This window comes from Cryptomeria japonica, chromosome 7, assembly GCF_030272615.1.
Source record: "Cryptomeria japonica chromosome 7, Sugi_1.0, whole genome shotgun sequence".
Classification (NCBI taxonomy): domain Eukaryota; kingdom Viridiplantae; phylum Streptophyta; class Pinopsida; order Cupressales; family Cupressaceae; genus Cryptomeria; species Cryptomeria japonica.
This window is the reverse complement of record NC_081411.1, coordinates 321,050,023-321,122,111: the sequence shown is the minus strand read 5'-3', so window position 1 is coordinate 321,122,111 and position 72,089 is coordinate 321,050,023. Positions and strand designations below refer to the sequence as shown.

General features: G+C 36.2%; 2 protein-coding genes across 2 annotated transcripts in view; both read right to left on the bottom strand.

Moving 5' to 3' along the window:
* Nucleotides 1-28,536: 28,536 nt before the first annotated feature.
* On the bottom strand, nucleotides 28,537-29,522 carry LOC131051599 (probable glutathione S-transferase). Its single transcript, XM_059207614.1, has 2 exons — nucleotides 29,185-29,522; nucleotides 28,537-29,077 (listed from the first exon to the last, which is right to left on the bottom strand). Exons 1-2 carry the CDS (start codon nucleotides 29,482-29,484, stop codon nucleotides 28,709-28,711), a joined length of 669 nt encoding a protein of 222 aa, XP_059063597.1. The 5' UTR covers nucleotides 29,485-29,522; the 3' UTR covers nucleotides 28,537-28,708.
* Nucleotides 29,523-72,035: 42,513 nt separating this feature from the next.
* Nucleotides 72,036-72,089, bottom strand: part of LOC131856199 (probable glutathione S-transferase) — an 887-nt gene continuing 833 nt past the window's right edge. The window contains exon 2 of the mRNA XM_059207615.1: nucleotides 72,036-72,089. This exon is cut by the window's right edge and continues 388 nt beyond it. The gene's annotated coding sequence lies outside the window, so the exon portion shown is untranslated.

The window sequence follows — 72,089 nt, the reverse complement described above, 5'->3', positions numbered from 1 at the left end:
GAGTTTTACTTTCATTTGGGATTTGATTTTCAATTGGGGTTTGATTTAATTAGTAACCTGCTTCTACTAAATCATCAATTTGTTCGTGAGATTAAACATGGGGTTGTGAAGACATACCTGTATCCAATAATGGATTAGAAGATGCACCTAAATTTGGTTCTATTATAAATCCTTCTTCAACATTTATGGTGTACTCGATGTTCTCGTCTTTTGAAATGATTGTTGAAATTGAAGCTCCAACATTGTTCAATTGTTTAATTCTTGCTCTTCTTTCTCATTGATGTTTTGCCTCCTCTCTATTTGCTACAATGTATTTCAGTTGTCAAAACATTCCTTTGCCTCTTTCTGGGTTGATTTGATCCCATGGCTTCACCAAAATTTCAATTCAAATGGATCTCCTTGTCAAATCAATAACAAGACAAGAAAAGAGAATTATTTAACAAAATATTCTCTGCAGATCATATCTATTAGATAATGATTGAATAATCATTCAATCATTGAAATTTGTCCTTGTGGGCCATTTTTTTTCTCAACGGATCTTTTCAGAAATGGGCTCCCATTATTTGAATGAAACAGGTGCCCGTTTTCAAAATGGGTACACATTTCTAAAAAATGGGTGCCTGTTTCGCTTTCAATGGTACAAAGCAAAATGAGCGCCCATTTTTTGAATTTCAAATAACAGACACCCGTTTCATAAAAGTTGGAGTGGGAAACAACCCTCTGCCTTGGTTTTGGCTTCAGGTTAGGCTTGGTGGGACCAATCCTATGCTTGGACCTCCAAAAAAATGGCTAAGGCAAAAGAATATCAGATTTCTGCCTTGGCTTAATTTTTAGAGGGCCTTCCTAATTGAACTTTTTGATGAAACAAAAACCCATTAGAGTTCTCAGTGTATTGATTTCAAAAATATAAATTTAATAGTGATAAAGTTATTTTTACTATTTTTTCATTATTCATTAATCAAGAGTGGTACCTAAACCTAAATAACCAAGGTTTAGTAAAACTTTAAGAACTTTTTTGTTTTTAGCTTTTTAGAAAAATCAAATATATGACATCAATCTAAATACAATTATTTTGAAGATTAAAAAAAACATTTAAAAAATATGAAATTTTCTTCAAATTATGGTGGTCGTACACCTAATGTTTTGAAAATGTAGTTTATTGTCAATTAAAAATCAATAAAAAAATATATTCATTAAAAAAATAAGCAAAATTATTCTCATCAATATTTGGTGTCTTAGGTATTGTTTCCTAGAAGGATTTGAAAAAAATCATTTATTTGCATCAAAAAATGGTGGTCGTACACATCTGTGGAATGGTCGAGAAAAATGCATTTTGAAAAAGTGGTTTTTAAACATACCTACTAAATAATGATTTCTACCATGTGGGTATTGAAATAAATTACATATTTGTAAAGTAGACTCCAAGCACTACATTTTCCATTACTGAAGTTTTTTGAGATTCAATCTCTAAGTGCCTCAAATTTTGACATCAATCAACAAAAAATTTAAAAAACAAACAAAACACTTCCACTTTTTGCCCAAAAGTGGGACTCAACTTCTTGCAGCCACCCACATGACACCATATGAAATCCACTAAGTGATATATATTAAATAAATAATTTGATTAGATTCCTTGGTAAGATTCATTTATTTATTTTTATAATATAAGAGTCCTATTATAATATATCCGTTATTTAATTAATGCATGACGATATACATTAATTATTAATAACACTAAGCTGTTAATAATTAATCTCACATAAAGAAACACTTAGAAGAATTTAACAAGATCACAAAACGCAAAACACACAAAACTCAACTAAATAAAATAAATACATGACCCACATACCAACGTCGGAAAGGTGGCCTAATTGGTGAACCGATAGGGTTGACAAATGACTAACAAGACTCACAATTGAGCAAGCCTAGGGATGATATTTAGGGCCCTAATACTTTCTCCTCCACTTCCATTGGGTTTATTAGGTACGCTCAGACTTGTGGAGCCAAGTGGAGTTGGTACCTTGTACCTTCAATTCTTGCATCACTGAACCACACATACACATATATACATTCAAACACAGTTGATACACTGGCGAAGGAGAATAAAGTAAATGTGTTAGTCCATGCTCAGTAGCATATAAATAAAACTACATTTCATCTTCTATAAAATACAATGCATAAGCAGAATTAACATCTAATCATTCATAAGAAATACTAGTGAAGAGGAATCATGTCATCCTATGTCTCTCCTACGAGAGTGATAGGACATCATTCCCTCGCACCACATTTAGGATTAAACATATAAAACATAATTCAATTCATAATGCATCTCATAAGTGAACTAGATGTGTTAGTATATGGGTCAGTACTCATAAACCATATATATCATCTAATCATCACTCAATCATAAGACATAATCAACATCCATTGCATCATAAATGCAATAATGACATAAACAACAATAATAACCATCATAACATCATCTCATAAGAAAAATTACCATAGAATGAAATATCCTCTAAGCCATATATGAAACTAAATAAATCATCATGAGTCCAACTAAATAGAAACATCATCTAAACAAGGGAGGGGTATCACACTTCTCTATAACACTACTATCTACTCCATTCAATGAAGTAGATGCTATAAACAATAGTTGACTTGGAATGGTTGTTCTTGGTAGGTACATTATTCAATTATAATTAGGTATATAGGTAAAAGAAAGTGATCAATATAAGATAATATGCACCACTAAGTGGAGAATTTTTTCTTATATTAAAATATTGTTTGGATTGTCCAATAGAGGAACACATTCCTAATACACAACACATATTGCATTTAGTGAGCGAATAATTAATTATATAATATTGATTTATCTTGATAACCTCATAGCATTCTACATGTGAAAGAATAACCATTCCAAATATTTCAAAAGCGTCAATAATATATCATTTATGTAAATCCCAAAAATATGTCTTTGGAGTTGTTAGGTTGAAAAAAATTCTCCACTTGCTAGAAATTTCACTCACAAGGCCAACATTGGCATCTCACAAGTGAAATAATTTTAACCAAAAAGATATGGATGGTTTATGATCTTATTTATAATTTGTGTAAATCCCAAAAATATGTCTTCAGAGTTGTTAGATGAAAAAAATTGTTCCACTTGCTAGAAATTTCACTCACAAGGCCAAAATTGTCATCTCGCAAGAAAAATCATTTTAAGGAAAAAACTATGGAGGGTTCATGATCTACAAGAGTGTATTTTATCTCTTGCACAATGAGATCATCTTGAACATGGGAGAGTATTCATAAATTTTAAATTTAGTTGAAATAACTAAAGAAATGATGATTAAGCCCAACTATTGATTTAATGTCAAAAGGGGTCATTGGGTTGAAAGAAAATAAGTATCTTATTGCCTCTATATAGCAATTCCAACACCTCTGTAGTGAGTGCAAGGTGGGGGTAAGATATATGAAGTTTTCTGAAATGTGTTCATAGATAGTACAATTAATTACATTTTACTCTATGAGTAGCTTTATTTTTTATTAATTATATCTAGCTATTCTTGTTATATGAAAACTTTTTGGTACCAATCCTCTTTGGTAAAATGCTATAGTTAATTTGTGACTAATTATAATATATTATCATCAAATTTTCATAGGTTTTATTTTTTAATATAAGAAGTTATCATTTGATAATCATATAGTGATGATTTTTTATTGATCACTACTAATCACAATTATAGTTTCTCTAGTTCAAATTTATTAGAGATTTATTGATATATAATTAGTTTTTTCTATGGATAATATAAATGAATTGATTCACATCTAATATTTTTAAATATGTGTTCTTTGTTTGATGGTCTTTGGAGAGAATGGTAGCAAATCTAGAACTAGCCTCTAGTTAATGAGAATTTTCTATCTATAATATAGGAAATTTTAGACATCATTTTACTAATTTTGTAGTACCCCTACTAGATTTAACTCATTAGACTCTTATTTTATTATTGTTTACTTTCAGTGGAGACATTACCATTATGTGTTATTCAGACTTATATGACTTTATTTCATGCTTTATCTGAATATGAGATATGTACTGTATTTTTTAGTATTTTAGTACTTGTGAATGGTGATAATTTATAGATTAGTGTTATGTACTGATACTTTACTTTATCTATGCAATGTGTAATTATATGTTGCGTGTCTACGAGTGTATTGGATGCAAGGGGACGATTTTCCTTCACACACTCTGGTGAGACAGGGAACATCGTGATTCTCCTTCATCGGTGTGCCTGTCGTGTATTCTATATTTGTATATATGCATATGTGGTTCGATGATGCAGGTCATTGCAGGTACAAGTACTAGGTGGGTATGGGGTATCATCTCCACCTAGATTTGAAGGTCTGAGCATGCCTTATTTGTTTCGATGGGAGTGGAGGAGATAATGGTTGACCCTAATCATACCTCAGTTACACTCTATGAGTGTTGTTAGTTAGTTGTTCCTTCTGTTTTGTTTAGTCGTCAAGTTGGTTGGTCTGACTTTTTCAGAGTCCTTGTTTGGGTGTTCTCAGTTTGTGTGCCCTAGTAGATGTGATTTAATTATTTGAGTTCATGACATTATGTTATAGTTTGCATATTTGATTTATGAAGTATAAATGCTTTAGCGACGATGAATTTCATACATTAAATAAAGTGCTTAAATCAAGTAGCAATTTGCATTAAGTTAGAAATATAGTTTTATTTTAACATTAGGGGTAAATAAATAAAATTAAATGTATTTATTGTACTCTAGATTGTTTTTAAAAATAAATTGGAAATAAATAAAATAAGTTCAATTACTTTCCTAAATATTGTTTTTAGAAAGTTATTTAATTGGGCATGAGAAAAGAATAAAGGAAAAGAGAAAGTGTTGTTTTTAGAATAATGCATTTTTACTTGCCTTTTTGGAAAATTAGAAAATAAATTGAAATGATTTTTAGTTTGAAAGGGGATTATTATTATTTTGGGAGAGAGGAAAATATTTTTGGGGAACCTAAAAAGTTTAGGTTAAATAAAATCTTTATTTTTCATTTCGGGAGTCAACGGGAAGGAGGCGGCTGTGTGTGAAAGAAATTGTCTTGAGATTTCTAGAATGCATGTTCTTGGAGAAGGCCAAGATTTTGGAGATTTCTTAGGAAGGAGGTTCTGATTTCAGGTTGGAAGCCTGTTGCAGGATAAAAGCTCTCCAACAAATTTCTTCCTGGAAAGCTCTACAGGTTGGACAACCTCTTCTTGTTGTTTTACGAAAATCCATTTATTTCTTCCCTTCTTCTGAATGTTGTTTGTTTAAAAAAATAAGAATAAAATAGATGATTAAATGTGTGCAATATTGTTGGAGTATTGGTTATGAAGTTATTGAATATTTCAGTCCATTTGGTTTTAAAAGTAAAATGCAACTCTAGACCATTCCTTTTCCTTTCATGTTCTTGGCTAAAAGCTATTCTGGTTATATTTTTGGTTTATGAAAAGAATTTATTTCCTTGTTTATGGTAGATTAAATTCGTGAAATTTGGGGAAAGTTATGCTAGCAAAATTTTGCTAAAATTCCTTGTGCATGAAAGTTTTCAAATTTGGGAGAAAATTGGGTTTGCTAGAATATTTAGTTTTCAACTATTTTGGTTTTGTTTTCGAATGAGATTATCTGGATTTGGGTTTTCTCCTCTCTGTATTGTATCAGAGATCGAGCCAGAGATTTAAATTATCTCTATTATTTAATATAGCTTTTTATTAAATTTTATATATCTCTGTGTATTTAGTTGTAGATTAATTTAATTTACTTTTGGTATTAAATTTAATCATAAATTAAATTTAATTGGGAAAATGCAATTGAAAATTTTGTTTATGCTATTGCAAATGGTTTTTTTTTTAAATCAATTTTTTTTAATTACTTTTGGGGAGGCGGAGCCTGCTACCCCACAAAACCAGATGCTACCCAAAGGTAGCGACTGCTACCTATGATAATAGTGCTACCGTAATGTAGGCACTACTACCATATGGTAGCAGTGCTACCAAAGGGTAGCACTCACTAACATATGCTACCCGAAGGTAGCGACTGCTACCTACGATAATAGTGCTACCGTAACGTAGGCACTGCTACCATATGGTAGCAGTGCTACCAAAGGGTAGCACTCACTAACATATGGTAGCAGGCTACCTTGCGGTTAGCCTTTTGTTTGCTTTTTAATATTTATTTTTCTTTTAGTTTTAAAAAAATATATAAAATAATATATATATATATATATAAAGCATTGTTATGCTTTGTTTAGAATATGATATTGCGTAATTTTTTATATGTTAGTTATTGAAAATTAAATCTCCATTTAGCATGTAGATTTTATTTATTGGAAAGTCAATCTTCATTTCAAAGAATGTATATTCATGTAATTATATTATATTATTATATATATTTGTAATTTGGAATATGATCTATGTTATGAAAACCATTAAATTGGGATATTTGGTAATTGTTCTTAAACATATGACTAGGGGAAAATTATTGTAATGTGGTAAAAATTAGCTTTTGGACAAATGACAACATTGAATTTCCTTTATTATATAGTTGTATTTTCATATTCTCTGAAGTAACTTTAATTGCAAGTTATGTATGCCTTGGATGTTTAAAGAAAAGATTGTTTGTTTTAGAATCTCAGTGTAAATGTTAATTGTAGTCAAAGCTTTATTTCATTGCAATTTTAGTTGTGTTGTCATCTTGTCGTAAATGGATATACCCCCTTGGTCAGAGGTTGTTGAGTAAACCTGTCGATGTGAGCCATTGTGTATTTTATTGCATATGGTCAATCCTAGTTTATTGATAGTGTACCTTTCACCTGCTTTTGGTCAGGATTAGTTATGGCTGTCAATTTTGCCATAGTGTTCTCATAGAGAGAAACCTTTTCTGTTAGTGTCCTATGAGAGAGAGTGGCTTTCAAGTGGGGGTCGCACCCAAAGTGGATGGCAGGATAACCCCTCAAAAGTCAGTTAAGAAGTGATAAACAAATAATTGATTAGGGGGTGGGTAGCTAGAATATTAAACTAAGATAATGTGCCTCGCACATGGTTGAGTGCTTGTATAGGCTCAGGATGTGGTGAGAAGGCCTAGAATGACAAACCTACCACCTTGTCTTCACGAAGGGATTGGTAGGGTCCACATGATGCTTAGATGGAGCCGGGGGTTTGGGAGAGGTTACGAGGATAACCTAGGATGTGGGACGAGACCTATGGAGGCCTACCTAGGGTAAGCACCTTAAGCCATGTGATGACACTCTCTCCTTAGGATCACTAGTGTTTGTGAGTTGCATCACATGGGTTTTGTGGAGTCATGTTGTACTATTGTACTTGTCTTGCTTGCTTGTTTGAGGGTCTTCTTCTATCTCCCAGCATGGTGGGGTGGTTCCATTTAGGGATCACATGGTTGGGTGGTAGTGCCACTTCCCATCAGATATCTTGTTCTTACCTTCATGCGAGGATCGGCTTCGCTGGTGTTTCTTGGTTCATGACTTTTGTATCTACTCATGTTCAAGATTATTGTATATTTGAGACCATGTGGTCATTATATCAGTAAACTATGTAATCCTTGGTATTGTAACCTATGTATTCAGTTGTATTATTGGAAGCCATGTAATTATTGAATATTGTACTCTTAATTCAATGGAATGTAAGTTATTTCAGTTAACTTTCTTCTTATGTTTAAATCAATCATTGAAATAAATATATTGTAACACTTTAAATCTTTAAATATGGAATTCTATTTTATAAGAATGGTTTTATTATTGTAATTGAATTTCCTAATTAGATCGATAATTAGATTAACCTTTTGTAGTTGTTTAGTTTTAAAGTAATCTTCATTGGTAACCCTTTAGAATGTCATTGTTAGACTTTTGCTCGTGTTAATAAACATGCAATATTATAATTAATGCACTTAATCTTTTAAAAAAAAAAAATTCATGTTTTAGTTGCCTAGATGTGTTGTTTCCCTATCGGGTTCCTGGTGGAGCATTACATTTGGTATCAGAGCCCAAGTTTCAACACTAGGTACTTTGGATTGGTTGTGAGCCCATTTAGCTTGACCTTTTGTGTAGGTCTTAATATTTGTGTTTCCCTTGTTTTATCCTTGTCGTTGATCTGAATCGTTTTCTCTTTTGTATTGTTTGGTCATGGCTAGGAAAGCAAGGGGAGGTGGCCGTATTGGAGGTCGGAATAGAGGCAAAGGTGGGGGACGAGGTCGAGGTTTCGATCGCCCTAGTCCTTCACCACCACCCACTCATGTGAGTGTGGAGAAGGAGCAATCGGTTCATCAGGATGAACCACGTACAAAAGAGAAGGTTCTCGAAAGGGAAGAGCTGAGACAGATGTTTCAAGAGGTTCTAGCTAGGCTAGGCCCCAAGCCTAAGGGTGAGCAGCCTAGTCATGCTCAAGTTGGGGAGTCGCATCATCCAATTCCAGAGGAGAGAGAGAGAGAGAGAGGTCTCCCATAAGGAGAGAGGTCCCAGCTGATCTGGATCCAGCTCCCATAAGTCACATTAGGGACTTTATGAGGACCAGCCCTCCCTTTTTTGATGGTAGAGGCACCGGTCTCAAGGCAGAGACCTGGCTTATCAGTCTGGATCGGTATTTCACTATGTTCCCATACAGTAGCAACACCAAGGAAAGATTTTCTATTATGCATCTGGATAGTTTTGTTTTTATCTGGTGGAGATTAGAGGAGGAGAAGATTGGTGTGTGCATTAACACCATATCATGGGAGATATTTTTGGAGAGATTCAGGGCATGATTTCTCTCACCCTAGTGGAGGCACACTTGGGCTAATGAGTTCCACGCTCTGCATTAATATGGTTTGTCAGTGGATCAATTTGAGCACAGTTTCTATGAGCTTAAACAATATGATAGAATTGGTAACGATGAGGCTATGCTTGTCCAGCACTTCTTAAGGAGTTTGAATGACCGTATCAATGGAGGAGTGAGGGTGTTTTAGCCAGCTTCAGTTGAGATAGCCATGGCGAGAGCTAGATTGGTTGAGCAGAACCTTACCCACACACTTGGTGGTCAGTCTTGTGTGCAGATAGGGAGTGCACCTTTTAGTGGGAACATAGCTCATGGGAATTAGTCCCAGTTAGCTGCAATGTTTAGGACTCCTCAGACACCTGCTAAGGGTGGACAATAGTAGCAGCAGCAACTGCTGAGATGGAAACAATTCCAGGGATAGTAGGGTGGCAATTCTCAACATAGGAGGAACAAGAATTGGTAGATGAGAAGACATCGTCCTTCAGGGCAGTCATCATAGAGTGCATCTCATGCCCCTAGCCAGGGAAGTTTCCAGTAGTCTAGTGAGTCGTTAGGTAGCAGAGGACCACATAGGGGAGCTTGCTTCTCTTGTAGGCAGTTTGGTCACATAGCCGCGCAATGCCCTCAGCGTTCGCACCATATAGGTATTCAGAGGCTAGCAGCATCAGAGCCTATAGTGGGAGATGTAGGTAGATCCCATAGAGTGTTTGCAGTGGTGGATGACCGCCAGGCTGATCATCAGGGTACATTTATTAAGGCAATAGGTGTGTTGTGTTGAATTCCTATCTCTGTACTATTTGATTTCGGTGCTTCAGATTCTTTCATTTCTTCATCCATTATGGAGCGGTACAGACTCGCGTCTACTAAGTAGGCGGATAGGTGGCAAGTAGAGTTGGCTATAGGTGTGCGTGTTTCTGTAGATGCCCTTATTCCTAGTTGTGAGTTGGACCTAGGAACCGTAGTTACCTTAGTTGACCTTTGGGTCATTCCTTTGGGTTCTTATGGAGTTGTGTTGGGGATGGATTGGCTTTCATCTCATAGTGCTCGTGTAGACTACCGCAAGAAGACAGTGGAGTGTTTAGATGACCTTGGCAAGGAAGTGGAGATTGTTGGAGTTCAAAGACCGATATCCTTACGTATGATTTCTGCTATGCAACTTAAGCGATGTATGCGTCAGGGGTGTTAGCTTTTTGTAGTTGCTCTTGAGGATGTGGATGAGGAAGAGAGTCATGAAATTGCTCTTGATGGCCACCCTATTCTTCAAGAGTATGCTGATATGTTTCGGTTGGATATTCCTAATATGCCTCCAAAGCGAGACATAGACTTTTGCATTGATTTGGTTCCTGGTGCATAACCTATTTCGAGAGTTCCATATCAGATGACTACTAAGGAGTTGAGTGAGTTCAAGTTGTAGATAGAAGAATTATTGGCCAAGGGATTCATTCGTCCTAGTGTTTCCCCTTAGGGTGCGCCTGTTATCTTTGTTGAGACAAAGAATGGTTCTCTTCGGTTATGCATTGATTACTAATAGTTGAATAAGGGAACCATCCAAAATCGATATCCATTGCCTCATATAGATGTTCTCTAAGATTGATCAGAAATCTAGGTACCATCAGTTGCGCATTCAAGATGCAGATATTCATAAGACAACATTTTGTACTCGTTATGGACACTATGTGTTCTCAGTGGTGCCATTTGGGTTGACGAACGCGCCTTCAGTTTTCATGAGCCTCATGAATGGGGTTTTTCGCACCTACCTTGGTCATTTTGTCCTTGTTTTCTTAGATGACATTCTGATTTATTCTAGATTTGTGGAAGATCATGAGGGTCACTTGCGTCAGGTGTTACAATGCTTGAGAGAAAATCAGCTTTATGCCAACTTGGCGAAGTGTGACTTCTTCTAGTCAGAGGTGAACTATCTTGGTCATGTGGTTTCGAGAGAAGGTGTATCCATGGATCCTTCAAATATCCAAGCCATTGTTAATTGGCTAGCACTGACCAATGTTTCAAAAGTTTGGATTTTAATGGGTTTGGCCAGATATTACCATCGCTTTGTTCAAGGCTTTTCATGGATAGGACACCCGATTAGTTCTCTTTAGAGGAAAGGGAAGAAGTTTGATTGGTCAGAGCAGTGTAACTCATCTTTTCATACCTTGAAGGAACTCCTTCTCAGTGCTCTGATTTTGCTAGTTCCTGATCCATCTAGAGATTTTATGGTATGCACCAATGCCTCTTTAGAATGTATGGGTGCAGTGCTTATGCCAGATGGACGTGTGGTTGCCTATGAGTCTCGCAAACTCAAGAACCATGAGTTGAACTATCTAGTTCATGAATTGGAGTTGGCAGCTATAGTGCATGCTTTGGTTACATGGAGGCATTTCCTGCTAGGGCGTCAGTTTGAGCTACATAGTGATCACCGTAGTTTAGATTATATATTCACGCAGCCGAACTTGAATGCTTGACATCAGAGATGGATGGAATTCCTCTGTGAGTATGATTTTGAGGTTTGTTATATTCAGGGGAAAGAGAACATGGTGGTAGATGCTTTGAGTCATAGACGACATGAAGTTTCAGCATTGTCCCTTGGAGTAGACTTGAGAGGGAGGATTCTTGGAGTTCTTCCTCAGGATTTTTGGTATCAGGATGTTAGAGCTATGATAGAGTCTGGAAGGCCTTTAAAGGGTATATTTTCTGGATATAACCTTGAGGTAGATGGACTTGTTTGTCACCTTGGATGGATCTATGTACCTCCTCTGGAGGGTCTTTGCATTTTGATCATGACTGAGGCCCATCGTGCACCTTATTCGACACATCTAGGTGTCAAGAAGATGCACGTAGATCTTAGACAAATTTATTATTGGGCTGGTATGAAATGCGACATTGCTGATTTTGTGTCGAAGTTTTTAGAGTGTCAGTGGGTGAAGGCGGAGCATCAACACCCGGTAGGGCTTTTACAACCTAATTTGGTACCGGATTGGAAATGGGATATCATTTTCATGGATTTCATTTTTGGGTTGCCTATCTCTTCACGTCGTTGTGATACTATCATGGTCATTGTTGATATATTGACAAAGGTTTCTCACTTTGGTCCTATTCGAGCTTCCTATATGGCAGTAGTGGTGGTATGAGTCTTCTTGGAAGATGTGGTGAGATTGCATGGGATTCCGAGGTGGATCATCTCTGATAGGGATCATGTCTTTACCTCAACATTGTGGACCTCACTTCAACATGCTTTGGGAACAGTTGAACTTTAGTTCAGCTTATCACCCAGAGACAGATGGTTAGACCGAGTGAGTGAATCAGGTTTTGGAGGACATGCTTCGCATGTATGTGATAGACTAGTAGTTGCATTGGGAGGATCATATTTATCTAGTGGAGTTTTCTTATAACAATGGATATCATAGCTCCATAGGTATGTCTCCCTTCCAGGCATTGTATGGTTGTCCTTTCTGTACTCCTTTGAGTTGGGATCGACTAGAAGACAGGGTGCTTATAGGACCGGATATTCTTCGAGAGATAGAACAACAGTTTGAGCAGATTCCTGAGCATTTGGTAGCTATACAAGATAGGAAAAATAAGTATGCAGATGCTCATAGGGTATATCGCCAGTTTTCTATTGGCGATCATGTGTTCTTAAGTGTGCATCGGTGGAAGAGTCTAATCCATCATACAAAGGGTTCTAAGTTGGCACCTCATTTGTTGGCCCTTTTGAGATCCTTGAGAGGATAGGACCTATTGCCACCAAGTCTATCCCGCATCCACTATGTCTTTCATGTTTTAGTTCTTCAACCTTATCATCCTGATGTGACACATGTTCTTGATTGAAACTCTTTGCAGGTAGACGACAGACAACTTTCCATGGAGCCCGTCTGCATTCTTTAGCGTCAGAATTTGACCCTCAGGGGTCGTACCATTGAATAAGTAAGGGTCCTATGGGACCCACATGATGAGACCTCGGCGACTTGGGAGGATGCAGCAAAGATGAGAGAGCTTTATTCTTATATGTTTTAGGCTTCCAGGAGTAAACATAGTTCTGGGGGGGAGAATGTAGTACCCCTCCTCGACTTAACTCATTAGACTCTTATTTTATTATTGTTTACTTTCAGTGAAGACATTACCATTATGTATTATTCAGACTTATATGACTTTATTTTATGCTTTATCTGAATGATGCAGGTCATTGCAGGTACAAGTACTAGGTAGGTATAGGGTATCATCTCCACTTGGCTTCACAGGTCTTAGCGTGCCTTATTTGTTCTGATGGTAGTGGAGGAGATAGTGGTTGACCCTAATCAAACCTCAATTACACTTTGTGAGTATTGTCAGTTAGTCGTTCCTTCTATTTTGTTCAGTCATCGAGTTGGTTGGTCTAACTTTTTCAGAGTCCTTATTTGGGTGTTCTCAGTTTGTGTGCCCTAGTAGATATGATTTAATTATTTGAGTTCATGACGTCACGTTATAGTTAGCATATTTAATTTATGAATTTAAATTCTTTAGCGACGATGAATTCATTAATTAAATAAAGTGCTTGAATTGAGTAGCAATTTGCATTAAGTTAGAAATATAGTTTTATTTAAACAGTAGGGGTAAATAAATTAAATTAAATGTATTTACTGTACTCTAGATTATTTTAAAAATAAATTAGAAATAAATAAAATAAGTTCTGACCTCAAACATTACCTACACAAATTCTAAAAATATAATGTTGCAACATTCAACCATATCCTTTCCTTATCCATTGATTATTACTAATCACAATTATATTTTCTCTAGTTCAAATTTATTAGAGATTTATTGATATATAAATTTTTTTTCTTTGGATAATATAAATGAATTGATTCACATCTAATATTTTTAAATATGTGTTCTTCATTTGATGGTCTTTGGAGAAAATGGTAGCAAATCTAGAACTAGCCTCTAGTTAATGAGAATTCTCCATCTATAATATAGGAAATTTTACACATGATCTTACTAATTCTGTAGTACCCCTCCTCGATTTAACTCATTAGACTCTTATTTTATTATTGTTTACTTTCAATGGAGACATTACCATTATGTGTTATTCAGACTTAAATGACTTTATTTTATGCTTTATCTGAATATGAGATGCATACTATATTTTCAGTATTTCAGTACTTGTGAATGGTGATAATTTATGGATTAGTGTTATGTACAGACACTTTACTTTATCTATGCAATGTGTAATTATATGTTGCATGTTTGCGAGTGTATTGGATGCGAGGTGATGATTTTTATTCACTCACTCCGGTGAGACAGGGAACGTCATGATTCTCCTTCATCAGTGTGCATGCCATGTATTCTAGATTTTTATATATGCATATGTGGTTTGATGATCTATGTCATTGCAGGTACAAGTACCGGGTATGTATGGGGTATCGTCTCCACCTGGCTACACAGGTCTGAGCATGTCTTATTTGTTGAAATGGGAGTGAAGGAGATAGTGGTTGACCCTAATCATACCTCAGTTACACTCTATGAATGTTGTTAGCTATTCGTTCCTTCTATTTTGTTCAGTCATCGAGTTGCTTGGTCTGACTTTTTCAGAGTCCTTGTTTGCGTTTTCTCAGTTTGTGTGCCCTAGTAGATGTGATTTAATTATTTTAGTTCATGACGTCACATCATAGTTAGCATATTTAATTTATGAAGTATAAATGCTTTAGCGACGATGAATTTCATTAATTAAATAAAGTTCTTAAATCAAGTAGCAATTTGCATTAAGCTAGAAATATAGTTTTATTTAAACATTAGGGGTAAATAAATAAAATTAAATGTATTTATTGTACTCTAGATTGTTTTTAAAAATAAATTAGAAATAAATAAAATAAGTTCAATTACTTTCCTAAATATTGTTTTTAGAAAGTTATTTAATTGGGCATGAGAAAACAATAAAAGAAAAGGGAAAGTGTTGTTTTTAGAATAATGCATTTTTACTTGCCTTTTTGGAAAATTAGAAAATAAATTGGAATGATTTTTAGTTTGAAAGGGGATTATTATTATTTTGGGAGAGAGGAAAATATTTTTGGGGAACCTAAAAAGTTTAGGTTAAATAAAATCTTTATTTTTCATTCCTGTAGTTCACGGGAATGAGGTGGTTGTTTGTGAAAGAAATTGTCTTGAGATTTATGGAATGCATGTTCTTGGAGAAGGCCAAGATTTTGGAGATTGCTTGGCAAGGAGGTTCTGATTTCAGGTTGGAAGCTTGTTACAGGATAGAAGCTCTCCAACAAATTTCTTCCTGGAAAGCTCTACAGGTTGAACAGCCTCTTCTTGTTGTTTTAAGAAAATCCATTTATTTCTTCCCTTCTTCTAAAAGTTGTTTGTTTAAAAAAGTAAAAATAAAATAGATGATTAAATGCATGCAGTATTGTTGGAGTATTGGTTATGAAGTTATTGAATATTTCAGTCCATTTGGTTTTAAAAATAAAATGCAACTCCAGACCATTCCTTTTCATTTCATGTTCTTGGCTAAAATCTATTCTGGTTATATTTTTGGTTTATGAAAAATACTTTATTTCCTTGGTTATGGTAGATTAAATTTGTGAAATTTGGGAAAAGTTATGCTGACAAAATTTTGCCAAAATTCCCTGTGCATGAAATTTTTCAAATTTTTGAGAAAATTGGATTTGCCAGAATATTTAGTTTCCAGCTATTTTGGTTTTGTTTTCGAATGAGATTGTCAGGATTTTGGTTTTGTCCTCTCTATATTGTCTCAAAGATTGAGCCAGAGATTTAAATTATGTCTGTTATTTAATATAATTGTTTATTAAATTTTATATATCTCTATGTATTTAGTTGTAGATTAATTTAATTTATTTTTGGTATTAAATGTAATCGCAAATTAAATTAAATTGAAAAAATGCAATTGAAAATTTTGTTTATGCTATTGCAAATGGTTTTTTTGAGAAATCAAATTTTTTTTTAATTACTTTGGGGGAGTCGAAGCATGCTACCCCACGATAGTAGATGCTACCCCAAGGTAGTGACTGCTACCTATGGTAACAGTGCTACCGGTAGATAGCCACTGCTATTGCAAGTTAGCGACTGCTGCCATATGCTAGTAGTGCTACCACAGGGTAGCACTCGCTACCATATGGTAGCAGGCTAACTTGTTGTTAGCCTTTTTTCTTTTTTTTAATATTTTTTTTTTTTTTAGTTTAAAAAAAATATATATAAAATATAAAATAATATATATATATATATATATATATATATATATATATATATATATATATATATATATATATATATATATATATATATATATATATATATATAAGTATATTTATATATAAAGCATTGTTATGCTTTGTTTAGAATATGATATTGTGTAATTTTTTAAATGTTAGTTATTGAAAATTAAATGTCCATTTAGCCTGTAGATTTTATTTATTAGAAAGTAAATCTTCATTTTTAGTATGTAAAATTTTATTATTAAAAATTAAATATTCATTTTAGTATGTATATTTTAAGTATGATATAACTATATGGTGTATATTCGAAGAATATATACTCATGTAATTATGTTATATTATTATATATATTTCTAATTTGGAATATGATCTATGTTATGAAAACCATTAAATTAGGATATTTGGTAATTATTCTTAAACATATGACTAGGGCAAAATTATTGAAATGTGGGAAAATTTAGCTTTTGGACAAATGACAATATGGAATTTCCTTTATTATATAGTTGTATTTTCATATTCTCTGAAGTAACTTTAATTGCAAATTATTTATGCCTTGGCTATTTAAAGAAAAGATTGCCTATTTTAGAATCTCAGTGTAAATGTTAATTGTAGTCAAAGCTTTATTTCATTGCAATTTTAGTTGTGTTGTCATCTTGTTGTAAATGGATATACCCCCTTGGTTAGAGGTTGTTGAGTAAACCTATCGATGTGAGCCATTGTGTATTTTATTCCATATGGTCAATCCTAGTTTATTGATAGTGTACCTTTCACCTGCTTTTGGTGAAGATTAATTATGGCTAACAGTTTCACCATAGTGTTCTCATAGCGAGAAACCTTTCCTATTAGTGTCGTATTAGAGAGAGTGTATTTTGAGCAGGGGCCATGCCCAAAGTGGATGGCAGGATAACCCCTCAGAAGTCAGTTAAGAAGTGATAAACTAATAATTGATTAGGGGGTGGGCAGCTAAAATATTAAACTAAGATAATGTGCCTTGCACATGGTTGAGTGCTTGTGTAGGCTCAAGATGCGGTGAGAAGGTCTGGAATGGAAAACCTATGACCTTGTCTTCACGAAGGGATTGGTAGGGTCCGCATGATGCTTAGATGCAGCCGGAGGTTTGGGAGAGGTTACGAGGATAACCCAAGATGGGGGCTAGGATATATGGACGCCTACCTAGGTTAACCACCTTAAGCCATGCGATGACACTCTTTCCTTAGGATCACTAGTGTTTGTGAGTTGAGTCACATGGGTTTTATGGAGTCATGTTGTATTGTTGTACTTGTCTTGATTTCCTGTTTGAGAGTCTTTTGCTATCTCCTAGCACAGTCAGGTGGTTCCACTTTTGGATCACATGGTCGGGTGCTAGTGCCACTTCCCATCGGATATCTTGTTCTTACCTTCATGTGAGGATCGGCTTCGCTAGTGTTGCTTGGTTCGTGACTCTTGTATCAGCTCATGTTTGAGATTATTGTATATTTGAGACCATGTGATCATTATATCAGTAAACTATGTAATCCTTGGCATTGTAACCTCTGTATTCATTTGTATTATTGGAAGCCATGTAATTATTGAATATTGTAATCTTAACTCAATGGAATTTATGTTTTTTTAGTTATCTTTCTTCTTATGTGTAAATGAATCATTGAAATAAATATATTGTAACACATTAAATCTTTCAATATGGAATTCTGTTTTATAAGAATGGTTTAATTATTGCAATTGAATTTCCTAATTAGATGGATAATTGGATTAACCTTTTGTAGTTGTTTAGTTTCAAAGTAATCTTCGTTGGTAACCCTTTAGGATGTCATTGTTAGACTTCCGCTTGTGTTAATAAACATGCAATGTTATAATTAATGCACTTAATCTTAAAAAAATTTATATTTCACCTTTTAGTTTCCTAGATGTGTTGTTTCCCTATAGGGTTCCTGGCGGGGCATTACAAATTCTATCTCTTTACATTTTATGACTTTGGATATTGGTCTCATATTTTTTATTTATAAGATTTTATTGGAAAAAATTAATATTATTTTTGGGGTGATAAGAGGTTTATTAGGTATATTTGGTAAAACAATTAGAACTTGATAAAAGTAACTTTAGTGGCTAAGTGTTATGTTGTATTTTCTATTAATGTGATGTTTATATTTTGAGGAAATTATATTTAGATCATTTTCTTATTAACTCTTCCCTTTTTCTCTTTTAGATCAATCATTGTCATAAGGTAAATGGTACCCTCCTCTATTTTTCAAAATTGGCACAAATGGTTATACTTTTGGTAATCTAGGTGTCATGGTGATTGGTACAATTAAGAAAAATAATATTTGTATAGTTGATTTTTTTTTTACATTACAAATTGTAGTACTAATAATCAAATGGAGGCTCAAAACATCATTGTCAATGTGAAATTGGTTGGAAGAAAATAATTTGGGAGATGTATTCCATTATTTCTACCTCACTTTTATATAATTGAAGGTCTCATGAATCTTCTTAGGCATTGGCATATTGTGTAGTAGATTCTTCACGTCTTATAAAAAATTTGATTCTATCTCTTTTCTGATATTTCTAGATAATGGAATGGTTTTGTGGATTATTTTTCCAAATGTGCCCATACTATTAATTGTTCTAGGAATGTCAAGTATTTGGAGTCCTTTTCTTTAACTAAATATTCAAATTTTCTTCTTCTCTATCACAATGATTTAGTTTGGTAAATCTAGTCACTTATTTATTTTCATATTATTTTTTTATCATCTTTTCATATTATTTGGATACTAAGTTAATATTAAAATTTATATCTTTTTGGTCAAAAAGTAAAATAAAATTAGAAGTTATTTGAGAAGATGGTAACAAAAATGAGACAATTCAATTCTATCAATCACAACCAACTATGTAAGTGAATAAATTATGTATAATGGGGAATAACTATGCTTCAATGTTTGAATTGGAGCCTAATTTATCTAATTTACACTAGTTTGTAACTATCTAGAAATTATATCTACTTTATATGTATAATTTATGCTAATTATACATTTAAAAATTCTAATTACAACATGTTACACCAATCAACTTTTAATAGAACAAATTGTATAATTAGAATAATCATCTATATAATTAAAAATATTTATGTTTCAAAATATTAAAAAAATTATTAAATATATCTTAATTTTGATTGAATGATAATCTTAAAATTTATATATCTTAATTTCAATTGAATGATAATCTTAATATGATATTATACATGAATGCACAATCTAAAAATTGAATATTGATTTTTCTTTGTAAGGTTGAAAGATCAGCAAGATTATTGGTTTAAATGCATATTTATGCTGAAGGAGTTCCATATTTGAACTTGATCAACTGACTTTCAAGATCAACAATCCATATTCAAGGAGAGGCGTGCAAGACGATTGAAACATTTACAACCATTCGATCATCTTCCACTTTATTCTCATCATTTTTTTTTTTTGCTTATAATTTTCCTGTCAAAATCTTTTTCGTTCATAGTGTTTTTTCTTGTCGAACGCAGTGCATTCGGTTACCTTGCTTTATGTTTTTGATTAAGATAAATAGGTTTTACAAGGACCTGAAACCCAAATCCAACAAAAATCAAACAAAGAAACCAAATTCTAACCAGCTACTAACCAGCTACAGGAATAGGGGATTCACCCCAAAACAAAAAACCACAAAAAACAAACCTATTCAAGATGCACCAACAAAACAAAACAAAATAACAAAGAGCTTTCATAAGCTCAACATTCTTCTGGATCTCTTTATTATTAATCTCCTGGAGTTCCTCCATAATAAACCTCAAACTACCAGTTACCTGATATATGCTCTTGGTCCTGGTACACGGTCCCATAGATGCCTATACCTGGTCATCTTCTCTTTTTGCATGGCAATTTCCTCATTGACTCTTTTGAGACCCTCGACACTGCTACGCATAGCTTCCTTGCTAACCTGCACCAAACCCTTTAGTTTACTCTTCAGTTTTTGTATTTCATTCTCCAGTCTGTCGATTTTAGCCTCATGTTCAGTCTTCATAACCTTAATATCTTTCACAATTTGTTGGGACAACTTTAGGAGTTCGTCAGTCTTATATAGAGCTAGAATCTCAGTGAAAGTGGCAATGAGATCCTTAATCCCCTGTTTCTGAATATTAATTTCCTAAAAAAAAATCGGATGCACTTCTCCTGATACATCAACGACTTCCCCAGGAGATTATCAACATCCATTTCTTCCTCTTTGGTCTCATTTTCATTGTTGATTTATTTTTTGTCAATTACCATTTCATCCACTTCTCCTGTAACCTTTCTTTATGTTGCTGCTCATTTTCGTTGCTGATTTCTTTTTTGTCAAACACTACTATAGGAAGATTAAAAATAGTTTTGAAAAAGATATAATATACATTAAAAAGGAAGTGCAAAATAATACGACAAAGGAAAATGCGATTTAAAAATATTCAAACATCATAGAATTATATATAAATTTATACATGGCTTGTTGAATGAAAAATTTATATAAGTAAAAACCACCAATGTAATTATTGTAAGCCTCCCCCTCCATTCATTTCACATGGTTTCTTTAGGTAACTTCTATAAAAGAAAAAACTTAATTATCATGGTGTATAATTAATAACTTAGGTGTAGGGGTTGTCCCAATATCACAGCAGTTGTAGGTTGTGCACCTCCGGGTGGAGGTCTTGGGGTTGAAACCCCCGAGCCTCACATTGTGCCATCCAAGTTGGGCAATATAGTGAGGTGGAGGTTTATCCCACCCCTTGCTGACTATGACTATCCATAGGTCCCCCATCACGGGAAAAAATATGCTCCGCCCCGCTAGTGTAGACAAACCAATCTAGTAGTGCGTATCGTGAGGAAGGCATAGCACAGATGTAGGGTAAAGTTTGATGTCGACTCTCACTATCAGCGGCTCGATTGATGGTTTTTCTCTGTTTGTTGGCTAATGGAAATGACAGCTGGTGCTCTCAAGTCGTACGGGTACTTCATTGAGGATGCCTTGGATCATGACATGGATATGAGGTCCTCCCATGTGATCTCACTAGTTCATAGCTCCAGTCAAAAGGTGCTTGCCATTAAAAAAAAAAAAAAAAATTAATAAATTAGGTGTAGTGTACTTAGTTGTTACCATATATATTAATTATATATCATAATATATTTATTAAAAATAATTTTTTATTTTTAATAATTTACATTATGTAAAATATAAAATAAATAAAATAAAAATTTTAATACATAAAATAAATATATAGTTAAATATATATTATAAAGATATAATTATATAATGTTATTTTAACAATATATTTTTTTAAATTTTATATAACAATAAATAATTGTAATACATTTTATAATATAATATATTTATATTTAATAAAAAATACCTATAGATAATAAATATCTAATAAATTTAATATTTTTTAACTCCGCATTAAAATATAGCTATATTTTTTAAATGTGTTGCATGTTGTTGATAGACTAGAGCTAACCTAATATTTAAATTAGTATTTGTAAAAATGGATTACATGTAAATGTAGCCCATGTTTGGCACATGACAATCCACTTCACGTGTAAAATTTGTAATTGTTGATCATAGTCAAATGTAATGCATAATAGGCATAGTGCAACTCACTTGACATATTAAAGGTTTGTTAACATCAAACATGGTCAAATATAGCTTATAATTTACCTCACATCCTTTACATTTATAACCATTCATTAGAGTCGAATCTAACCCATAATTGGTGTACAACAGTTCACTTCACATGCTTAAAATTTGTAATTTTCAATGTTATTCAAATGAATGCATAAGAGGCATATTGTAATCAGTAACATATTAAGTGTTGTTAACATGGAAAATGGTCAAATATAACACATCATTATTATTTTAAAAAATTTGTCACACTCTTATATTTTTAAATGCGAAATATATTTGAATTGGTACTATACACTATGTTCCATTGTCTTAAAATTTGGTAAGTGTAGATCATATGATAAGATGTTCTCCATAATTGGTACACTAAACCTCATCCTACATTCCTAAGATTTGTAAGCATGGCTCACAATCAAATATAGTCCATAATTGGTATCAAAACATACCCTGCATTCCTAATCAATGAGATAGCCTATTGATTCTCATTAACTATTCCAAACATATTTTAAAATCTATTTTATCTATTAATCACAAACATTAAAGAAGAAAATGGGAGAAAGAACAAGATGTTTTCAACTTTTCATAAGCAGTGTTTACATAGTCATTAGATGAAGAAGATTTAATCTAAATTTGACGATTAACTTTACTTATCAAATATTTTTATAATTATTTTATTAAATATATCTTATTTAAAAATATATTTTCTATGTTTTTGATATGTTGTCTATCTCTTACGAGGAGGCTGTCCTAGGTCATATTAAGAGCTGCAAGGGTATAGCTAGTCTTTTTTGGTCTATTCTCTCTCTTGAAATTCTATGGCTTATTTGGAAATTTCGCAATGATGATGTTTTTAATGGCAGATGTAGGAACCTTACTGAGTCTATGAGGAGACTCATTGTGCATCTGATTTCTCTGTAGGTCATAGTGGTCATTAGGTTGGATGAAGATAAGTCCAGTAGTGGATTGAGGATGGCTCTACCATATTTTACACCAAAGAGTTATCACATGGCTTCACATGGGATAGGCTGGACAGTGATAAGTCCCCATTTGAGAAAGCCTTGCATTGGTTTGTGAAGATCCTGGAATAGAGGTAAGACAAGTTGGATGCGTTTAAAAAGGAAGAAGATTAGATCAAATCAATAATGGTCAACCCTCAAATTGAGAAAATTACACAAGGAAGAGTATAGGTCTGGAATGCTGGGGTCAATGGCTAGGTTGCTTGGGTTCTTCTGGTTGGGAAGAACAGTCTTCTGGAGGGTGAAATAGAACTCACCTGATGTCATTTCTGTTTGTAACATTTTCTGCATCATTGTGAGATAATTTTGTAATACTTATGCTATGTACTTGTAGTGACAGTCCATGTGATGGATTCGGGCCTCCGTGACATTTCAGTTTTTTTGAGCCAGGTGATATGTATTGACATTTATCTTATATTCAATCCAAAATAAAAAATAAAAAAATTCTGTGTTCTGTCATTCTTTATAAATTATACTCTATTCTTTCATACACATTTTATCAAGGAAAGTATATAGAAAATAAATGTTGTCAAAGTATTAAATGATTATGAAGTTATATTTTATACTTCCTTTTGATAAACATAATAATGTAATATTATTTTTTTTCTTAAAATAAATCGAGAAATATTTATGTTCATGAAACACCAAGGTGATTGTTTTATAACCATCTTAGGCTACTTATACCACTCTCTTATAAAGGAGGGATTGATATTTTTTATAAGAAAATCCCTTTATGAAGTAAATGAACCTATATTTACATGTTTTGTAAATGAATATTTCATGTCATCCTTACTGATATAAAAATATAACTAAATTTAAAATATAATTCATTTTTAATCCTACTCTGTGAGGTAACTTTTAGTAAGCCAATCTTATTTTAAAATTGCCATATTTCAAGAATACATTATTTTTTTATTTTTTTTATAATTAAATCGTAGGGATTTTTAGCCTAACCTACACCAAGAGAGGCCACAAGGGGGCATCTTCCCCGAACCTAACACTCCTCCTCCATCACCAATGCACTCCCTACTCTCTCCACTTCAGTCTCCACCTCTACTCCCCCGGCCTCCTTTATTCTCGCCACCCTACCTTTCCAAGGCCACCTCTCCTCCTCCACCTTCTCTTCTCCTCTCTTATAACTCTATCTCTCCTCCTCACGTCTCTTCTCTTCCTTGTCGTCTAACTCTATTTCTCTTCCTAATTTCTAATCCTCCAATTCCACCTCACCCCATTGTCTCCCTTCCTCTTCTATCCACCCTTCTCCCTCCAACCTCCTATATGTCTCCTCTCCTCCTATCTCTTGTCTTCTCCTCTCTACTCACCATCTTCCTATCCTTTGAGCTAGTAGACACACTACACTTCTGTCGACTACCTATCACCACCAACATCAAACCAATGACTCTTGTCCTACTTTTTCCCTCCTTATCACTCCACCACTGAACTTCTGCTATCAAGGATACCTTCCTCATCGGCCACCATCACCATTTCCTTTCCTGCTAACTCCAACCTTCCTTGCTCCCCTCCTCTTCCCTCCTTTCACCGCTATCACCTCCTCACCACCTTCACGCCACCCTATTATCAGTCCAACCGTCTACTGCATCATCACCTGCTCCTTCTATCCATCATGACCCTTTTTCTCTACTGTCTCTGCCATCTACCGCGGGGATCTTAGTGCACAATTCCTTCTATCAAATGGAAAGGGTAGGGACTCAAAAACAAGAACCTTGTATTTCAATAGTTCATATCCACCACTATGTTGCGATCTTCTGCCCTATGAATACATAATGATTTTAATTAAAAAAGCAACGTTAAAGAGGGCACTGACCCTTTACAAAGCCAAATGCTATCAAAATTAAAAACACCAAGTAGGGGAGCAAATCCCAAAAGAACAAAGTCGGACAGGCCAAACTGACCTGTCAACCATCAACAACCCAACCCAAATCAAGAGGGGGGAGAAAAACTCAGAACTTGACCAGGGTGGCTTGGGAAAGGGGGTTATATTTTCCTTTCCACATATGACAAACAACCATCTAGGCAACACTATCATTAGGAAATTTCAAAGAAGAATCAAGCGGGGAAGACCCTGCAGGGTCACTGCCAGACTACTAATGTAGACCAGCAATAGGCTATTAAAGCGGAGCAGTAGCAAGAGAACAAACACCAGGAGTAGAGTGAAGGTGAGGAGCAAGAGCAACAGGTGCAGGAACCAAGGGGGAAGGGTCTGCAACAATAGTAACATCAACCAGGCCTTCATCAGTAGTAAGGGGCACCTCGTCATGAGATGAGTCAACCGAAACAGAACCTGAAGCATTAATCATCAAGTGGTCTTCCGCAACATCTTTCCACCAAGTAGTAGCACCTTTGTGACGAGAGAGAGAGAGAATAGTCAGAAGCAAGGTGACCCATTGAGAAGCACCTTTGACAGCAAAAAGGGAGGCCCTCATAATCCAGCAGTTGGGTCCAAGGCCTATCTCCAACCATAAGAACCACATCCCTAGGGAGGGCCAAAGATATGTCAACATCAATTAAAAGGCGAGCAAAGGTAGAATGACCCTTGGAGAATGTGGCATCATCAACCTTCAAGAAGCTTCCAATGGAGTTACCAATGGCCTTAAAACAAGAATGTTCCTAGAAATGGAGGGGGAGATTGGGGAGACAGACCCAAACTGGATGAACAAAGAGGGATTTTGTAAGGGGGTTGAAGGAAGGACTCCAGGGCTTGATAGAGAGGGAGTGATCCCCCCAAGTCCAAAGCGTACCCAAAATCAAATCATGCTCATGAGTAGAGGTAAAGGAGGCAACAAAAAACCCCTTAGCACAAGGGAAAAGCTTAATGCCATAAGAAACAAGGGGCTTCCAAGAATCACTCACCTAGCGATGAAGGTTCAGGAGGGAAGGCCAAAACCTAGTAAATCTGTAGAACAGAGCGTCGCATTGATAGAAGTCAACATTCTCCATAACCTCTCAGCCATAGACCACAACAGGAGAGGTTTTGGCACAAGGAAGAGGATGAACTCCCTTAGAAGGCTAGGCAACAGATTTAGTCACACGGGCAAAGCTACACTTTCCAACAAAGGGTCTAGGCATAGCATCTTCACCCTAAGCATCACCCATAGCTGCAACAAGTGCCTCCAAATCCAAAACTGGGTCAGAGACACCATCTGTGGGGGACCCAACCCAAAACCCCCGCGTAGAAGGCGTGGGTGAAGATGGAAGAGAGCCTCTATCAACAATCACAAGAGGAGGGAGACTAGCACCTTGCAGACCACCAACGATAGAGGCAGAGGGTTGAGACGAAGCATCCACATCACCCACCAGGGAGGAGGCAGGGCTGCCAGCAGGGGATGCCGAGAGAGAGTCCAACGAAGTTGAGGGCCACAAAGATCCACCACTAGGTATGTCCACAGTAGCACTGCAACTACCCATGACCATGACAACAACAAAAGTAGCACCCAACATAGGGTCTAGCGCTGCAAGGGAGTCGTTGCGAGGGTTTTTCAAAATTGCCTGCGCGAGAGACATTGTGGGAGAGTAGGACTATACTACACATCCCATGAATACATAAAGTTATTGAAATACAAACAATAGAATTATATGGATGTGGGAGCTAAAGATAGATGTTTGGTATTGATTACCTCATTTCACACAAGTGGCTTAGGAAATTTACACATCATCAAAATAGATTTTTTTAACTTAATATTTAGACAATAGGATATCAAAGCAAGGAAAATGAGTCTTAGGACTTGTCAAATACTTTTCAATGCAATTAAAAAGATGAAATGAATATTTGGGGATATTTTGCAGGGAGATTTTAATTATTTCATCTTTATGAACAACAACTTCCTTGTGGACTTTAGAAAGCAATGTCTTTGTAACTCAAAAACCTGAGCTCCCAAAGGTCCTATACATTGTCATGGTGCACAAAGATCTCATTTTTTTATTATCCAACATTTACAGCTTTTGAAAGCTACTCTCATTTTCTTGTTACCCATCATTTATGATTTTTTTAAGTTTCTTGAAAATTATTTGATGCCAATTCAATGGGTAATTTTGTGTTCCATTCCTCTATGAAATTAATGGCACATTGGTTGATCTATAGACACATATGTTAAATCTAAAGCTATTTGAAACCCTCTTGGTGCTCCTAGTCACCATGTATAGCACTATGGCCAACATATGTAATAATATCATACATGTCCTCTCTCTCTTTCTCTCTATTACTTGTCTCTCTCTATATATCTATATCTATATATCACTTCCTATATCTTTATCTTTCTACCTCTCCATCTCCCCCTATCTCATTATCTCCTTATTTATATCTAAAATTCACCTTCTCCATCTTCCTCTCTCAATCTCCTTGTCTTTTAGACTCTATGTTTCTCCATCTCCCTCTTCCTTTCTTCATTCATCATTGTCCTTTATATTTATCTCCCTCTCACCCCTCTATAATTCCAAAGTTCTCTCTCTCTCTCTCTCTTTCTCTCTCTCTCTCTCTCTCTCTCTCTCTCTCTCTCTCTCTCTCTCTCTCTCTCTCTCTCTCTCTCTCTCCCTCCCTCTACCTATCACACTCCCTTCTCTTTCTATACCTCTCTACTACTCCTCTCTTCTCTCTCTATTTCACTTACACCATCGCCCTCCCTCTCTATCTATTTATGTACATCTATCTCTATCTCGATCTCTATCTTTAACTGTATCTCTATCTTTCTATCTTTCTTTTATATACACACACTCCTTGTTTCTCCTTTCCTCTCTTTATTTCCATCTGTATCTGTATCGCTCTCCCTCTCTATATAACTCTCTCTATTAGTTCTTTTTGTCACCTTCTCACTCTTTCCCACTCTATATCTATCTCCCCACCTCTCCCTCACCCTCTCTGTCTATATCTCATTATCTCTACATCTCTCTCTCATATTCATTCTCTCTCATGCTCTATTCATCTTTATCTTATTCTCATTCCTTCACTCTCTAACTCTTACTATCCATGTCACTCTTCCTCTAACTCCCTATCTCTCCCTATCTTTGTTTTTCTCTCTCTATATCCATCTCATCCAGTTCTATGTCTATCTTCCTCTCTATCTCTCTCAGACTTCCTCCCTCTCTCTCCCTCTCATCCTAGTGCAAGCATAATATGAGGCCATTGGTGATAGAGCCTAATTATCTTCCTTATTCATAGGTTTTGTTTCAAACATGTTTGGATCATTGTAAGTGGATGAGTAGTTGTTTTGAAGCTATTACTTCTCCATTGAGACCTTTGTTACAAAAACAACATTTTCTAAATTGCCTACCAATTGACCTCATGTACTACACAAATGTGTGTAAAAAGCAGACCAAATTTTTCAGTAATTAAGTTCTCACACCTCTTCGACATACCCATTGCGCACCAAAGTGCAATTACTAGTTATTCCTAATATTAGAAAAAGTAACCACATTAACGCTTTAATCATTAACCTTCCGTATGTTTTTTTTCCTTTCCTCTCAGTACAGTCCATTGGCATATCTACATGTTTATTTGGGAAGAGCGACGAAATCGATTTTAATTTAAATGATATATAATGTGTAACGTTAGTTATGAGCAGATTTATTTGCTTTTAGAGTGTCATAGACTAATAAACAGATAAGTTGAATCTCCAAAAGAGTGGTTCCCTTCATGTAACTGCATGGTTTGAATCATTTAATCGTAGATTTGAAGAGAAAAAAAGTAAACTGCAAGAAAAGGAAACCAAATGTCCAGAACGAAGAATACCGAGTTTATTATCATTATTGTAGTCACATAGAATCACATAAACATTTACAGAAGGCATAAAACAAATCTCATTGACGATTAAGTACAAATATATCTTATTGAAAATAGTATCATTTTTTATTGATGTTGGGAAGAGATTCTATAATCTAAGAGTTCAACAGTAAATTCAAGAATGCCACGGTCTTGCAGAAGATAGTTTCTTAAAGTAAACAACTTAACAAATACAGCCTATTGGGAATAAATCACTTGCATTTTAATCTACCACAAATTTCTTCCTAATTTGGAAAACCCTCTCCAGAAGCCGGTCAGAGGAGGGAAGGATTTTTTTGACGCTCTCCCTCTCCATACATCTCTTACCCCATGCATCAAGTAATGGATATTCTGTTTCAAACGGTATCTTGAAATTTCCAATAGTTTCAAAAATATGGAACCAGGACACATAGGGGGCTAAGACAATATCCAGGAACCCGAAATCCTTCCCTCCGAAGAAGGGCAGAGATCCACTTACTGACATTTCTTTCAATGCGCCTTCTAGAAATTGCAGGTTCTCCAGCATCTCACGCTTGGCCTGCTCTTGAGCCTCATCTTTCGATTTCACTATACGAAACCCCGCGTCAAAAAACTGCAAAACCATAAAACGTATATATTATACCTTTTCAGTCTCCAGCTACTTGAAAATGTGCTTATCTAATAAAATCCTTATGCCAACTAGAACTGTCAAACCGTTACCTGCTTATCAGCGAAGTCGGCCCAGAAGCGGGCAAGGGCACGATCAAATGGCGAAACCTGCTTGGAGTCCCATGTCTCGTCAATGTACTGAAGAATGATAAGAGACTCGCATATTGGCTGGTCATTGTGAACGAGGACAGGTATTTTCTTGTGCACGGGATTCATTTGCAGGAGGAGTTCACTCTTATTCGACAGGTCCTCTTCTTGGTATTCATATTTCACGCCAATCTCTTCAAGGGCAATCAAGATTCGCCGGCCGAATGGACTGAACCATGTGCTGAGCACTTTCACTTGTTCCATGTCAAATCACACGCAACACAATCTTCAGACAAGTAATGTTTGCTTGGTGTTTATGTTTTGGCATTAGAGCGTGCATATATATAACAAAAATAAAGTCGGCAACTTTGGCGGTGATTCAACGGTGGAATTATGGTGGCGTAGGCACTTACGTATTCATTCTTCTGACGTTGGCCCTTGCGTAACGACGTCCATGTCAAGGAGAAGTATTTGACCACGCAATCAACTGATCATATTTTTCATTGCGAAGAGTGCGGGGCACGAAAAACCATACACAATATTTTAAACAAGTACACGGATAGTTTTCGACTTAAACGCAATATTCAATGACAATGGGCAGCTGCAGTCATGTTAGTGAGTTTCTCAGAAGTGTTTTTATTATAGTATTTCTCTTCATAATATCTAGTTTTATTATACATTTATATTATATATTGTAAATAATTATTCAAAATATAAGAAAAAAATTAATTAAATGATCTAAGATGAATCTATATTTGAAGACATAAGAATCCATGAATGTTATATGAAAAAGATAAATACATTCATTAAGAAGTGAAATAAATAATTTTTTACTTTAAGTAAAATATTATCATTATCAAATATAAGTGTGTCATTTATTAACTAAAATGCTCATGTAAAGTAGTATTGTTGTCATAGTGAAAATATGTATTCATATGTGTACAACTAGTAATGTAGCAATGCATGCATTTGATTATTTGATATTAATATTTTATTCCATCACGAATATAAAAAATGGCCCTTATAAATACATTGTATTTTCACTTGAAATGTGAACAATTTTAAAACAATATTAAAAAATGTCTAAATACATGGTTTGTAACAACTTCATGCTATAGGTATCCTCTAGTAGTACCAAGTGCTCATATGATTTAGAAGTACGAGTATATATCTTGTTATAAAAAAGAGACAAGATCCTTAAAATAACCTATTTTTCATTTTGTCTTTTACACAAATAATGAAGCATAAAAGAAAGCCCTCATCCACAGTATCCTCCTAGTGAAATATTCAAAAATTAAATGGTTCCAAATACTTGGAGACTCAAAATTAGTTGTTAAGAAAGCAAAGATAGAATTCATTGCTAAGAGTGAAAGAGTAAGATCATACTAGTGTTAGGTAACAGGATCTCTTATAAAATTATCATGTGTGGAATATGAAAGTGATTCCAAAATCTCAAAAATATAAAATTAGAATAGATGGTTCATATTAGATTCTAATGTGATCTTCTCAAGAACCCTCTTATAAATAATGTTAAAATGATAATTATATAAACAATCCAAAATAATAGAAATCATTGGCAAGTATTTGAAAGTTATATTTATATTTCCTTTTTGTAAGGAAGCTTAGAAAAATCACTAATTAAAATCAATTGAAATTTGAAGAGACATTTGAAAAATATGTATTGACACTTAAATTAAATTAATTCTTAACATGATCTAGCTACTAACTTCCTAGCACTCTTCTGACATCAATCCTTGCATAGCAATGTCCATGTCAAAGAGAACATTTGACCATGCAATCAATTGAGGTATATCCTTAATTGTGAAGGGTGTGGTCCATGAAAAGACATCAATAGTATTTTAAACAAGTACAATTTTACTTTTCTACTTACTGTAATATTCAATGAGAATGAGTACTTGTAGTCTTCTTAGAGTGTTACTCTGAAGTGTTTTTATCACACATGTTTTTGATCCAAGGAGACTATGCAGAGTTCAATTGTTGTTATTGTGTATGTGTTTATAATATTTTATCTTATTATATATTTATACTAGATATATTATAAATAATTAAGTTAAATCTAAATAAAATAATAATTAAATGTTGGTCTAAGATGAATCCATACTTGATACAGAAGAACCTATGAATGTTATATAAAAAATTATAAATACATTAATTAAAAAGTGAAATAAATAAGTTTTGTTATAAAATAAAATATTATAACTATCCACTATACGTGTTCCATATATAAAATAAAATGCTCATTTAAACAAGTATTGTTGTCATAGTGAAAAATGTTATTCTTATATGTATAACTATTGAGATAACACTGTATATGTGTTGGAGCATTTCATATTAATATTTTTCCTATCACAAATATAAAAAAGTGAACACAATAAATATCTTGAATTTTTTCATGAAATGTGAATGGTTGTTAAAAAAAATAGAAAAATATCCAAAGATAAAATTTGTAACAAAATCATGCTATAGGAGGTATTTACTAATAGTACCAAGTGTACAAATGGTTCATAAGTAATATTAGATATCTTGTTACAAAAAGGAGAGAAGATCCTTAAAGCATTCCTTTTTATGCTTTTCTATACAAATCATATAGAATAAATAAAGACCTCATCCATAATATATAGAATAATTGTTTGACCAGCTTTACATTCTTAAAACCTTGTAAAATCCTTAATCTATGATTTCCAAGGTACAGCTTAAAATAGCATTTCATTTTCATAAGGCTTTTGTTTTTTATTCGATTAATTTAGCTTCATTATACATTGATAGTCTGATTCGGTAGTATTGTAGACTTGTAGTATTATGTTGTACGTAGTTTTCTATACAATTCATTTCCAAGGGTGCGGTCCACGAAAAGCCATAGATAGTTTTACTTTGTTTTCAACGAGAACAGTGGCAGTTTTGTAGTTAGTACAATATTCAATGACAATGGCAGGTTTAGTCATGGTAGTGAATTTGTAACAAACTTTTCTGACTTTATAGTTGCGAAAGGCAAAGGTAAAATCAAGTTGGAGTTTATGTTTGGTACGAGCTAAAAGTGTATAAAGTGCATGGGTGCAAGTTCTTTTATGTTCAGATCAGAAGGTGGTAGTAAAGTTTTCATTTAATATTTTGAGAATGAATTTTGAATGAAAAGGAATAATATTTTCAGGTTCAATATGTATAAACTTATTTCAGAGTCATTGATATTATTGTGTCTATTTTGAATCTTTGTTTTAAGTGTAATGAAGAGAAAACCATATGGTTTTTATAACCTACCTAACATATGATGAAAATAGAGGAACACCATCAATGTGGGAGCAAATAAAATTGTGTCAAAATTTAGAGGGATGCATCATCATAAAATCAAGCTAAGACTTTGTATCAACAGATTGTGCAACATATAGGAGACCATGATGTTGTTAGTAATTATTGACGTCCCATTCGAGGATGTTAATGTGACATAGCAGTCTAGTCCATGACATGTTCAAAACATTTATAATATTTAGAACCATTGGCCCCTTGTCAATGTACCAGCCAAAGCTTCTCAATAGTTGAAAGTTACACCATTTTATAGGAATTGATGTGCCAAGTGTGGGCCCAATAAGACCTTTTGAAAGCTTCCATTAATGTTGTGTATTAACCATAAAAAAATCTAATGCAAAAATAATGAAAATGAGCACAGTCAAATTGAAATATGGCATATCGACAAGGAAATGAACCACAACCTCCACCAATTTATCCTTGCCCCAATGGCCCAGGACATTTCAAATATTGTCAATAATTGTTTTGTTAAATAAATGCACCATTGGCTAGCGAAAGAGCCGACATGGCAATGGGCCTGCAAAATAGGTCATTCAATTAAAGTCAATACTAAAAGGGGTTGAAAATCAAAGATGATGCTCCATAACCATTCAAAAGGTTAAACTAACAATTTCACAAGAAATAGAAAAAAGATTTATGTCTCCTTTTAAATCATTATGGTGAAAGATTAGGTCCCATGAGGTTGGGGAAATTCCAATGATATTGCTTTATGTATTAAAAAAATGAAAGGAGTTCTCTTGACAAAGAAAACCTCACAATAAATATTCAAATAATATTCAAAGAAAGTAGTCACATGAATAAAAGACAAATCCATGATTACATATGATAGTTAGAGAATGCGTCTCAAGGACTTGTGTAAAGAAAAACACAATGCAATTTATTTTGACGATTTAGTGATTTTTAAATTTTGTTGGTGTTACAACTCACTTAGTAGTTAGCATTACCTTACTACTAAGAGTGGAAGAGTCATGATTCATTTTTATGGACGTGTGCACTCCAATGCTTGAGATAGTGGCCTTTATCAAGCTACTTGGCTAATCCTTTTATAGAATAGTACTAGAAGCAGTCCGAAATGTTGTAAGAAAGTAATTTATCCTAGGTTTCCTCCACATAGGTAGACAATTGAAATTGAACTACAAGTTCATTCTCACGCTTCCTAAAAGTCTACTATGTTGTCCTCCACATCATAAAATTCTTGTCCATGTCTTCATTTTGTTGGATTATAGTGTTCTATCTCTATTTGGTCTTCTAAGTCTTAGTTCTATTTAAATCCTCTATAAAGAGGCAATGTTTTCTCTATGATTTCAATAATCAATCAAAAAAATTCTTTACCTATTTTATATACTTTTAGTTTTATTTTGCTTGAAGTTGGTATTAGAGCTCATGGTTAGAGCATCCCAATAAAATCATGGGAGTTCCTAGGTTCAATAAAGAACTTTGAATATTAAAGAAAAAAATTGGATATTGTTGATGTCCAAACTATTAACGGTAGAAATTAAGGGGGAGTGTTGGAAGAAAGTAATTTCTCCCACGTTTGCTCCACATAGGTAGTGAGTTGAAACTAAACTGCAAGTTCATTCTTACATTTCTAAGAGTCTACTATGCAAAGCATCATAGTCCAGATGTAAATAATGAGTCAAATCCTACACTTGCCTCATTAAAAGGTAAGAAAATGAGAAGTTTGAAAGAAATAATGATCAATGAGAAGAAAATTTGGATTTATGCTCAAATTTTTCTTTATTCTCTCATGATTCTATGTGTTTTGAAGTAGTTAAGGAGGAGCTTTGGATAAACGCTATAAATAAAGAAATTGATTCTATTGAGAGGAATCAAACATGTGATATAGTTGATTTATTTGAAGCTAAGGATTGTATTGGTGTCAAATGGGTTTATAAAACCAAATTTAATGCACAAGGTGAAATTGATAAGCATAAGGCTAGATTAGTAACAAAAGGTTTTGCACAACAATATGGTATGAGAGCTAGTCTGGGAATAACTCCTTCATGGGAGGGCCCAAGATTATGAGAGACTATTACGCATGTTTGTGAGAAAAAGCTATTTTTTTGTTGCACCTATTACAGTCACACAACAACACAAACTTAATGGTCTATTTTAATTTATTTATAAGAAAAATAAAAATAACAACTATATACAAGAGATAATGAATAAATTTTATTGATTATTGAAATCATACTAAAAAAATTGCCTCTTTATAGAGGATTTAACTAGAACTAAGACCTAGAAGATGAAATAGATATAGAACACTACAATCCAACAAGGAAGACATGGACAACAAGTTTAAGATGTGGAGGATAGCATAGTAGACTTTTAGGAAACCTGAGAATGGACTTTGCAGTTCAGTTTCAACCGACTGCCTATGTGGAGGAAACGTGAGAGAAATTACTTTCTTCAAACACTCCCCCTTAATTCCTACCATTAATAGTTTCAACATACACAATATCCAAATTTTGTCATTAATATTCACTGTTCTGTATTGAACCTATGAAATCCCATGATTTTGTTGGGATGCTCTAACCATGATCTCTAGCCCACTTGGTTACAAGTCCAATGTAGGTCCAAGTATGGTACACTTGTTTTCTTCAGCCTGTCACAATTATACACCCTACTAGTCCTGAAGGACCATAGCTTTAATGGACTCTTCTGACCTCAAACATTACCTACACAAATTCTAAAAATATAATGTTGCAACATTCAACCATATCCTTTCCTTATCCATTGATTATTACTAATCACAATTATAGTTTCTCTAGTTCAAATTTACTAGAGATTTATTGATATATAATTTTTTTTTCATTGGATAATATAAATGAATTGATTCACATCTAATATTTTTAAATATGTGTTCTTCATTTGATGGTCTTTGGAGAAAATGGTAGCAAATCTAGAACTAGCCTCTAGTTAATGAGAATTCTCCATCTATAATATAGGAAATTTTACACATGATCTTACCAATTCTGTAGTACCCCTCCTCAATTTAACTCATTAGACTCTTATTTTATTATTGTTTACATTCAATGGAGAAATTACCATTATGTGTTATTCAGACTTATATGACTTTATTTTATGCTTTATCTGAATATGAGATGCATACTGTATTTTTAGTATTTTAGTACATGTGAATGGTGATAATTTATGGATTAGTGTTATGTACAGACACTTTACTTTATCTATGCAATGTGTAATTATATGTTGCATGTCTGCGAGTGTATTGGATGTGAGGTGATGATTTTTATTCACTCACTCCGGTGAGACAAGGAACGTCACGATTCTCCTTCATCGGTGTGCATGCCATGTATTATATATTTGTATATATGCATATGTGGTTTGATGATGTATGTCATTACAGGTACAAGTACCGGGTAGGTACGGGGTATCGTCTCCACCTAACTACACAGGTCTGAGCGTGTCTTATTTGTTATGATGGGAGTGGAGGAGGCAGTGGTTGACCCTAATCATAGCTCAGTTACACTCTATGAATGTTGTTAGCTAGTCGTTCCTTCTATTTTGTTCAATCGTCGAGTTGGTTGGTCTGATTTTTTCAGAGTCCTTGTTTGGGTTTTCTCAGTTTGTGTGCCCTAGTAGATGTGATTTAATTATTTGAGTTCATGACGTCACGTTATAGTTAGCATATTTAATTTATGAAGTATAAATGCTTTAGCGACGATGAATTTCATTAATTAAATAAAGTGCTTAAATCAAGTAGCAATTTGCATTAAGCTAGAAATATAGTTTTATTTAAACATTAGGGGTAAATAAATAAAATTAAATGTATTTATTGTACTCTATATTGTTTTTAAAAATAAATTAGAAATAAATAAAATAAGTTCAATTACTTTCCTAAATATTGTTTTTAGAAAGTTATTTAATTGGGCATGAGAAAAGAATAAAAGAAAAGGGAAAGTGTTGTTTTTAGAATAATGCATTTTTACTTGCCTTTTTGGAAAATTAGAAAATAAATTGAAATGATTTTCTATTTGAAAGGGGATTATTATTATTTTGGGAGAGAGGAAAATATTTTTGGGGAACCTAAAATTTTTAGGTTAATTAAAATCTTTATTTTTCATTTCGAGAATTCATGGGAAGGAGGTGGCTGTGTGTGAAAGAAATTGTCTTGAGATTTCTAGAATGCATGTTCCTTGAGAAGGCCAAGATTTTGGAGATTTCTTGGGAAGGAGGTTCCGAGTTTAGGTTGGAAGCTTCTTGTAGGATAGAAGCTCTCCAACAAATTTCTTCCTAGAGAGCTCTATAGGTTGGACAACCTCTTCTTGTTGTTTTAAGAAAATCCATTTATTTCTTCCCTTCTTCTGAATGTTGTTTGTTTTCAAAAATACAATTAAAATAGATGATTAAATGTGTGTAGTACTGTTGGAGTATTGGTTATGAAGTTATTGAAGATTTCAGTCCATTTGGTTTTAAAAATAAAATGCAACTCCAGAACATTCCTTTTCATTTCATGTTCTCAGCTAAAATCTATTATGGTTATATTTTTGGTTTATGAAAAGAATTTATTTCCTTTGTTATGGTAGATTAAATTTGAGAAATTTGGGGAAAGTTATGCTGGAAAATTTTTGCCAAAATTCCCTGTGCATGAAAGTTTTCAAATTTGGGAGAAAATTGGGTTTGCCAGAATATTTAGTTTCCATCTATTTTAGTTTTGTTTTCGAATGAGATTGTCTGGATTTGGGTTTTCTCCTCTCTGTATTGTCTCAGAGATCAAGCCAGAGATTTAAATTAGCTCTGTTATTTAATATAATTTTTTATTAAATTTTATATATCTTTGTGTATTTAGTTGTAGAATAATTTAATTTACTTTTGGTATTAAATTTAATCATAAATTAAATTAAATTGGAAAAATGCAATTGAAAATTCAGTTTGTGCTATTGCAAATAGTTTTTTTTTAAAATCAATTTTTTTCTTAATTACTTTGGGGGAGGCGGAGCCTCCTACCCCACGGCAGTAGATGCTACCCCAAGGTAGTGACTTCTACCTACGGTAACAGTGCTACCGTAACGTAGCCACTACTACCATATGGTAGCAGCGCTACCTTAAGGTAGTCATTGCTGCCATATGGTAGCAGTGCTACCATAGGGTAGCACTTGCTAACATATGGTAGGAGGCTACCTTGCGGTTAGCCTTTTTTATTTTTAATATTTAATTTTTTTCAAGTTTAAAAAAAATATATAAAATATAAAATAATAAATATATATATATATATATATATATATATAAATATATTTATATATAAAGCATTGTTATGCTTTGTTTAGAATATTATATTGTGTAATTTTTTAAATGTTAGTTATTGAAAATTAAATCTCCATTTAGCATGTAGATTTTATTTTTTGGAAAGTAAATCTTCATTTTTAGTATGTAAAATTTTTTTATTGAAAATTAAATATTCATTTTAGTATGTATATTTTAAATTTGATATAATTATATGGTGTATATTCGAAGAATGTATATTCATGTAATTATATTATATTATTATATATATTTCTAATTTGGAATATGATCTATGTTATGAATACCATTAAATTGGGATATTTGGTAATTATTCTTAAACATATGACTAGGGGAAAATTATTGTAATGTGGTAAAATTTAGCTTTTGGACAAATGACAATATGGAATTTCCTTTATTATATAGTTGTAATTTCATATTCTTTGAAGTAACTTTAATTGGAAGTTATGTATGCCTTGCTTGTTTAAAGAAAAGATTGTCTGTTTTAGAATCTCAGTGTAAATGTTAATTGTAGTCAAAGCTTTATTTGATTGCAATTTTAGTTGTGTTGTCGTCTTGTCGTAAATGGATATACCCCCTTGGTCAGAGGTTGTTGAGTAAACCTGCCAATGTGAGCCATTGTGTATTTTATTGCATATGGTCAATTCTAGTTTATTGATAGTGTACCTTTCACCTATTTTTGGTCAGGATTAGTTATGGCTATCAGTTTCACCATAGTGTTCTCATAGAGAGAAACCTTTCCTATTAGTGTCCTATGAGAAAGAGTGGCTTTCGAGTAGGGGTTGCACCCAAAGTGGATGGCAGGATAACCCCTGAAATGTCAGTTAAGAGGTGATAAACTAATAACTAATTAGGGGGTGGGTAGCTAAAATATTAAAATAAGATAATGTGCCTCGCACATGGTTGAGTGCTTGCATAGGCTCAGGATGTGGTGAGAAGACCTGGAATGGCAAACCTACCACCTTGTCTTCACGAAGGGACTAGTAGGGTCCGCATGATGCTTAGATGGAGCTGAGGGTTCGGAACAAGTTACGAGGATAACCCAGGATTGGGGTTGGGACGTATGGAGGCCTACCTAGGTTAACCACCTTAAGCCATGCGATGACACTCTCTCCTTAGGATAACTAGTGTTTGTGAGTTGAGTCACATGGGTTTTATGGAGTCATGTTGTACTGTTGTACATGTCTTGCTTGCTTGTTTGAGAATCTTCTACTATCTCCCAGCATGGTGGGGTGGTTCCACTTTGGGATCACATGGTTGGGTGGTATTGACACTTCCCATTGGATATCTTGTTCTTACATTCATGCGAGGATCGGCTTCGCTGGTGTTTCATGGTTCGTGACTATTGTATCATCTCATGTTTGAGATTATTGTATATTTGAGACCATGTAGTCATTATATCAGTAAACTATGTGATCCTTGGCATTGTAACCTATGTATTCATTGTTATTATTGGAAGCCATGTAATTATTGAATATTGTAATCTTAATTCAATGGAATGTATGTTATTTCAGTTATCTTTCTTCTTATGTGTAAATGAATCATTGAAATAAATATATTGTAACACTTTAAATCTTTCAATATGGAATTCAGTTTTATTAGAATGGTTTTATTATTGCAATTGAATTTCCTAATTAGATGGATAATTGGATTAACCTTTTGTAGTTGTTTAATTTTGAAGTAATCTTCATTGGTAACCCTTTAGGATGTCATTGTTAGACTTCCGCTTGTGTTAATAAACGTTCAATGTTATAATTAATGCACTTAATCTTTAAAAAAAAAAATTGGTATCAAAGCCCAAGTTTCAACACTGGGTACTCTGGGTTTGTAGTGAGCCCATTTAGCTTGACCTTTTGTGTAGGCCTTAATGTTTGTGTTTCCCTTGTTTTATCCTTTTCATTGATCTAAACTGTTTTCTCTTTTGTAGTGCTAGGTCATGGCTAGGAAAGCCAGGGGAGGTGGCCGTATTGGGGGCCACAATAGAGGCAGAGGTGGAGGATGGTGTCGAGGTTTCAATCGCCCTTGTCCTTCGCCACTACCCACTCATGTGAGTGTGGAGCAGGAGAAGTTAGTTCATTAGGATGAACCATGTGCAGAAGAGAAGGTTCCCGAAAGGGAAGAGCTGAGACAGATGTTTCAGGAGGTTCTAGCCAGGCTAGGCCGCAAGCCTAAGGGTGAGTAGCCTAGTCATGCTCAAGTTGGGGAGTTGCATCATCTGATTCCAGAGAGAGAGAGAGAGAGAGAGAGAGAGAGAGAGAGAGAGAGAGAGAGAGAGAGAGAGAGAGAGAGAGAGAGAGAGAGAGGTCTCCTAGAAGGAGGGAGGTCCCAGCTAACCCTGATCCAGCTCCCATAGTTCACATTAGGGACTTGATGAGGACCAACTCTCCCTTCTTTGATGGTAGAGGCACCAGTCTCGAGGAAGAGACCTAGCTTACCAGTCTGGATCAGTGTTTCTCTATGTTCCCATACAGTAGCAACACCAACGTGAGATGTGCTATTATGCATCTTGATAGTTTTGCTTCGATCTGGTGGAGATTAGAGGAGGAGAAGATCGATGTGTGTATTAAAACCATATCATGGGAGATATTTCTGGAGAGATTCAAGGCATGATTTCTCTCACCCCAGTGGAGGCAAACTCGGGCTGATGAGTTCTATGCTCTATGTCAGTATGGTTTGTCAGTGGATCAGTTTGAGCATAGGTTCTATGAGCTTAAACAATATGATGAAATTGGTGACGATGAGGTTATGCTTGTCCAGCACTTCTTGAGGGGTTTGAATGATCGTATCAATGGAGGAGTGAGGGTGTTTGAGCTAGCTTCAGTTGAGATAGCCATGGCGAGAGCCAGATTGGTTGAGTAGAACCTTATCTGTGCACTTGGTGGTCAGTTTGGTGTGCTAATAGGGAGTGCACCTTTCAGTGGGAACAGAGATTGTGGGAATTAGTCCCAATCAGTTGCACCGTTTAGGACTCCTCAGACACTCGCTAAGGGTGGACAACAATAGCAACAGCAGCCGCCAAGCCTAAAACAGTTCCAGGGCCAACAAGGTGGCAATTCTCAGCATAGGAAGAACAGGAACTGGCAGACGAGCAGACAGGGTCCTTCAGGATAGTCCTCATAGAGTGCATCTCACAGCCATAGCCGGGGAAGTTTCTAGTAGTCTAGTGGGCCATTAGGTAGTAGAGGACCAGGTAGGGGAGCTTACTTGTCTTGTGGGCAGTTTGGTCACATAGTTGCGCAGTGCCCTCAGTGTTCCCACCATACATTTAGTTAGAGGCCAGTAGCATCAGAGCCTACAATGGGAGATGCAGGTAGATACCATAGAGTGTTTGCAGCAGTGGATGACCACCAGGCTGATCATCAGGGTACAATTATTGAGGCAGCAGGTGTGTTGGATGGAATTCCTATCTCTCTAATCTTTGATTCCGGTGCTTCGGATTATTTCATTTCTTTGTCCATTGTGGAGCGGTGCGGACTCGCGTCTACTAAGAAGGTGGATAGGTGGCAAGTAGAGTTGGCTACAGGTGTGTGTGTTTCTGTAGATGCCTTTATTCCTAGTTGTGAGTTGGACCTAGGAACCGTAGTTACCTCAGTTGACCTTCGGGTCATTCCTTTGGGTTCTTATGGAGTTGTGTTAGGGATGGATTGGCTTTCATCTCATAATGCTTGTGTAGACTACCACAAGAAGACAGTGGAGTGTTTAGATGACCTTGGCAGGGAAGTGGAGATTGTTGGAGTTTAGATACCGATATCCTTACGTATGATTTCCGCTATGCAACTTAAGCGGTGTATGTGTCAGGTGTGTCAGCTTTTTGCAGTTTCTCTTGAGGATGTGGATGAGGAAGAGAGTCGAGAAAACACTCTTGATGGCCACCGTATTCTTCAAGAGTATGCTGATGTGTTTCTTTTGGATATTCCTAATATGCCTCTAAAGCGAGACATAGACTTTCGCATTGATTTGGTTCCTAGTGCAAAATCTATTTTGAGAGCTCTATATCGGATGACTACTCAGGAGTTGAGTGAGTTGAAGTTGCAGATAGAAGAATTTTTGGCCAAGGGATTCATTCATACTAGTGTTTCCCCTTGGGGTGTGCCTGTTATCTTTGTTAAGAAGAAGGATGGTTCTCTTCGGTTATGCATTGTTTAGTGACAGCTAAATAAGGTAACCATATAAAATCGATATCCATCGCCTTATATAGATGATCTCTTTGATCAGGTAAAGGGAGCCAAGGTATTCTCTAAGATTGGTCTGAAATTTGGGTACCATCAGTTGCGCATTCAGGATGCAGATATTCATAAGACAGTGTTTCATACTCGTTATGGACACTATGAGTTTACAGTGGTGCCATTTGGGTTGACGAACATGCCTTCAATTTTTATTAGCCTCATGAATGGCATTTTTCGTACCTACATTGATCATTTTTTACTTGCTTCCTTGGATGACATTCTGATTTATTTTAGATCAGTGGAAGATCATGAGGGTCACTTGCGTCAGGTGTTATAGTGCTTGAGAGAAAATCAGCTTTATGCCAACTTGGTGAAGTGTGACTTCTTCCAGTTAGAGGTGAACTATCTTGGTCATGTGGTTTCGAGAGAAGGTGTATCCATGGATCCTTCAAAGATCCAAGCCATTGTTGATTGGCCAGTGCCGACCAATATTTTAGAAGTTCAAAGTTTTATGGGTTTGGCCGGATATTACCCTCGCTTTGTTCAGGGCTTTTCCCGGATAGGACACCCGATTACTTCTCTTCAAAGGAAAGGGAAGAAGTTTGTTTAGTGAGAGCAGTGTGAGTTAGATTTTCATACCTTGAAGGAACTCCTTGTCAGTGCTCCAATTTTGGCATTTCCTGATCCATCTAGAGATTTTATGATATACATCGATACCTCTTTAGAAGGTATGGGTGAAGTGCTTATGCAGGATGGACGTGTGGTTGCCTATGAGTTTTGCAAACTCAAGAACCACGTGTTGAACTATCTAGTTCCTGATTTGGAGTTGGGAGCTATAGTGCATGCTTTGGTTACATGGAGGCATTTCCTATTAGGGCATCGGTTTGAGCTGCATAGTGATCACTACAGTTTGCAGTATATATTCACATAGCCAAACTTGAATGCTCAACAACAGAGATTGATGGAATTCCTCTGCAAGTATGATTTTGAGGTTTGTTATATTCAGGGGAATGAGAATGTGATGGCAGATGCTTTGAGTCATAGGCAACATGAAATTTCAACATTGTCCCTTGGAGTAGACTTGAGAGGGAAGATTCTTGGAGTTCTTCCTCAAGATTTTTGGTATCAGGATGTTAGAGCTGTGATAGAGTCTGGAAGGCCTTTAGAGGGAATATTTTCTGGATATAACCTTGAGGCAAATGGACTTGTTCATCACCTTGGACAGATCTATGTACCTCCTCTAGAGGTTCTTCACATTTTTATCATGACTGAGGTCGATCGTGCACCTTATTCAGCACATCTAGGTGTCAAGAAGATGCATGCGGATCTTAGACATATTTATCATTGGGCTGGTATGAAACGTGACATTTCTTATTTTGTGTCGAAGTGTTTAGAGTGTCAGTGGGTGAAGGCGAAGCATCAGCACCCGGCAGGGCTTTTACAGCCTAATTTGCTACCGGATTGGTAATGGGATATCATTTTCATATATTTCATTGTTGGGTTTCCTTTCTCTTCGCGTCGTCATGATGTTATCATGGTCATTCTTGATAGATTGACAAAGGTTGCTCATTTTGTTCCTATTCGAGCTTCTTATACGGCAACAGTGGTGGAACAAGTCTTCTTGGAAGATGTGGTGAGATTGCATGGGATTCTGAGGTGGATCATCTTTGATAGAGATCCTATCTTTACCTCAACATTGTGGACCTCACTTCAACATTCTTTGGGGACTAAGTTGAACTTTAGTTCAGCTTATCACCCAGAGACAGATGGTTAGACCGAGCGAGTGAATCAGGTTTTGGAGGACATGCTTCGCATGTATGTGATGGACCAGTAGTCGCACTAGGAGGATTATATTTATCTAGTGGAGTTTTCTTATAAAAATGGATATCATAGCTCCATAGGTATGTCTCCCTTCCAAGCATTGTATAGTCATCCTTTCTGTACTCCTTTGAGTTGGGATCGACTAGAAGACAGGGTGCTTATAGGATTGGATATTCTTTGAGAGATGGAACAATAGTTTGAGCGGATTCGTGAGCATTTGGTAGCTGCACGGGATAGGCAAAAGAAGTATGGAGATGATCATTGGGTAGATCGTCAGTTTTCTATTGGTGATCATGTGTTATTGAGAGTGCGTCCACAGAAGAGTCTGATCTGTTATGGAAAGGGTTCTAAGTTGGCACCTCATTTTGTTGGCCCTTTTCAGATCCTTGATAGGATAGGACCTATTGCCTACTGTCTTGCCTTGCCACCGATTCTATCTTGCATCCATGATGTCTTTCATGTTTCAGTTCTTCGACCTTATCATCTTGATGGATGTGACACATGTTCTTGATTGGAACTCTTTGTAGGTTGAGGACAGACAACTTTCCATGGAGCCCGTGTGCATTCTTCAGCATCAGGATTTGACCCTCAAGGGTCGTACCATCAACCAGGTAAGGGTCCTATGGGACCCAAATGATGAGACCTCAGTGACTTGGGAGGATGCAGTGAAGATGAGAGAGGTTTATTCTTATATGTTTTAGGCTTCCAGAAGTAAGCCTAGTTTTGGGGGGGAGAATGTAGTACCACTCCTTGATTTAACTCATTAGACTCTTATTTTATTATTGTTTACTTTCAGTGGAAACATTACCATTATGTGTTATTCAGACTTATATGACTTTATTTTATGCTTTATTTGAATATGAGATGCATACTGTATTTTCAGTATTTCAGTACTTGTGAATGGTGATAATTTATGGACTAGTGTTATGTACAGACACTTTATTTTATCTATGCAATGTGTAATTATATATTGCGTGTCTATGAGTGTATTGGATGTGAGGGGATGATTTTACTTCACTCACTTAGATGAGATACGAAATGTCATGATTCTCCTTCATTGGTGTGTGTGCCATGTATTCTATATTTGTATATATGCATATGTTGTTCGATGATTTAGGTCATTATAGGTACAAGTACCGGGTAGGTATGGGGTATCGTCTCCACCTGGCTACACAGGTCTGAGCGTGTCTTATTTGTTCCAATGGGAGTGGATGAGATAGTGGCTGACCCTAATCATACCTCAGTTACACTCAGTGAATGTTGTTAGTTAGTCGTTCCTTCTATTTTATTCAATCCTCGAGTTGGTTGGTCTGACTTTTTCAGAGTCCTTGTTTGCGTTTTCTCAGTTTGTGTGCCCTAGTAGATGTGATTTAATTATTTTAGTTCATGACGTCACATTATAGTTAGCATATTTAATTTATGAAGTATAAATGCTTTAGCGACAATGAATTTCATTAACTAAATAAAGTGCTTAAATCAAGTAGCAATTTGCATTGAGTTAGAAATATAATTTTATTTAAACATTAGGGGTAAATAAATAAAATTAAATGTATTTATTGTACTCTAGATTGTTTTTAAAAATAAATTAGAAATAAATAAAATAAGTTCAATTACTTTCCTGAATATTGTTTTTAGAAAGTTATTTAATTGGGCATGAGAAAAGAATAAAAGAAAAGGGAAAGTGTTGTTTTAGAATAATGCATTTTTACTTGCCTTTTTGGAAAATTAGAAAATAAATTGAAATGATTTTTTATTTGAAAGGGGATTATTATTATTTTGGGAGAGAGGAAAATATTTTTGGGGAACCTAAAAGGTTTAGGTTAATTAAAATCTTTATTTTTCATTCCGGGAATTCGTGGGAAGGAGGCGGCTATGTGTGAAAGAAATTGTCTTGAGATTTCTAGAATGCATTTTCTTGGAGAAGGCCAAGATTTTGGAGATTTCATGGGAAGGAGGTTCCAATTTCAGGTTGGAAGCTTCTTCCTGGATAGAAGCTCTCCAACAAATTTCTTCCTGGAGAGCTCTACAGGTTGGACAACCTCTTCTTCTTGTTTTAAGAAAATCCATTTATTTCTTCCCTTCTTTTGAATGTTGTTTGTTTTGAAAAATAAAAATAAAATAGATGATTAAATGTGTGCAATATTGTTGGAGTATTGGTTATGAAGTTATTGAATATTTCAGTCCATTTGGTTTTAAAAATAAAATGCAACTCCAGACCATTCCTTTTCATTTCATGTTCTTGGCTAAAATCTATTCTAGTTATATTTTTGGTTTATGAAAAGAATTTATTTTATTGGCTATGGTAGATTAAATTTGTGAAATTTGGGGAAATTTATGCTAGCAAAATTTTGCCAAAATTCCATGTGCATGAAAGTTTTCAAATTTGGGAGAAAATTGGGTTTGCCAGAATATTTAGTTTACAGCTATTTTGGTTTTGTTTTCGAATGAGATTGTCAGGATTTGGGTTTTCTCCTCTCTGTATTGTCTCAGAGATCGAGCCAGAGATTTAAATTATCTATGTTATTTAATATAATATATCTCTGTGTATTTAGTTGTAGATTAATTTAATTTACTATTGGTATTAAATTTAATCGTAATTTAAATTAAATTGGAAAAATGCAATTGAAAATTCTATTTATGCTATTGCAAATGGTTTTTTTGAAAAATTATTATTTTTTTTAATTACTTTTGGGGAGGTGGAGCCTGCTACCCCAAGCTAGTGACTGCTACCTATGGTAACAGTGCTACCTGACGGTAGCCACTGCTATCATAAGTTAGTAACTACTGCCATATGGTAGCAGTGCTACCGCAGGGTAGCACTCGCTACCATATGGTAGCAGGCTGCCTTGCAGTTAGCCTTTTTTTTGTTTTTAAAATTTTTTTTTTTGTTTTAAATATATATATATATATATATATATATATATATAAAGAATTGTTATGCTTTGTTTACAATATGATATTGTGTAATTTTTTAAATGTTAGTTATTGAAAATTAAATCTCCATTTAGCATGTAGATTTTATTTATTGGAAAGTAAATCTTCATTTTTAGTATGTAAAATTTTATTATTGAAAATTAAATATTCATTTTAGTATGTATATTTTAAATATGATATAATTATATGGTGTATATTTGAAGAATGTATATTCATGTAATTATATAATATTATTATATATATTTCTAATTTGGAATATGATCTATGTTATGAAAACCATTAAATTGGGATATTTGGTAATTATTTTTAAACATATGACTAGTGGAAAATTATTGTAATGTGGTAAAATTTAGCTTTTGAACAAATTACAATATGGAAATTCCTTTATTATATAGTTGTAATTTCATATTCTCTGAAGTAACTTTAATTGCAAGTTATTTATGTCTTGGTTGTTTAAACAAAAGATTGCTTGTTTTAGAATCTCAGTGTAAATGTTAATTGTAGTCAAAGCTTTATTTCATTGCAATTTTAGTTATGTTGTCATCTTGTCGTAGATGGATATACCCCCTTTGTCAGAGGTTGTTGAGTAAACCTGTCGATGTGAGCCATTGTGTATTTTATTCCATATGGTCAATCCTGGTTTATTGATAGTGTACCTTTCACCTGCTTTTGGTCAGGATTAGTTATGGTTGTCAGTTTCGCCATAGTGTTCTCATAGAGAAAAACCTTTCCTTTTAGTGTCCTATCAAAGAGAGTGTCTTTCAAGCAGGGGCCACGCCCAAAGTGGATGGTAGGATAAACCCTCGAAAGTCAGTTAAGAAGTGATAACCTAATAATTCATTAGGGGATGGGTAGCTAAAATATTAAACTATGATAATGTGCCTCGCACATGGTTGAGTGCTTATATAGGCTCAGGATGTGGTGAGAAGGCCTGGAATGGAAAAACTACCACCTTGTTTTCACGAAGGGATTGGTAGGGTCCGCATGATGCGTAGATGGAATCGGGGGTTCGGGAGAGGTTACCAAGATAACCCAAGATGGGGGTTGGGACCTATGGAGGCCTACCTAGGGTAACCACCTTAGGGAATGCGATGACACTCTCTCCTTTAGATCACTAGTGTTTGTGAGTTGAGTCACATGGGTTTTGTAGTTTCATCTTGGACTGTTGTACTTGTCTTGCTTGCTTGTTTGAGGGTCTTCTACTATCTCCCAACACGGTGGGGTGGTTCCACTTTGGGATCACATGGTCGGGTGGTAGTGCCACTTCCCATCGAATATCTTGTTCTTACCTTCATGTGAGGATCGGCTTCGCAGGTTTTTCTTGGTTCGTGACTCTTGTATCAGCTCATGGTTGAGATTATTGTATATTTGAGACCATGTGGTCATTATATCAGTAAACTATGTAATCATTGAAATAAATATATTGTAACACTTTAAATCTTTCAATATGGAATTCAGTTTTATAAGAATGGTTTTATTATTTCAATTTAATTTCCTAATTGGATGGATAATTGGACTAACCTTTTTTAGTTCTTTAGTTTCGAAGTAATCTTCGTTGGTAACCCTTTAGGATGTCATTGTTAGTCTTCCGCTTGTGTTAATAAACGTGGAATGTTATAATTAATGCACTTAATCTTTAAAAAAAAAAATTATTTAATCGTTTAGTTGCCTAGATGTGTTGTTTCCCTATAGAGTTCCTAGCGGGGCATTACAAATTCCATCTCTTTACTTTTTGTGACTCTGGATATTGGTCTCATATTTTTTTATTTATAAGTTTTTATTGGAAAAAATTAATATTTTTTTTGGGGGGTCATAAGAGGTTTATTAGGTATATTTGGTAAAACAATTAGAACTTGATAAAAGAAACTTTAGTGGCTAAGTGTTATGTTGTATTTTCTATTAATGTGATATTTATATTTTGAGGAAATTATATTTAGATCATTTTCTTATAAACTCTTCCCTTTTTCTCTTTTAGATCAATCATTGTCATAAGGTAAATGGTACCCTCCTCTATTTTTTAAAATTGGCACAAATGGTTATACTTTTCGTAATCTAGGTATCATGGTGATTGGTACAATTAAGAAAATAATATTTATATAGTTGATTTTTTTTGTTACATTACAAATTGCAGTACTAATAATCAAATGGAGGCTCAAAACATCATTGTCAATGTGAAATTGGTTGGAAGAAAATAATTTTGGAGATGTATTCCATTATTTCTATCTCACTTTTATATAATTGAAGGTCTCATGAATCTACTTAGGCATTGGCATATTGTGTAGTAGATTCTTCACATCTTATAAAAAATTTGATTCTATCTCTTTTATGATATTTCTAGATAATGGAATGGTTCTGTGGATTATTTTTCCAAATGTGCCCATACTATTAATTGTTCTAGGAATGTCAAGTATTTGGAGTCCTTGTCTTTAACTAAATATTCAAATTTTCTTCTTCTCTATCACAATGATTTATTTTGGTAAATCTATTCCCTTATTTATTTGGATATTCTTTTTCACCATTTTTTCATATTATTTGTATTCCTAGAGATGGTGTGCCTATACAATCCTTCTTTAACTTTTATCCTTTGGGATTTGTTTCTAGTTACTTCTATTGAAAAGGAGTTTGGTAATTTTTATGGATACTAAGTTAATATTAAAATTTATATCTTTTTGGTCAAAAAATAAAATAAAATTAGAAGTTATTTGACAAGATGGTAACAAAAATGAGACAATTCAATTCTATCAATCACAACCAGCTATGTAAGTGAATAAATTATGTATAATGGGGAATAAATATGCTTCAATGTTTGAATTGGAGCCTAATTTATCTAATTTACACTAGTTTGTAACTATCTAGAAATTATATCTACTTTATATGTATAATTTATGCTAATTCTACATTTAAAAATTCTAATTACAACATGTTAAACCAATCAACTTTTAATAAAACAAATTTTATAAATAGATTAATCATCGATATAACTAAAAATATCTATGTTTGAAAATATCAAAACAATTATTAAATATATCTTAATTTTAATTGAATGATAATCTTAAAATTTATATATCTTAATTTCAATTGAATGATAATCTTAATATGATATTATACATGAATGCACAATCTAAAAATCGAATATTGATTTTTCTTTGTAAGGTTGAAAGATCAGCAAGATTATTGATTTAAATGCATATTTACGCTGAAGGAGTTCCCTATTTGAACTTGATTAGCAGACTTTCAAGATCAATAATCCATATTCAAGGAGAGGTGTGCAAGACGATTGAAACATTTATGATCGTCCGATCATCTTCCACTTTATTCTCATCATTTATTTATTTTTGCTTATAATTTTCTCGTCAAATTTTTTTTCATTCATAGTATTTTTTCTTGTCAAACGCAATGCATTCGGTTACCTTGCTTTATGTTTTTGATTAAGATAAACATGTTTTATAGGGACCTAAAATGCAAATCCAACAAAAAATTAAACATAGAAACCAAAGGCTAACCAGCTACAAAAATAGAGGATTCACCACAAAACAAAAAACCGCAAAAAAAAAACCTCTTCAAGACGCACCAGCAAAACAAAATAAAATAAGAAAGAGCTTTCATAAGCTCAACATTCTTCTGGATCTCTTTATTATTAATCTCCTAGAGCTCCTCCATAATGAACCTCGAACTACCAGATACCTGATATTTTCTCTTGGTCCTCGTACACGGTCCCATAGATGGCTACACCTCCTTGTTCATCTTAGACAAGTTGATATCTGGGGATCTCTCGACCCTGGTCATCTACTCCTTTTGCATGGCAATTTCCTCATTGACTCTTTTGAGACCCTCAAAAGTACTATGTATGGCTTCCTTGCTAACCTCCACCAAACCCTTTAGTTTACTCTTCAATTTCTGTATTTCATTCTCCAGTCTGTCGATTTTAGCCTCATGTTGAGCCTTCATAACCTTAATATCTTTCACAATTTGCTGGGACAATTTTAGGAGTTCATCAGTCTTATCTGGAGCTGGAATCTCGGTGAAAGTGGCAATGAGATCCTTAATCCCCTATTTCAGAATATTAATTTCCCAAAAAAAATATCGGATGCACTTCTCCTGATACATCAATGACTTCCCCAGGAGCTTATCAACATCCATTTCTTCCTCTTTGGTCTCATTTTCGTTGTTGATTTCTTTTTTGTCAATTGCCATTTCATCCACTTCTCTTGTAACCTTTCTTTATGTTGCTGCTCATTTTCATTGCTGATTTCTTTTTTGTCAAACATTACTAAAGGAAGATTAAAAATAGTTTTGAAAAGGATATAATATACATTAAAAAGGAAGTGCAAAATAATATGACAAAGGAAAATGTGATTTAAAAATATTCAAACATCATAGAATTATATATAAATTTATACATGGCTTGTTGAATGAAAAATTTATATAAGTAAAGACCACCAATGTAAATATTGTAAGCCTCCACTTCCTACATTCATTGCACATGGTTTTATAACTTCATCGTTTCTTTAGGTAGCTTCTATAAAAGAAAAAAATTAATTATCATGGTGTATAATTAATAAATTAGGTGTAGGGGTTGTCCCAGTATCATAGCGGTTGTAGGTTGTGCACCTCCGGGTGGAGGTCTTGGGGTCGAAACCCCCGAGCCTCACACTGTGTCATCCAAGCTGGGCGATACAGTGAGGTGGAGGTTTATCCCGCCCCCCCTGACTACGATTGTCCATAAGTCCCCCATCCCGAGAAAACATATGCTCCACCCCGCTAGTGCCAACAGACCAATCTAGTAGCGCGTAGTGCAAGGAAGGCCTAGCATAGATGTAGGGTAAAGTTTGATGTCGGCTCTCACTGTCAGCGATTCGATCGATGGTTTGTCTTTGTTCGTTGGCCAATGGAAATGACGGCTAGTGCTCTCAAGCTGTACAGGTGCTTCATCGAGGATGCCTTGGATCACGACATGGATATGAGGTCCTCCCATGTGATCTCACTAGTTCATAGCTCCAGTCAAAAAGCGCTTGCCCTTAAAAAAAATTAAAAAAATTAATAACTTAGGTGTAGTGTACTTAGTTCTTACCACATATATTAATTATATATCATAATATATTTATTAAAAATAATTTTTTATTTTTAATAATTTACATTATGTAAAATTTAAAATAAACATTTTAAGACATAAAATAAATATATAGTTAAATATATAATATAAAGATATAATTAAATAATGTTATGTTAATGTAGACGCCCAAAATTGTCATGTCTAATTAAATAAATATTTTATTTATTTAATTATCTAAGCCTAATTCTTCTATTAATTAAATAAATCTTTATTTATTTAATTAATTCATTTATCCTCTTCTAGCCTTATTTCTCATTTAAATAAATACATTTATTTATTTAAATTATCCCTTTCCTAAATTAAATAAATATTTTATTTATTTAATTGTCCTACTTCTTCTATTAATTAAATAAATCTTTATTTATTTAATTAATTCATTATCTTTTTCTACACATGACACATGTCATTCATCTCTTAATTCATACACTACCTACCCCTTTCATTATTTTGGTATTTCTTATACCTACCCTCTAATCCTAGCCGACCTCTCTTTTTACACCTCTCAATCTTAACCCTCCATTTTCTATTGTGTCTTCTATTTAAGGAGATGCTTTCTTCATTACCAAACCCTAATGACTAATGACTAATGACTAATTTTGGAGGACTTGGCTACACTACGATCCTACTTGCAACCACATTCCGTTCTTTGTTGAGCTCTTGTGCACATAAAAATCTGAGAGCAAGCATATCAAACAAGATCAATGGAGATAGGAAGAATGGAGATCAAAACCCTAGTGGACATGTGATGGTATAATCTTTGTGATTTTTGAGTTATATTTGCATTGTCTTAGGTTATCTTCATATGTTATGGTGGATCTTTGTTCATTGTTAGGCTAGGGTTTGGTGGTTGAATCCATTTTAGTCTTTCAATATTGTTGTTTATTGCTATCCATTTTCACCATATACATTTTGGCACGCCCGGTGGGACTCTTGTCCCTTTGCATTTAACATTTTGTTGCAGATTTTGCATTTTTGAAGTTGCAGATCGGACGATTTCGACGACATTTTAGGTTTTTTCCGCGTCTGCGAGTGTTCGGATCGCGTTTTTGTATTTCAGAGGCGTCTGTGACATCTTTTATCGCGTCTGTGTTTCTGTCATCTTCTATTTTTGCAGGTTTCCAAAAGTCGCGTCTGTGATCCCGAATCGCGTCTGTGAACCCTATGATCGCGTCTGCAGAATAAAAAGGCATCTGTGTTCTGAAATCACGTCTGCGAATCACAGAGCCGCGTCTGTGTCGGACAGACGCGTCTGTGTCTGGTATAACAGCGTCTGTGCATTCTGTTTTGCAAATTTTTTAAGTTTTTTTTTTTTTTGATTCGGGTTTTCGGATTTTGTACTTAGGGTTTCAGATCTGGCTTATTTTTGGCTAACCTTTGCAGATCTAGCTAACCTGGTTTGTGCAGCTTGCTTTGGAGGCAAATACGTTTTTTGTTGAAGGCCCCTTTTCACAAAGTCTTTTTGGGTTTTCTTAAAATTTACCTAACTTGTGTGCTTGCAGGAAGGGGTTATCATTTGAAACAACCCAAACTACTAACAATTTTGTTGCAGGGCCTTAGCTAGGGTTTTTGTAATTTTATTTGTGTGCCTTGTCTTCATAGCTTAGCAAACACTTCAATTGGTGCACTAAAATTGAACCATTGTCTTTTGTGTCTTGAGCAATAGGCTCTTTTTGTTTATTCTTTAGAGGGCCTGTCTTCCCGTGTGGTCATTAGGACTACTAGTGAGAAGAGAACGACCCAAGTGGTAGCGAGGAAAACCCACCTCATCCAAACCACTATAATCAAATGTATTCATGGTGAAAACTATGAATAACGTGTGCTGATTAGTTCATACCGACACTATGTCTCCCCATAAACCCGTTTGATCAAATTTATTTGATCATTTGTAGGGCGTAACCCCTACCGGTTGGGAGCCTTCTGTATTTACAGAGCTGAAAGTGCCGCATGTATGGCCACACGAGCGGATGCCCTTACTAGTACCTCATTGTTTTAGATGCCCAAATCCTTCTAGTTGTTGAGGCAGGAGGTCGGACCTCTGGTAGCGGCCCACACACATACGGTTCTTAGTAGAGATACAAAGTTCGCCATGGGGAGTTTTCATGGGGACTGATGCTTGGCTGACCCGAGAAGTGAGTGCCGAGGGTGGAGCCAGTGAGGTCAAGCATCTAAGTATCCGCTCTGAATAGCGTAGCCTCGGGGGTAAAACCCCATGTGGGATCAACAATTATTGTCCTGGCCAGCCATAAGAATTGTGCTTGACTTATGATAAACATTCAAACAATCAAGACAAAACAGCAAAACATTGTGTCTTTTGTGTCTTCAAGTGTATGCAAAAACTTTTTACATCAAACAACACACTTTTTGGAGTCTAAACAGTCTGCAAACATTGGGTCATCAACACTGTGTCCTCTTGTCACGAAAAACAGTCGAAAAATCAGATTTGGTCACAGCAAAACAAATTCACAAATAGGAAAGATTGCACTAAGGTTACAGAAACGCGTCTGTGTCTGTTAAAACCGCGTCTGTGTCTGATAAACGCGTCTGTGAAGTACAGAATAGTGTCTGTGTTTTTACCAGCGTTTGTGTCGAACAGAGACACGTCTGTGTCTGGAGATCGCGTCTGTGAAGTATACAGGCGCGTCTGTGTCCACAATTGCAAAAAATCTGTCAGTCTTAGCAAACATCAACAGGAAATCTCAGAATCACGTTTGTGTCAAACAGAATAGCGTCTGTGTCTTCAAACCGCGTCTGTGAAGTATACAGAGGCGTCTGTGTCGGGATTTGAAAAAAGTTTAACAGTCAAGCAAACAAAGAAATCAATTTCGGCACACTTGAGCTTCCTAGGTTATCTCTTCAGGTTTCATCTAGCATTCAGCCTGTTCTAAGGTCTTACACAGTCCATCATTGCTTCACATCTCATTTTACATTCATACTTGTCTAAACTTGAGTCAAAAAGTCACTTGCTTGTCCTCATCATACTTTGTCAACATACAACAACACTTTGCTAAGTGGTCCCTCATCAAGGTTTCTTACCTTTGGGTCTCATTTGGTCTTACTTAGAGTCAAGGTCAGCTTACCTCATCAAGAGAAACTATCCTCTCTTTGGAAGTCACACCTACTCTACAACATACATATTTGGTCTTACACTTTGGACATTGCAAGTAAACTTCAGATTCATTTACACTCCATACAACTCTTGGTCTTACATACTCTTGTCATTTTCGTCTAAGTCTCTCACATATTGGTCTAACACCTAGTTCATGGTTGAAACCCGTCTTCAAAAATCTAGGAGAAAAGCTAAAGAAGCTCAAGGGCCCGTAAACATGAGTTCTTATGAGTATGACAATGATGTCTTCTACAATCCTGAGCACACTACATTACCAGACATGAATGTTTATAGACACAATCCAAATATGGAAAGCGCAAACGCTATACACAACGCTACACACAATGATAATGTGGACAATTCTTCAATACTATCAGCAGACATACAAGAATCTATAATGGATCCTCAATTCAATAGATTGGTTGAAGAGATAATGAGGAGAGATCGTCAATACTTTCTAAACATGATGGCACAAAGTGGAGCTAAGATACCACATGATTTTGACTTATCTCAACTTATGGAAAGTAGACCTTCACAACAAACTCAACCAAATAGTGGAGGACCCAATAATATGATGCCGGAGTCACCATCAGTTTTGCTTCAGAAACCAGCAATCCCACATACACAAGCTCAAATGCACGATACTTACACTCAAAGACCATCATGGAGGCCTTATGTTCAAACACATGCTCAAGATATGGGTCAAACAAGACAAATGGATACTCAAGGACTTCCTCAAAATTTTGACACAAGGAGACCTCATGCCAAAATTGGGGGCAACACAATGGAAAATGAAAGGCCCATTGAATATGGTTTATATACACAAAACAGATATGGGATTCCTCAACAAGAAATTATGCCAAGTGCTCCATACATGTCGCAACAATATCGACCTCCATATGGACATGTCTACGATCAGTATCATCCATACATGCAACAAGCTCCTCCTCAAATGGGTGTTTCAAACATGGGATATGCTACAAGAAATCCATCTCCTCCCAAAAATAATTTGGAGCAACAAATTAGAGATCTACAAAAGAAAGTGGAAGACATGGGCACATCAAAACCCACATATACTATGAGAGATATATGCCCTTATCCCTTTGATAAGAGCATTCCAATGCCTCCATTTCCTCCGCACTTTGCAACACCGAAATTTGACAAATATAGAGGGAGAGGAGATCCCAAGGCACACATAAGACAATTCTTCACAGCTTGCATTGAGGTAGCGGCAGAAGAAACATACTTAATGAGGTTGTTCCCACAGAGCTTAGGAGATCAAGCGATGGAATGGTTTTCTCAATTACCTCCCGGTATTAAGTCATGGGGCGACTTGGCAGAGGCATTCATTCAACATTTCTCTTACAACATTGAAACAGATGTCTCAGTTACTACCTTGTGCAATACGAAACAAAAAGAAGGAGAATCTTTTGCGTCATTTTTGCAAAGATGGAGAAACTTAGCTAGCAGATGCTCTTGTGAAATCCCGCAAAAACAAATGGTGGAAATGTTCACACAAAATGTTAACAAGGCTATTGGTTATGATCTCAGAAAAGCTTGTTTGTCTACATTCAAGGATGTCATTGAAAAGGGCCTAGCAACAGAAAGAGTCTTAATTGAACAAGGAGTTATCAAACTATTCAAAGAAAACAAAGAGGACTTCAAAGGAAAGGACAAACCAAAGTTTTGGAACAAGAACAAGAACACAATTAATGATGGTGTTGTTGATGCTAACACAGTGAGACCAAAGTTCATCTTTTCTGGATCAAATTCTACCAACAATCAAGTGAACAATCAAACGGCTGCTAGACCACGAAGGAAGTACACTCCATTGGGAGAACCACTTGAATCAGTATTCAAAAAGCTTGTAGCAAACAAAGTGATCACGGTCCCAGATTTTCCTCCATATGAACCAAAGGTAAAACCGAATTGGTGGAATGATGATGAATATTGCGAATTTCATAAGAGCAAGGGTCACAAGACAAGTAATTGCCATCGATTGAAAAACATTGTACAAGATCTCATTGACAGAGGAGCTATTGAAATTGAGGGACATTCATCTAACCAAGAGCATGAGGTGTTTAAGGAACCATTCCCAAAACATGACAAGGGAAAAGGCAAAGTCACAGATGATCAAGCCAATTACACTAGAACATCTTACAATTATGATTCCACTATTAATCACATCTCAATGGACAATCATATTTCTACCATTACTATCAAAAATAAAAATCCTGAGAATCCTCCTCAGCGACCTAAAATTGTCCTAAAAGGTGTGGGATCTTCATCCGAAGCTACCTCTGAATGTCATGTTACAACCCGTCGAGGTAAGATCACGTTGCCAGGTACCACTACTAAGAATACCAATCTTCCGTCAACTAAGCCTGAGTACGATCTTGTAGAGCAATTAGGAAAAACACCCGCACTCATCTCTATTCTTGAGCTCTTACGTATATCTCCTGCACATAAAGCTGTCCTTGACAAAACCTTGAGAGATAATGCTGTCCCTACGGATCTAAACGTGGATCAGTTTCAAGCCATGGTGGGATACCTATCCGTTCCACACTCCCTCACATTTACAGAAGCCGATGACGCCTCCATAAGTCAGCCTCACAATGCACCTCTACATATTGAAGCCTTCATACATAAACACTGAATAAAACGAGTCCTGATAGATGGAGGAGCAGGTCTTAATATTTGTACATTGAGCACCATCAGACAATTGGGATATTCTGACAAAGCTGTGAATGCTACAAACCAAATCACTATTAAGGCTTATGATGATGAAGAGCGCTCGTCCAAGGGCACGGTCATCTTACCACTCAGAATAGGGCCAGTAACAAAGGACGTGATTTGTCAAGTCCTGGATCTAGACCTCACGTATAACATATTGCTAGGACGTCCATGGATTCATGAAATGAGAGCGGTCCCATCAACATACCATCAGTGCATAAAATTTCCTCATAATGGAGTCGAGGTAACGGTCAATGGTGATCCAAATCCATTCATATATTGCAATAACTTGAGATCACATACTGAGATTATCATTCCCAGCAATCGTGAGGCTACTCCTTCTTCAGCATATATTGATCCTGAGTCATTAAAGCCCTCGACATCCAAACAAGGTGAACTTAGAGCCAGGTTTCAAGACAAAGGCATGGGAGAATACACTCTGAATCAAACAATGTTCTTACGACAAGTCATGAACTCCCCCAAGGAATGTGGGAGACCACATCCTAATAAGCAAATCTCCATCATGCTCCTCAAATGGGATCCTACCGTCTTTCAAAAATGGGGCGAACTAGAGGAAGAAAGTTTATATAAAATGCTATATAAGGACGCTGAAGATGATACACATGATCAGATTATAATACCCTGTGAAAACTATGGTAAAGGTTTCAAAATTCTGCAGAGATTCGGGTATGATGGAAAAAGTCCTCTCGGACTACACAAAGAAGGTGTCATGGAGCCTCTACAACCTGAGCTAACTACAAGAAGGGAACGCTCTAAGGGGCTTGGTTTTCTAAACCCCAAGATTCAACACAAGAGAACAAAACAGATATGGCGAGTCAAAGTGGCTGAAGTTCGACAAGAGGATAATTATTCCACAGACTCCAATGAGTGGGAATGGGGTTCAGACAAATCCTCCAGCGATTATGAACTTAATGAGACATTTAGAGAGCCAGATGAACCTACAGAGGAGGAGGAGTTTTACAAGAAATTCAGAGTTGGTCAAGAACCGACCCATAAGGATCCCGCACAAGCTTCGTTTCAGGGCCCTAGGTCAGGATCACATAGGATGAGGACACCTGTCCCTGAGGGTGCTACTAGTGATGATAATTTGGACTCACTCACGATCGAAACTGATGAGGAGAGTGCCATTGACGACCTCGATGACTACCTTGACATACCTGAATATAACCACATCTTCACTATTAGCCTTGCGGACTCTAAAAACATTAAAGACCTTCCCCTCGTTCACCCCCAACTCATTGACTGGGATCAGGATGGACCACCACAGATTGATACATTTCAAAATGACGAAGCTATTGTTGATTATCTTGGCATTCGCGAAGATCTTCCTCTTGGAGACCATAAAGCAGGATACGCCATAGACCTAAATAACATGGCATACTTTGGTGAGGGTGTCGGGCCTTCTAGTCGCAAAAATGTGAAAATAAAGACAAAACAAGGGTCTTATGGCGAAAACCACACTGTGGCGCTCTCTGACTCTAAAAAAGTAAAAAGAAAGGACGTATCTGAGGGTGAAAACCTCTCTGAGGCGCCCGAAGATGGAAGGCTTGACATTCTCCCAGCATCATACGAGGAAAAATCATCCATGTTGGTAGAGGAGACTATAAAGACAAACATTGGTACAGTAGAGGTTCCACACAACATATTTTTGGCTCAATCATTGACAGAGGCCGAGAAAGCAAGGTTCATAAGCTTCTTTAAGGAACGACAAGTCAACTTCGCATGGTCTTATGCTGATATGCCTGGAATAGACCCCGACTTAGTAATGCATCATTTAACAGTCAAACCGGGGGCAAAACCAGTAAAGCAGAAATTGAGGAAAATGCATCCACAAGTGGCATTATTAGTCAAGGCAAAGCTGGAGAAATTACTAGATGTCGGATTCATACGCCCAATTGATTATCCTGAATGGATCTCCAATTTAGTACCTGTCAGCAAACCAGATCGCAGCATCCGAATATGTACAGACTTCAGGGATATCAACAAGGCTTGTCCGAAGGACGATTTCCCATTACCAAACATTGATTTAATTGTTGATCTCACAGCAGGCCATGAGATGTTATCTTTAATGGACGGATTCTCTGGATATAATCAGATCAGGATTGCACCTGAAGATCAACATAAAACATCATTCACTTGTCCATGGGGAACCTTCTGCTGGAATGTCATGCCCTTTGGGCTGAAAAATGCAGGTGCCACATATCAACGAGCCATGACTACTATCTTCCATGATCTCATGCATGTAAAGGTGGAAGATTATGTCGACGACCTTTTGGTTAAATCAATAGACAGAAATACACACTTGGACATACTTTCAGTTGCTTTTGATAGGCTGGAAAAATACAAGGTAAGATTAAACCCAGAGAAATGTGTCTTTGGAGTAACCTCCGGGAAGCTCCTAGGATTCATTGTGTCTAAAAGAGGAATAGAAGCGGATCCAGCAAAAGTCAAGGCTATCTTGGACATGCCGCCACCCAAGAATATCAGTCAACTTCGGTCTTTACAAGGGAGACTCCAGTCCATACGAAGATTCATAGCACAACTTGCAGATAAGTGTAATCCTTTCCAGCACCTGCTACACAAAAACATTAAGTTCAAATGGGACGAGAACTGTCAACAGGCTTTTCAGGCACTTAAAGACTATCTTTTGAACCCGCCAGTGTTGATGCCACCAATTCCGAATCAACCATTGCTACTTTACATATCAGCTACTCCAACAGCACTGGGGGCACTACTAGCACAGCAAATACCTGACGGCAAGGAAAAAGCAGTCTACTATATCAGTCGCACATTGGTGGGATATGAGCTCAACTACACACCAATTGAGCGTGCATGTCTCGCTGTGGTCTTCGCTTCACAAAAATTACGACATTATATGCTCACTCACAAGACCAAGTTGATTGCCAGAATTGATCCACTAAAATATCTGCTCAACAAAGCTACACTTACTGGGCGACTGGCCAAGTGGGTAATGATTTTGAGTGAATTCGACATTGAATACGTGGACAGAAAAGCAATCAAAGGACAAGCCATCGCAGATCAACTGGCAGATGCTCCCATGATAGATGATGTTCCTCTACAGTCAGAATTTCCAGATGAGTCCATTCTAACAATATCACCTGCAAAGCCATGGCAACTATACTTTGATGGCTCATACACACAGCACGGGGCAGGAGCGGGTATACTCTTTATAACTCCCCAAGGCGATTCTATACCAAAGTCATACCGCTTATCATTTCCTTGCACCAACAATATAGCGGAATACGAGGCATTAACAACGGGGTTAAGAATTGCAGTTCAGTGGAAGATCCAGGAACTTCGTGTTTTTGGCGATTCTCAACTTGTCATCCGTCAAGCAACTGATGATTATCAAACAAAAGATGAAAAGCTAATGCCTTACAAACAACTGGTAGATGATCTGAAACAACACTTTGCAAAGATAGAGTTTGAGCAGATACCAAGAGAACAGAATCGCGCTGCTGATGCCATGGCTACAATTGCTTCACTCATTGACCTACCACAAAATGAGACCTGTTATGAGTTCCTGGTTGACAACCTGCTGATTCCGTCATATGAGATCACTCTCACGGAAATGATATGCGTTGTTGGTCCTGAATCCTAGTTATATGGTTCCATATTCACATACCTTCGCGACAACATCTTACCTCCCAATTTATCGAACAACCAACGCCGCACTTTCATCCGCCAATCCTCCCGATTCGTTATCCTAACTGATATCCTATACCGACGAGGTCTAGATGGCACCCTCCTTAGATGTTTAGAGAGTGACGAAGCTCAGATTGCGTTACGAGAAGTGCACGAAGGGATATGTGGTCCGCATACTAGTGGTCCTACCTTGGCCAAGAAACTCATCAGGACTGGATACTACTGGCCTACCATAGAAAAAGATGCATATCAGTTTGTCAAGAAGTGTAAGCAGTGTCAAATTCATGGAGACCTCATACACGCACCAGCACAAGAACTACAGCCACTTGCATCTCCTTGGCCCTTTTGTCAGTGGGGACTCGATCTCATAGGCAAGATTCACCCTCCTTCTTCCAACGGACATAAATTCATTATCACAGCCACAGAGTATTTCACAAAGTGGATTGAAGCCGTGCCTCTCACGCAAGTTACTGGGAAACAAATCGCTACTTTCATCCTGAACTACATCATTTGCCGATACGGGATTCCTACTTCCATTATTACCGACAACGGGCGTCCTTTCAAGAATCAGGATGTTCGTGAACTCTGTGAGCGATTCCATATCTCTCATCGTTTCTCCACACCATATTACCCCCAAGGTAATGGCCAAGCTGAGGCGTCTAACAAAACAATTCTCAAAATACTTAAAAAGACAGTCGACGACGCTGGCCGTAACTGGCATGTCCAACTCAATCCCGCACTTTGGGCCTATCGTACCAGTGTCCGCACACCTACAGGAGCTACACCTTACTCACTTGTCTATGGTGCTGAAGCCATCTTGCCTATTGAGGTCGAGTTACCTTCTTTATGGGTCTCCTTGAGAAACATAATCAACGATGAAGACTACAGGGTCTCTCGCCTACAAGAACTAGAACTACTGGAGGAACGACGACACACTGCTTTTAATCATCTCAAGGCTTACCAACAACGAATGAGTCGCAGTTATAATCACAAGGTCAAGCCTCGCACATTTGAGGTAGGTGACTTAGTCCTCAGAGAGAACCCCAAGAATCAGCAAGATAGAGAAAAGAAGGGCAAATTTGAACCCAACTGGCTTGGTCCTTACATCATCACAGCAGTATATGGATCTGGGGCATATCAACTCTCAACTACAGAAGGGGAATCTTTGGAGGATCCTATCAACAGCATGCACCTTCGCAGGTTCTACACATAAGCTCTTTTTGAGTATCCTAATGCAAAAATACAAAAAAAAAATCAAAAAGAATTCAAAAATACAAAAAAAAAAAAAATTATAAAAACAAAAAAAATTGTTACTTGGTGAAAACCTGGCAAACAGGCGCCTTGTGACAACAAAAAAGAAAAAAATTGCAAAATCCAAAAAAGTAAAGAGAAATAATTTCGTCCAATGTTGAAAACCACTTCGGTGGCGCCCTGGGCAAGTACCATGGTGAAAACTGGGTCACCAGCGCCATGCGTAGGGACTTTGCTCCTCCCTCTTTCAGGATTCCCTTTCATTCTTTCACTTCGCACACACTCACGACCAATTCACTCACAATAAACTTACCCATTCCCATCATGGCTTGTTATTGATCTACCCAAGATTGGTTAGCCATTCATAATAAACCCTCCCTTTTCACTCTCTTTCCATCCATAATAAATCAGATCCTATCTGTGACTACGGCCAATTCCTACGTCTAGTAATGGGTGTGGAACTGAGAACATCACATGTTTCGAGGAGTACAGTTTCTTTCAGCTCTCTTCAAGTCTATCCGCGCACAATTCGCAATAAAGCAACATTTTGCATCGCAGATTCGCAATAAAGTTCCATCTTCTCCACAATAAGGTATCAGTTTCATGGATTCAGTCAGTTTCCAAGGAGACACAGCAGCAACAATGGGCTTCAACAAAATCAAATCTTTCAACAGACTCAGACAACATATGGTTCAGTGCTATCTATCCTTTTTGTGAAAGTGAACATTGTGACCACAATCAAAATTTGACTTAAACAAGTGACAAGAGACACAAACTTGAGGACTACAGTGGATGTGGGTGTCGAGTCTTGGTTTTCTTTTGGTTTTATCTTTTTGGTGACATGTCTTTTAGCTTTTCCGGGATGTCTTTGACTAGAGATTCTATCTCCAGGATGTCTTTGACTAGAAAGGCGAGGATGGGGTATCGTCACTTATTTGCATTTGCTGTCTGTGGATTGTCTTTTAGTAATGCTATGACTTGTCCAAGGATATGAGGACACTGTGAGTCTAGTGTGAACTGGGGCATTCCTTGTTTGTGACTGTCTTATCTCCATGCAAACAGGTACAATGACTTTCTGGGCCGAACATATGCCTCGATTGTCATAACCTATTCTGCCATAGTAAAGCTCAATGATGATAACGCACAAGAAGCTCTTTCACGTTCATATCTTTTGTCTTCCATCCCCCTTTCTTGATTGACTTTCATTGTCCTTCTCGAGTCCGCTATCACATGACTGAGTATAATGACACACCAAAAACATTTGCATTTCATATAGTTGCACCTGCATCACCACATATAAGAATTTCATACATATAGATATTATCATTGCATCACATCCTGCATACAACACATGTTAGCACATCTCACATTTTCATTATGTAAATAATCATTTGCATTTTTATTCGCATCATGCATCACATATACAACATAAAAGAACAAAAATATATGGCATCACCACATATAAGCATCCATATCATAACACATGCATCACATAAGGTACACATGCATATAGCTGCCGCAAAAGATGAATCATCTCATATATATAATCAATCAAATGTGTCATAATACAATGATGTCAAAAGAATCATATGGCTACAAAAGAATCACCCGCAGGTGTCTACAATACAACAATGATACATCTACTGATACAATGGGAGCCCACTATAGCTATGAGGAACTCCCTCCCTCGGAGCCGCCGCGCCTCGACGGAGTCTGAGCTATAGATGGACCCGCCCCAGGATCCCCCTGTCCCTCTAGTGGTGGTGGAGGCCCCATAACCCCACCGCTGGATGCCTGTCTCCTGCGGCTCCCTCCCGTAGCCGTCGATGTGCGCGACGACCTCTGGAAGCTCCTAGCCCGCTGCTCTGCTGGCACGGCTGCATAATATAGATCCCTCCAGTAGGCGATCTCCTCTCCAGCTCGCAAAACATAGGCGTAGCCTGCCCCTGCATCCTCTGCTGCCTGCCTACCTGCCCTCAGAGCTGTCTCGGCCTCGGTATATCTCTGGATGGCCTGATCCCTCTCCCGCTCTGTATCTCGGACCCTGATCCTGAGGTGGTTCCTCTCTCGAACCAAATCCTCAATATCATCTGCCTGGCCCTGGCAGATCTCCCGCAGCCTCACCACCTCATCCTCCTCGGAGTCTCCGCTCTCCGTCCCTGCCTGTGGCTCCTCCTCTACAGGTGCCTGTCCCTGTGCCTCTGCCTGCACCTGTCCCTGTGCCTGTATAGGTACCTGTGGCTGTACCTGTCTCTGTCCCTCTGGCTGCACCTGTCTCTGTCCCTCTCTGGGACCCTGTGCTGCTGGCACCTGTAGGGGCAGTCCACCCCGTCCTCTCACCACTGGAGCTGCTCTCTCCTGACCTCCCTCCCTCCGAGGTGCTACCCGTCTCTCTCCCACCACTCCCCTCCGCCTCCGCCGGCCCCTACCTGCATCCCCTCCTCCCTCATCATCATCTCCTCCACCCTCTCCATCCACTGGCTCTGCCGGATCTGTCAACCTCGAAAATGGATGCTCTGCCCAGTACGCAGAGTACTCTGCGTCCATCCCTGCATCATCTACCTCTGGCCACATGTCCCATGGCATCGGCATCATCTCCGCTAGCTGCATCACTGCCTGATCATATGATAGCAGTGGGCCAAACTGCACCTGATCTCTGACTGTACGGGCATACATGCCCGAGCCTCGCGGCATCCTCTGAATCCTGCCATACTGCCTGCATACCCTATCCACCAGCTGTCTCTCTAATATATAGGGCGTCCGCCCAATCAGGTACCTGCTCCGGAAGGTGTAGGGCAGCTCGAGTGCATCGTCCCCCCACTCCTCGCACCCCAGGTACGGCCTCCAGATCACCATATCAATGTCATCAATGACTCTCCTCCAGTGCTCCAATCTCCCAATCCGAGGCTGGGATGTGATCATGGCATACAAATGAACAAAACTCTGTCCCTGTCCTCTGCCTCTGAAATGAATCGGCCTCGTCACTGGAAGGTGCTCATAGGCCCACACCTGCAATAGAGTCACACCGCAGCCCAGCCCCACTGATCCGTGGTATACAAACTGATGCAGCTCATAGTACAAATGTGCTAGGACACATGGCCCCCACACATACCTAGTGTGCTCTGCCATCAGCGTCTCCAAGGCCCCTCCCCAGCCCACTGCCAATCCTCGTGTGGCCCTGTCTGGACACAGGTATCCACTGATAACTCCCCCAACAACTGCCGGCAATGCTAATCCTGTGGCAGTCATGGTGTCCCAGGCTACATGGCCTGCTCGCATCTCCAACTCAGGATCCTGAAAGACCCGTCTCAAGGCCTCCCTGTCACCGTCACGGTCGTAGGGGATCAACTCTCCATCAATGGGAACATGTAATATCCTGTATACATCCTCCAGTGTCACTGTCATCTCACCCATCAGCAGGTGAAACGTGCATGTCTCTGAGTGCCATCTCTCGGCCAATGCAGTCAGCAACCCCATGTTTGCCCGAAACTCGGGCACATAGAGCATATATGTGAGACCCATCTCCTTAATGGAAATCATGTCCTGGATAGACAACTCTGGACGCAGTCTCTGTGTCGACGGGAATCTCTCCCGTGACTCCAACATCGGCAAATACTCCTGCAGTCAAGCAAATCAATCTTGTCAGTTATCGTGGCATTCACTGTTTATCACAAAATGCTACTCGCTACCTAAATGCATATGGCTATCTACCCTAGTGACACTCACTGTTCATCACAAAGTGTTGCTATTTATCCTAGTAGTGCTCACTGTTCATCACAAAGTACTACGTGTGTGACATTCCCTGTTCATCACAAAGTGTCACTCACATTCGCACTCCCTGTTCATCACAAAGTGCTGTCTATCCTGGTGCTCCCTGTTCATCACAAAGTGCCTTGATTTATCCTAATCTTCCTAGAGGACCTGCTTGAGTGTATCCTCTCAGCAGCTTATCCAATCGACAGCGTATGTTCATCACAGAACTGCCGATTTGACCTAAAGGACTAAAACCATGCATTTAAACACACAAACGCACTTTTTCAACACACACGCGCTTTTAACTCATAAACGCGCTTATAGACTGCATAAACGCGCCTCTGAAACACAGACGCGCTTTCTAAACACAAACGTGCCTATGCCAGACACAAACGCGACCGGGGAACACAGACGTCCCTGCATGACATAAACGCTATTCAAAAGCACAGACGCTACTACATTTCACAAACGCGTCCGCATTCAACACAAACGCGGTTCCAAGCACAGACGCGCCTGGACCCGACACAGACGCGCCTGTTGGACACAGACGCGCCTGGCGCTGACACAGACGCGGTTGCGCGTTTTTACACTTTTAAACTACCCTATTTCTAGCGCATTTATTGCTCCTAAACATGCATTTATGACAAAACTTGAAATGCGTGAAAGTACGAGGAGGTTTTCGGGTACTTACCGGCTCTCCTGCATCGGCTGGTCGCTGGAATCGGCGGACACGGTCGAATCTATGAACGAATGCCATCGCTGCTGACTGCTGCTGCTCTTTTCTCGCTCTGCACTGTGATCTCGTAAGGGTGTGAATGACAATGAGGATGTCTTTTGCCCGTGGTCTATCTTATAGCCTACCCTAGCCCTCGCCCTCATTTCCCGAGTCAGTCTTCCTCATCTCGTGACTTTGTCACTTTATCCAATCAGTCCATTCTATCCCATCTTTCTTATCGAGAGATTGTCTGCAATCTTTCCAGACTTTTTCATCCAATCTCTCGAGGGGCCATATCATTCCCATCCTGGGGCAACTCTGTATCAGTTCATCTTATCTTCTTTGAAACAACGCGACAAGCCGCATTGTCTCAAAGAGGGGCAAAATGTAGACGCCCAAAATTGTCATGTCTAATTAAATAAATATTTTATTTATTTAATTATCTAAGCCTAATTCTTCTATTAATTAAATAAATCTTTATTTATTTAATTAATTCATTTATCCTCTTCTAGCCTTATTTCTCATTTAAATAAATACATTTATTTATTTAAATTATCCCTTTCCTAAATTAAATAAATATTTTATTTATTTAATTGTCCTACTTCTTCTATTAATTAAATAAATCTTTATTTATTTAATTAATTCATTATCTTTTTCTACACATGACACATGTCATTCATCTCTTAATTCATACACTACCTACCCCTTTCATTATTTTGGTATTTCTTATACTTACCCTCTAATCCTAGCCGACCTCTCTTTTTACACCTCTCAATCTTAACCCTCCATTTTCTATTGTGTCTTCTATTTAAGGAGATGCTTTCTTCATTACCAAACCCTAATGACTAATGACTAATGACTAATTTTGGAGGACTTGGCTACACTACGATCCTACTTGCAACCACATTCCGTTCTTTGTTGAGCTCTTGTGCACATAAAAATCTGAGAGCAAGCATATCAAACAAGATCAATGGAGATAGGAAGAATGGAGATCAAAACCCTAGTGGACATGTGATGGTATAATCTTTGTGATTTTTGAGTTATATTTGCATTGTCTTAGGTTATCTTCATATGTTATGGTGGATCTTTGTTCATTGTTAGGCTAGGGTTTGGTGGTTGAATCCATTTTAGTCTTTCAATATTGTTGTTTATTGCTATCCATTTTCACCATATACAGTTAACAATATATTTTTAAAAATTATATATAACAATAAATAATTGTAATACATTTTATAATATAATTTATTTAAAATTAAAAAAAAAAAACCTATAGATAGTAAATATCTAATAAATTTAATATTTTTTAAACCCACATTAAAATATAGATATATTTTTTAAATGTGTCACACGTTGTTGATAGACTAGAACTAACCTAATATTTAAATTAATATTTGTAAAAATGGATTACATGTAAATGTAGCCCATGTTTGGTGCACATGACAATTTACTTCACGTGTAAAATTTGTAATTGTTGATCATAGTCAAATGTAATGCATAGTAGGCATAGTGCAACTCACTTGACATATTAAAGGTTTGTTAACATCAAACATGGTCAAATATAGCCTATAATTTACCTCACATCCTTTACATTTATAAACATTGATTAGAGTTGAATCTAACCCATAACTGGTGTACTACAGTTCACTTCATATGCTTAAAATTTGTAATTTTCAATGTTATTCAAATGAATGCATAAGAGGCATATTGTAATCACTAACATATTTAAGCGTTGTTAACATGGAACATGGTCAAATATAACACATCATCAATATTGTAAAAAAATTGTCAAATTCTTATATTTTTAAATTCAAAATATAGTTTAATTAGTACTATACACTATGTTCCATTGTCTTAAAATTTGGTAAGTGTAGATCATATGATAAGATGTACTCCATAATTGGTACACTAAACCTCGTCCTACATTCCTAAGATTTGTAAGCATGGCTCACAATCAAATATAGTCCATAATTGGTATCAAAACTTACCCCAAATTCATAATCAATAAGATAGCCTATTGATTCTCATTAACTATTCCAAACATATTTTAAAATCTATTTTATCTATTGATCTCACACATTAAAGAAGAAAATGGGAGAAAGAACAAGAAGTTTTCAACTTTTCATAAGCAATGTTTACATAGTCATTAGATGAAGAAGATTTAATCTAAATTTGATGAATAACTTTACTTATCAAATATTTTTTATAATTATTTTATTAAATATATCTTATTTAAAAATATTTTTTCTATGTTTTTCATATGTTGTCTATCTCTTATGAGGAGGCTACCCTGGGTCATATTAAGAGCTGCAAGGGTATAGCTAATCTTTTTTGGTCTATTCTCTCTCTTGAAATTCTATGGTTTATTTGGAAATTTCACAATGATGATGTTTTTAATGGCAGATGTAGGAACCTTACTGAGTCTCTGAGGAGACTCACTGTGCATCTGATTTCTCTATAGATCACAATGGTCATTAGGTTGGATGAAGATAAGTTCCAACGATGGATTGAGGATGGCTCTACCATAGTTTACACCAAAGAGTTATCACATGGCGTCACATGGGATAGGCTGGACAGTGATAAGTCCCCATTTGAGAAAGCATTGCACTGGTTTGTGAAGTTCCGAGAATAGAGGCAAGACAACTTGGATGCACTTAAAAAGGAAGAAGATCAGATCAAATCAATAATGGTCCACCCTCAAATTGAGCAGATTACACAAGGAAGAGTCTAGGTCTGGAATGATGGGGTCAATGGCCAGGTTGCTTGGGTTCTTCCGGTTGGGAAGAACAGTCTTCTGGAGGGTGAAATAGAGATCACCTGATGTCATTTCTGTTTGTAACATTTTCTGCATCATTGTGAGATAATTTTGTAATACTTACGCTATGTACTTGCAATGTTAGTCCATGTGATGGATTCGGTCCTCTGTGACATTTCAGTTTTTTTGAGCTGGGTGATATGTATTGACGTTTATCTTATATTTAATTCCAAAAAAAAATTCAAAAAATTCTATGTTCAATCATTCTTTATAAATTATACTCTATTCTTTCATACACATTTTATCAAGGAAAGTATATAGAAAATAAATGTTGTCAAAGTATTAAATGATTATGAAGTTATATTTTATACTTCCTTTTGTTAGACATAATAATGTAATATTATTTTTTTTCTTAAAATAAATCTAGAAATATTTATGTTCATGAAAAACCAAGATGATTGTTTAATAACCACCTTAGGCCACTTATACCACTCTCTTATAAAGGAGGGATTGATATTTTTTATAAGAAAATCCCTTTATGAAGTAAATGAACCTATCTTTATCTTTCTACCTCTCCATCTCCCCCTGTCTCATTATCTCCCTATTTATATCTAAAGTTCACCTTCTCCATCTTCCTCTCTCAATCTCCTTGTCTTTTAGACTCTATGTTTCTCCATCTCCCTCTTCCTTTCTTCATTCATTATTGTCCTTTATATTTATCTCCCTCTCACCCCTCTATAATTCCCAAGTTCTCTCTCTCTCTCTCTCTCTCTCTCTCTCTCTCTCTCTCTCTCTCTCTCTCTCTCTCTCTCTCTCTCTCTCTCTCTTTCTCTCTCTCTCTCCCTCCCTCTACCTATCACACTCCCTTCTCTTTCTATACCTCTCTACTACTCCTCTCTTTTCTCTCTATTTCACTTACACCATCGCCCTCCCTCTCTATCTATTTGTGTATATCTATCTCTATCTCGATCTCTATCTTTAACTGTATCTCTATCTTTCTATCTTTCTTTTATATACACACACTCCTTGTTTCTCCTTTCCTCTCTTTATTTCCATCTGTATCTGTATCGCTCTCCCTCTCTATATAACTCTCTCTATTAGTTCTTTTTGTCACCTTCTCACTCTTTCCCACTCTATATCTATCTCCCCATCTCTCCCTCACCCTCTCTGTCTATATCTCATTATCTCTACATCTCTCTCTCATACTCTATTCATCTTTATCTTATTCTCATTCCTTCACTCTCTAACTCTTACTATCCATGTCACTCTTCCTCTAACTCCCTATCTCTCCCTATCTTTGTTTTTCTCTCTCTATATCCATCTCATCCAATTCTATGTCTATCTTCCTCTCTATCTCTCTCAGACTTCCTCCCTCTCTCTCCCTCTCATCCTAGTGCAAGCATAATATGAGGCCATTGGTCATAGAGCCTAATTATCTTCCTTATTCATAGGTTTTGTTTCAAACATGTTTGGATCACTGTAAGTGGATGAGTAGTTGTTTTGAAGCTATTACTTCTCCATTGAGACCTTTGTTACAAAAACAACATTTTCTAAATTGCCTACCAATTGACCTCATGTACTACACAAATGTGTGTAAAAAGCAGACCAAATTTTTCAGTAATTAAGTTCTCACACCTCTTCGACATACCCATTGCGCACCAAAGTGCAATTACTAGTTATTCCTAATATTAGAAAAAGTAACCACATTAACGCTTTAATCATTAACCTTCCGTATGTTTTTTTTCCTTTCCTCTCAGTACAGTCCATTGGCATATCTACATGTTTATTTGGGAAGAGCGACGAAATCGATTTTAATTTAAATGATATATAATGTGTAACGTTAGTTATGAGCAGATTTATTTGCTTTTAGAGTGTCATAGACTAATAAACAGATAAGTTGAATCTCCAAAAGAGTGGTTCCCTTCATGTAACTGCATGGTTTGAATCATTTAATCGTAGATTTGAAGAGAAAAAAAGTAAACTGCAAGAAAAGGAAACCAAATGTCCAGAACGAAGAATACCGAGTTTATTATCATTATTGTAGTCACATAGAATCACATAAACATTTACAGAAGGCATAAAACAAATCTCATTGACGATTAAGTACAAATATATCTTATTGAAAATAGTATCATTTTTTATTGATATTGGGAAGAGATTCTATAATCTAAGAGTTCAACAGCAAATTTAAGAATGCCACGGTCTTGCAGAAGATAGTTTCTTAAAGTAAACAACTTAACAAATACAGCCTATTG

What these genes read in the sequence shown, in the direction of transcription:
- LOC131051599 (XM_059207614.1), bottom strand. Translation starts at nt 29,484, where the DNA reads ATGGAACAAGTGAAAGTGCTCAGCACATGGTTCAGTCCATTCGGCCGG. An exon ending in CCGACTTCGCTGATAAGCAG is followed by an intron (nt 29,078 to 29,184) that starts GTAACGGTTTGA and finishes ATGGTTTTGCAG; the next exon opens with TTTTTTGACGCGGGGTTTCG.